Source organism: Dendropsophus ebraccatus, chromosome 1, assembly GCF_027789765.1.
Source record: "Dendropsophus ebraccatus isolate aDenEbr1 chromosome 1, aDenEbr1.pat, whole genome shotgun sequence".
In the NCBI taxonomy this organism is placed as follows: Eukaryota; Metazoa; Chordata; class Amphibia; order Anura; family Hylidae; genus Dendropsophus; species Dendropsophus ebraccatus.
Window position 1 is genome coordinate 196,339,074 of NC_091454.1, and position 72,089 is coordinate 196,411,162.

A 72,089-nucleotide genomic window follows, 5' to 3' on the forward strand; every position below is an offset into this window, starting at 1 on the left:
ATATGTTCTATTAAGGCATATAGACATTATAGAGGGGCATCTTGCTTGGGACCCTCCCCTCCATAAATCCGAATGGGAAGTCACTCTACTAGACTAGTGTGGTCCAGGGTATATTGCTGGCATGAATATACAGTAGCTAGATGATTTCCCATATGAGAACAGTGATGGCTGTAATGTTTTATTTTGCTGCCTTTTCAGACTTCCGGACGTGTTATATTGCGGTACAGACACATTTTTATCCAAAAACTACCACCGCCAAAGGCATGATCTATTCCTGTGACAACTGCTGCCTGCCTACCGCCCAGACTGCAGCTATGGCCATAGCAGGGCACTGTGTTATAGATGCTTGGGAGCTGTGCAGCCTGTAGACATAGAATGCCACCTCCCTGCGACTGTCACTTTCTATCAGGCATATGGAGACATATGTGTGATGTTTATTCACCTGCAGTGACAATGAATGAGGGGGCTGGGAACTGTCTATCAGAGGTCATGTAGGAGAATAATCATATACTCTCTATTGTATTCATCACGTGCTATAATAATAATCTAAAAACAATAATAACTGGCTAAGAATATAATGAGAACTGTCAAGTGTAGCTATGTAGGAGTAATCCATCCCCTGCTCTGCAGTAGCTGGGAGGACTTGTCTTTCAGGACAAGCTGGGTGACACCGCCTATAGAGACATATGACAGTGTCGCTTTTGATTAAGGATAATGGATATTGTTGAAGATTTCACTTTTGCCGACTGAAACACAGTATACATAATATACGGTATACACACACCTTACCAATCCCCTGCTGCTTCTGTGTCGTCACCTTCCTGTGCCTCTTGAGGACGCAGGTAGCTTTAAGAAGTACCTGCCACGAAAAATAACATTACACGTGTCAAAGGTTATTGATTCCAATAGGTCTCAGGATCCTGGGATCAAGAAATATAGCCAGAGAGAGACTGCAGCAGCCATGACATTGACACCAGCTGTATATCAGTTATGGCTGACTCCATCAATGGGAATCTATGAGACTACCTAGATGGCCAGAGCAGGCAGCTGGGGAGTGGGTTACACTGCTGCCGGGTCCTCTTCCCGGCTGTATCTACTGATCCCAGGGGTTTCTCAGTAGTGAGACCCAGTGGTATCAATAACTTGTCTGATGACATATCGCAAGATATATTTTGTGACAGACACTCTTTAAGCCTGCAGTCACACAGGAAGAGGAAGGGAGGAAGGCAGGGAGGGGACTGTGCAGGGGCCAGATGAGTATGGATATTGTTATACTACTGAAGGGGGGTGTCTAGAAGGTGGATACTACCTACAAGGGACAAAGACCTAAATGGGGAACACTACCTACTTGTGGGTGTAACGACCAGGGAGGACTACCTCCATGGGGGATACCACTGTGAGGGGGCTAAATACAGGAGGAAGGGATTACCTATAGGGGAGATGCTTACATGGGGGATACTACCTACTGGGGGGCCTAACTGCACACAGAGGCCTAACTACTACATGGGGGCATAAAGGGGCTTAATACTATATGGGGGCAAGGAGGGACCTAACTATTACTTGAAGGCACAGAGGTAGGCTAACTATTAAAAGGAGGCACGGGGGGTCTTTGTTGTTTGCTGGCCCTGTGCAGGCAGATTCTGCAGGGAAGAGTAGTTGCTCGGGTCGGATGGAAAAGAAAAAGAAAAGTGAGCGATTCCGATCAGAGAGGACGTCACTGTATATAGGTCACTGTCATCATTTGGTCTGCAGAATATGTGGAACACTGGAATATGCCAATATATGGCCACTGAATAGGGGATGTTGTCTGTATATAGTATAGAAATTCAACAAGTTTCAAATATTAGCCCACATCTCTGTGTAATATAGATAGATAGGATAAACGATGATCAGCGGCACACCAGTAACATGGAAAAACGTGTTGATTTATTGTTCAAGAAGTCAGAATATTCAACATGTGCAGCACAGCATAGCACGACGTTTCAGCGGGGTAACCGCCATTTTCAAGTGCAAGTCGTGCTATGCTGTGCTGCACATGTTGCATATTCTGACTTCTTGAGCAATAAATCAACACATTTTTCCACGTTAATGGTGTGCTGCTGATCATCGTTTATCCTATTGATCGAGGTTCGTGGTTAGAACCGAGTTGGCTGGCACCCGCCTCATTGGGACTTGTAGTGCCACTCGCATGCATATTCTAGATCATGGGTCTCAAACTCGCGGCCCTCCAGCTGTTGCCAAACTACAATTCCCATCATGCCTGGACAGCGAAGCTTTAGCTTTGGCTGTCCAGGCATGATGGGAATTGTAGTTTGGCAACAGCTGGAGGGCCGCGAGTTTGAGACCTCTGTTCTAGATAGATAGATAGAACAGAAGAAACAGCAAAGAAGAAACGGGATTATTGAGGTGAGTACACTGTCTTTCTTATGTTGTATGATTATACACACCAGAAGATGTACAACAATGTATGTTATTGTGCATTTATTGCAGATTTCTTACTTTCCCATTGAACTAGATGAGGGAAATCTACAAAGAATTGTGCTAACTGCACAACAACAATTCAATATGCCGTGATCTCAAGTCTGCACTGCAGGTCAATTTCTGCCTGAGAAATATCTGCAGCATGTGGCTAAGATATGAGCTATATACCTGTAACCTTCTGTGGGCTATACCTTTACAGAAGTGCAATGAAGGCAACCCATGCATTCATCCTCAGAATTAGAATTTTTTACAGAAGAGAAAAGCTCCATGATGTAGATCTACAGTTCGGGTGTTGCTTTAATGGAGGGAATGCTCTTTACCTTGTGCCTTTGCCATCTCATGCTTATGACTTTCCTCTACTGCTGCAATTCTCTATGATGAAAAAACAGCATGAGAGTTGGCAAATCTATTTAAATTCTAGAGCACAGTGATCAGTATGGTGAGATTATAGCGACACCTAGTGGTGAAAGCACAAAATCTAATGTAATTGTATACTATGCGAGATTAAAACATATAAGGACCGCACAACCACTAAAGAGCATTTCTCTCTAAAATATTCCTACTCACCTGGCTTCCTATTAGAAGGTAACAGCAGCCACATAGCCAATAAAGTATATCTATTCCTCTAGCTCTTCTATATGATATGCAGGTGACAGGAAGGTCTCCCTAAAACAAAGCAAAAATTACCAGTAAGTATCCTTATAGCGCATTTCCTGTATGTCTGGCCACCCTTAGTTGGGAGTCTAACAGGTTTTCCGCAACGAGGTAGAAGAAGTAGGTTACCACCTCTGCAGGTTTAGTCCCTTAGCCACATATTAGTAAAGAATAATTCCTTTGTGACACCCATTGTGTGCTATATGTAACATACATATACAGCTGAGGACATAGGGATTTCCATACAATGTATATGTGTCAGGAGATTTTCCCCATTATATGTGCCAAATAGAGATGGGCAAATTTAAATTACAAATGAAGCAAAGTTTATATGCCGGCTGCCTTTGATGGCCGTGCTGCTCCACCTCGGATGCCTGGAAAAGCTGGATCCAATCCTGGGAAAATTCTCCCCCCGGTTTCCTAGGACTAGATCCAGCTCTTCCAGGCACCTGGGGTGAAGCGGCACAGCGGCCGGCGTATAAGCTTTGTTTTGTTTGTAATAAAAATTTGCTCATTTCTAGTGCCAAACATAAAGAAGTTGTCTGGTATAAAAAAGGGTTAGCTAGTTTTCCAGAAACACTGCCGGGTCAATTCCCAAATGTGAATGTCTTTAGATTCTGACAGGAAATGATCTGAACGCAGACACCAGCTGCCTACATTTGGGCCACTAAAGTAAATGGAGGCCATGCCTGTCCATACTGGTATACAGTGCGCCCCCCCCAGGGTCCCAGGACCACCCCCCTCTGCAGTGCCCTAGGACCACCCAGTGCCCCCCCCCCCCAGTGTTCCAGGGTCTCCCATGCCCCCACAGTGTCCCAGGGCCATCCCCTCCCCCACAGTGTCCCAGGACCACCCCCCATGCCCCAGAGGGTCCCCCTACCTCAGTAGCGAAGAGCAACCAACAACAGCCCCCCCCACCCCCAACTGCAAGCCCTCTTAAATCTCAGTGCCAATGCCCACATCACCCTCATCACCATCACTTCCCACCCAGACCTGAGAGGGGAGCAAAGGAGGCCAAAGCAGCAGCCATATAGGACCAGAGGACGACAGAGCAGGAACTAGGACAGATGAGATTACCCTCAGAGAACTACAACCCCCATTATTCCTGCTAACAGTTCATGGTGGGAGTTGTAGATTTGCAGCCTGTGGACATTCAAGTTGTATAACTACAACCCCCATCAAGCCCTATTGACAGTTCATAATGGGAGTTGTAGTTCTGCAACAGATTAGAAGTTGACACAGTATAGGAGGGGGGGGAGCAGTGGCACAGAACTACATCGCACAGCATGGTGTGTGGCAATATGCAGGACTACCTCTCCCAGCATGCAGTATAGGGTAAGCTTTAGAACTACCTCTCCCAGCATGCAGTATAGGGTAAGCTTTAGAACTACATCTCCCGGCATGTTGTGTGGGTTAATATGCAAGACTACATCACATAATAGGAGGTGTAGTTCTGCAACAGATAAGACGGTAGTGGGGGAAACGGTGGCACAGTACACTAGCGGCCATTTGGGTACATGTAGGGCTCACAACACGTTGGCGGAGGCAGCTGTGCACCTCCAGCCACAAGAGCCCCCATACACCTACTTATCTTTCCCGGCGCATTGCTCCTTCGTTCTCACAGCTTCATGGCGCTTAGTTGACGTGCCGGGCCAAGTATGTTGGGGGGGGGGGGCATACAAAGTTTTTCTATAGAGCCCCATGATTCCTAGTTACACCCCTGCTGGTATACAATGGCATTCCATTTTGACATAGCTGCCTTGGCTTACCGCAATGCTCAGCTGTCGGGAATGATGAGGGACTCATTTTGCAACAGCATGGGAAACACTGTTTTACAGTTTCCCCACAATGGACAGGTATAACCTATGAATGCCCATTATCAATCACTTGGACGGGATCCTGATTGTCCGACCACAGTGAGGAGTGGTCGCGCATGCGCATTACAACTCCTTTAAATGTCTATGGGGCTGACGGAAACAGTCGTATGTTGTAATTTGCTCTCTTCCAAAGACCTGACATTATTCTCTACAACCCGCCACAACGTCACGGTCCTTACATGCATAACTGCATGAAGCGCCGCTTCCCTGCTCAAACACGAACACAACAAATCTCACCACGTGACACCCCGCCCGCTAGCGGGCAGAGCGGAGATTACTATCTCATCACGTGACACCCCGCCCGCTAGCGGGCAGAGCGGAGATTACTATCTCATCACGTGACACAACTCCCCAGTTCCCGGACGGCGCAGGCCCGGAAGTGACGCATGACATCCTGAGATTGCCCTCTGTGTGCAGCCGCCGGTAGGAGACGACTTCATCATGGCTTCAAGGTTACTGTTCCGCAGCGCGGTCCGCGCCTTCACCAGAACCAGCGCTGTGCGGGCGGCCGCCCCCGCCAGGCATATGTCTGCTGGAGGTGAGTGCTTCTATATTCTATTAGGGCTTCATTCATTCGAAGCCCAGCCAGTCTCTTATAGTTCTGCATGACGTCTTAGCTGACTACCGGGGGGGGGGGGGGGGATGACAGAATGTTACAGCAGACATTTACCCTTATAAATTTGCATACAAAATTGAAATGGTCGTGAGTAACTGTGAGGCTATAACTCCCAGTGCATGATGGGACTTGTAGTTCTGCCATAAGTTGGGGGGAAACTATAGTGATATTTACCTTTTAGGTGTTTAAAAAAAAAAAAGGTTTATGACCACTAAATGGACCTAAGTGTCTGTTCTATGGTCACATGTCCTGACTGACAGGTGTCACTGCAGATCGTCAGACGTATATAGATGCAATAAAGAGTCAGTATTACACTAGAGCAGGGATGGGGACACCTTCGTCCCTCCTTGCTCTGGCTGTCCAGGCATGATGGGAATTGTAGTTCTGCAACAGCTGGAGGGCTGAGGTTCTCCATCCCTGGTCTAGTGTGAAGCAGCCATAAGCAGGTGTGCTGTGCATGGTGTATAGAGAGTGCTGACCTCTCACTTCATTTCTCTGCAGGTATTCCCAGCGATGAGGAGCAGGCCACCGGAATAGAGAGAGAAATCCTTACTGCACTGAAGCATGGTGATGTAAGTACTGTTATACCCTTCACCTCCATCTAGTCTGATGTATTTCAGCATTAGATTACATTTACGGTCTATGGGGGAGATTTATCAAACATGGTGTAAAGTGAAACTGTCTCAGTTGCCCCTATCAACCAATCAGATTCCACCTTTCATTTTCCAAAGAGTCTCTGAGGAATGAAAGGTGGAATCTGATTGGTTGCTAGGGGCAACTGGGCCAGTTTCACTTTACACCATGTTTGATAAATCTCCCCACATTCACATGTAGGGTATCAGATGTGGATTTGATGCTGTGTTCAGCAAAGTTGATTTACAGAGCATCTAATCTGCAGCAAATATGGTTTGTGTGAATTTACCCTTAGGGTGCTTTCACACATACCAAATCCGCAGCGGATTTCACGCCGTGAGTTTGCGGCTAAATCCGCTGCGGATCCTGGTATAATGAAGGCCTATGGGGTCACATACCCGCACCAGAATTTTCATTCCGCTGCGGATATGTGACCAGGCCCTTTTATCCCCCGGCCGCCCGCAGCCCCAGCCCGAAGCATACATTACCTGCTCTGCAGCTGTGTGTGAGGCTCCCGTGCACTTATTGGCTGATGAGGAGCGACGGGAGTTGGGAGCTTCACACTGCTGCTGTGCTGAGCAGGTAATGTATGCTCTGGGCCGGGGGAAGCCCTGGAGTATACATCACCTGCTTCAGGCTCCTGCCTACTTTGGAGCCCCCCGGCGGTCGGCCAATCAGTGCGCTGCAGCGGGGCAGCACACTGATTGGCTAACTGCCAGGAAATACTGTGAGGCCCCGAAGCAAGCAGGAGCCTGGAGCAGGTCATGTATGCTCCGGGGCGGCAGGGGGTTAAAGGGGCCAGGTTACATATCCGCAGCGGAATGAAAATTCCGCTGCAGATATGTAACCCCATAGACCTTCACACTACCAGGATCCGCAGCGGATTTCGCTGCAAACTCGCAGCAAACTCCCAGCGTGAAATCCGATGTGGATCCGGTACATGTGAAGGAACCCTAAGGGTGCCTTCACACCTACCGACTCGCAGCGTTGATAACGCTAGGTCCTGGCAGATCAATTTTTTAGCAAGTGCTGGGGAGGGGGAGGATAAAAGAAATAAGGTGCTCTTACTTCTCCTGCTCAAGCACAGGTGGCTGCGTACCGCCGCTGTGGTCCCCAGCTGCTTCCTGGTCTGAGCGGGGACCCAGGTAATGATGTGGGAGGTCCGCTCAGCCAGTCAGCGGCCGTAGTGTGGACCCGCCTCATCCGCTGAATGGCTGAGCGGACATCACTCGTCATGACTTGGGTCCCGGCTCAGACCATGAAATGTCCAGGGTCCAGAGCGGCGGTATGGAGCCAGCAGTGATGGAGTGGGGGAAGTAAGAGCACCTTATTTCTTTTATCCTCCCCCTCCCCATGGGTCTGGCCAGACTTCTCCCTAATGAAAGGCATGCGGAATACTCTACCTGTTCTACAGCATCCCGTCACTGCATTAACTAAATAGGGGGAGAAAAAAAACTAGATCAGATAGATAAATATAAAATTACTTTTACTCAAAAAACATCACAATTGATTTAAAAAAATAAAATAAAATTAGAAAAGGTGTGAACACATGCGCACACACAAAAGGAAGAGAATGGCAAGAATCCAGACATAACATGCAGACATATGCACAGAACACTTGGCTCATGTGGGTATGTATACACTGGAATAAGTACACATAACTCGTGTAGCCCTGAAGAAGTAGGGCTGACTTCACACAGCAGTATTTACTCAGGATTTTGCATGAGTATTTGTAAGACAAAATCAGAAGTGAATAGAGAGAAAATAATTTTGGACCCACTTCTGGTTTACACTTTCAATCACTGAGCCATGTAAATCCAGTCTAATGATGTCATGGTTAATCTGTTTGCCTTTTAATGGGAGCGACCTGTGGTATGTTGCAGTACCAGGCACAGTCACTACCAAATGTATGGCACTGTGTCTGGTTAACAAGGGGCTGATCCTTGGAGTCTGCATCCCCGCAGATCCTACATTTAGGTGAGCCCCAGCACCTGGATTGATGTAACCATATCGTCCAGTAGAGCTAGTAGGGCTGACATGTTACCTGAGCCTGCATGGCTTGTGTACAGGTTTCCAGAGCAGGACACCAACATTCCACGGCCAATAACAGATTAGTAAGGACGCTATTTTGATTATTTATTCTGTAAATAACATTATTATACAAATCCCTTTCAAATCAAATAGTGTAAGAGCTGCTGCCAATAGGGGGCGCAAGGGTCACTTTTACTGATAGTGTGAGTGTGTTGGCCACTGTGTGCAAGACTATAAGCTACAAATACATAATAATTCTAGACTTACAAATTTTTATGAAAATAAAACTATACATTTATTAGATGTTTTTCTTAACCCCTGGAAGACTGTTAACTAAAATGATGTGTTTCTCTTTTAGGATCCCTACAACATGCTAAAGCCTAAGCATTACAAAGGGACCAAGGAAGATCCTCATCTTGTCCCCTCCATTAATGACCAGAGGATTGTCGGCTGCATCTGTAAGTCCAAACTGCACAATTGTTTTCTATATTTTCATGTCTTACAACACAACCTCCTGTACAACAGTGTCCTCCAAACTGTGGCTCCCCAGCATGCTTTAAAGGGCTGGCAAAGCATGCTGGGAGCTGTAGTTTCACACAGGGCAGAGACCTTTCAGAAAGCATTGCATATTCCCTGGAGGAGTGTTGGTTGTGGGGTGTACCCACGTTACAGGGATATATACAAAAAATGTGAAGGAAAAAAGGCTCTCTCACCAGATCGCTGGCATCAGACCTTGTAGGAGTTGTCTTTTCAAGCTGCAACATAATAGTAGGTCTCGCATTGTTGCTGCATCCATGGAGTCCTTGGTCAGGATTCGGCCATTGTTTTGTATAGTTCTGTTAACCATTGTCTTCTGTTCTCATCCTGTCACTTTCACACACAGGTGAGGAGGAGAATACCGCTGTCATCTGGTTCTGGCTGCACAAGGGAGAGGCCCAGCGCTGCCCATCTTGTGGGGCTCATTACAAGCTGGTACCAAGCGGACACCACCATTAATGGACACAGGAGCCTTATGTCTGGCTTGTTGGTCGTCTGTGTTTTAAATTCCAGTTTACATTGTATTGTATTTTATTCCTCTATGGCTCGGGACCAGTAATATAATAATACATACCCCCAGCCCTTTACACCTTGTGCCTCCTCATTATTTGGTCTCCTAAATGTAAGCGGTGAGTGTGTGAGATGTTGTGCGCTGATCCTGGTGCAACTATTGGAAGACAACCTTGGTTCATAGGTTTTAAACTTACAATGGTCTTTATATACACAAGTAACCATCTGATTTCTGTATTCTGAGTATCCCTGCCCTTTGCTCCATTCTGTGTGACTGAATCAGGAATACTATGCAGAGGTCAGCTTACAGTAGTATTGGTGCTACATGTAGTGACAGAGTTCCCCTCTCTTATACGTCACCGTATCCACAATCTTGTGTACTGTTAAGAAGAAACCAAGATACCAGTTGGTATAAATTTGTGCACTTCTACAATGCTCTAAACTCAAACAAAAAAAAATGTTATGGATCCAACTTTTACAATACCGGAGTAAACGTCTAAATTTATGATGATGAGAAACTACGTCTATAAAGTCTATACGAGCTTACACCGTATAGAATATAAGTGCACTCTTGTCACTGCAGAGGATTCCTAGATAAAGCTGGATAAGCCGGTCACCCAGACGGTATTTCTGCCAGCACACATAAAGTAGATTGTGCCCCAATGCAGTGCTATATTCATCCCTAGAAACAGGTCTGTGTGTTCAGTATGTGTTTGACATCCATATACTTGACACCCTTTATGCTGCAAGTTCTGCAGCGAGATCCGTTTGAATAGGTTTATATACTCACAGTGGCATTTTCATTCCGCTGCGAGTATGTAAGGCGCCATCCCCCTTAACCTGCCACAGCCCAGTGTATACTTACCTGTCCGCGCTCTGGCCTGCTTCTGTGGCTCCCTGATGTCCCACTTACTGTCCTGCCGAAGTCAGATTGGCTGAGCGAAACGTCAGAAGCCCCAGAAGCAGGCTGGAGCGCGGACGGGCAAAGTATTCAGTGTGCTGTGGCAGGTTAAGGGTGATAGTGCTTTACATACTTGCAGCGGAATTAAAATTCTACTGCAATTATGTAAGCCTATTCAAACTGACAGTGTCCGGAAGCACAACGGATGTCGCCATGAAATCCACAGCAATTTTGGTACATGTGAACCCAACCTCTTAAAGAGGATCTGTTAGCTTGAGTACCAAAATTGCTGTTCTGCACAGAACACGGACGTGGAATGCATATAACGGACTTCTCCCCCCGCCCCGGCAGCATCTGTGATAAGATGCTGGGGGACTATACAGATATGTGCCGTGCTGTAATGTATCAGCCGCTTGGCTCTGTCATTACAGCGTGGCACATATGCATAGAGTTCTCCCGCTCCCAGCATCTTATCACAGATGCTACCCGGTCGAGGGAGAAGTCTGTTACATGCATTCCACGTCTGTGTTCTGTATTGAAGGTGTAAATGTGGCCTTAAGCTGCAGCATGCATGCCTCCTTCCTCCCCCACCCTTCCCTGATTTTACAGATTGATATACAGGGCTTAGTTCTGGAAGACAAGCCCTGTATGACAATTGAGGAAAGGGGGGGGGCGCATGTGGTGGCAGCTTCTTTGGTACTTTAGTGCTAAAAATGTTATAGAGCTGAATAAAAACACAACTCTCCTGCATCACGTTAAAGGTAATCTGTGTGCTTGTAAAGCAAGGGCAAGTCTGCCCAGTTATAGATGTAAAGCACCACTTGCAGGGGAAATTGGCAATAAAAGATATTGCCCCCCCCCCCCCAAAAAAAAAAAGTCTTTTATGACTTTGAGGGGATTACAATGTTAAAATTATATATAATATATATATATATATATATATATAACCATAAACTGACAGCTCTTCTGTTCCCCACCCCATAGTGTAAACCGCCCACAGCAACCAATCCCAGCTCAGCTTTCATTTGACCAGAGTTGAAAGCTGAGTTGTGATTGGTTGCTATGGGCAGTTTACTCCAGTATATATTTTACACCCTTTCCTGCTATTGGTTGCATATAAATGTACAATTGGGCCAATGTGTCTGATCAGGAAGGTGGGTAATAAAGCCTGATCTGGAAGCAGTGAGGTATGCACATTGCTGTATACTTTTGGCAACATTACGTGGCTGTTGGTGAATGCTTTGGCCCATGGTGACAGACAGTTCTGGCTGCAGCTTATCTCTCGGAGAACAAAGGGATTTGTCTCCCCATCTCCACAACAACATCTGTCGGAGCATTGGAAGAGCCCCACACACTTTATAATGACCGCCAATGTTGTACAGCTGACAAAAGTATAAAGTGTACTGAAGCCTTAAAGGGGTGCCATCTCCCCTAATTCAGATTGGCACCGCTGTGTCCCTACTTCCTGGTTTAGTGCAGGCCGCAATGATGGTATGCTGAGCTGAATTGGCTCTGCATTTCTGTCACCTACTGAGCTTACACCCCTCTCCAGGAGATGTGTAACCACAGTAAGAGATAGTTAGGGCCCTTGCACACTATGAAAATCACATGGACAACTTGCTGCGAATTCTGTCTCTCTGACCCCTCCCTCTGCGCCAGTCCCATAGGCTCCATTCCTCCATGGTCAGGCGGATTCCGTTGTCTGCCCAAACAAGTGACATGTCGATTCTTTGGGCGGACGGTGGAATCCACCTTAGCCTAGAATGTAGCCTGTGGGAGGACCAGATGTTCAAGCGGACGCGTCCACGGAATCCGCGGCAAGTTATCTGCATAACTTCCATAGTGTGCAAGGGCCCAAAGGGAGTAAAAACATACCAGCTGCCGAGGATCCCAGCCATCATGTTCAGAACAGAGAGGTGGTCGGAAACATAAGCAATGAGCCTTTAAAGTGTCACTGTCTTATTATCATTTTTTTTTTTTTTTTGTAGAAATCAATTGTCCAGGCAATTTTAAGAAACTTTGTAATTGGGTTTATTAGGCAAATATGTCATTATGCATTGGAAAAACCTTTCCCCAGCCCCGCCCCCCTCCCCATCTCTCTCATTCACTGCTCATTATCAGGAAATCTCGACTCTTTTACATCGAGCCCTGTGTATGGAGGGGGGAGGGGAAGTAGGGAGATTAGTGCCCAGCAGAGAACAAAGGATTACACAGTGGGAGCTGTGTGAAAGCCGGTATTAAGAGGTCAGTGCTGACTGCAGAGGAGATAGCCCAGTGATGTACCTGTAAATTAACTCTTTGTTGTCCTGTTTTGGTGCCTCGTCTCCCTCCGCCTCGCCGCTCTCCATAGGAGAATCATGAAGACGGGGGAGAGCTTCAAACTTTTTTCGGCTAATACACCCAATTGCAAAGTCTCTTAAAATCGCCTGTACTATTGATTTCTGCAAAAAAAAAATAAAACAACAGTGACACTTAACTGTACAGGGACGCAAAGGGCCAAACTACAAAAGAAATACATTTTGCTTTCTTTTGCATTTCCTATCACCTACTAAAAGTTTAGGTGATAGGAATACCCCTTTAAAGGGAATGTTTAGTCAGAAAATGACTTATTGTTTATTAAATGTTTTTATGTTAAACATTTTTAAAGAATTTTTTGTGATATTTTTTCTATCTACATTATAAAGTAACTTGAAAATCTTGCAGTTTTCATTCTCACCACTGGGACTAAAACTAAGCTGAGACTTCCTGTTCTGTCTGTGATGATAAGAAGAGGCTGCTGTAAAGTGATCTGTACAGAATTGCAGCAACATTTGACATAAGTAGACACAATTGCAGCTCCGTGTGGAATGACCTCTTCAAAGGGGACAGTCTGTTGTTTTCTACGTCCATGAGTCTAAATGTAAAGCATGTCACTAAATGCTGTTAAGAACAGTCAAGGCAATATGGCCGCCCCCATAACAATGTACAAAAAGGGAATTAAAAAAAATTAGTCAGAAAATAGAAACAGGTTGGAATAAAAGAACAAGTATCTGACTAATCAGTTAAAGAAAATTTAGGGTACACAGGAGGCTTCTGTAAAGTGATCCGTACAGAATTGCAGCAACAGGTGACACCAGTAGATAGATAGCATCAATATAAGACAATAGCAGTATGAGTATGCACAGTAATGCTTCACATTCATCCCAAGGGGACAGATCCTGTCTGTTGTTGTCTATGTCCATGTGGCTTGCCGTAAAGCATGTCACTAAATGCTGGTAACCCCTTCTCGCATTAGGATATGCCAGCACGTCGATTTTAAACCCCCATTCCCAATTAAACCAGCACAGAAACTGTTCAGCTCGGATCTTGGCAGTTAAACCTATAGTTTATAGCACATATCTAGAAAGGATATTATATACTCCTTAGCATGTATGGAGGTATATTCCCCTAGGATCATGGCTTTTAGCGTAGACTAGCTCCATGTATATGTCAGCCTGAGCCCTTTTTACACATGCGAATTTCTCTGGATTTTGAGGCACGTTCCACTTCTGCTGTGCTGGGCGTCAAATAGATGACCCTAATGTGACCGCACCTTGGTGTGAAGTTTATTACATCTCTATGTGCCAAGGGGTTAATATTGAATATGGTCTGAATTGTGCATGTCGTGGGTAACCTTCATTCCAGAGGAGAGTAGTAATCCCTGTGCTGTGTGGGAAGAGGGGATGAAGTCACAAGCTGCGGCTCCTTCAGTGGGAGTGATATTACCGAGAGACTCAATGAGTTATTGATATACTGTAGAGATGAGAGGAGGATGGCGTTCAGTACATGAGAAGAAAGTGTGCTACCAGACATAGGACTGAAAGCTGGTCTGGGCCTCCGGTCTATTATATAGGTCTCCATAACCTCACAGGTATCTCTGAAACATTACTGCCATGGAGGCCTAGCAATATACATTGTTATTTCTATATAGAAAGAAGATGGTTACATCCCTTGACACATACACAACTCACTGCCAGGTACCATAACAGATACAGGTGAGCAATACAACCTTTTCTAGGATTCAGTAGCCCAGACCAGGCAACTTTTCATATATACAGATTATTAAAGGGGTTGGCAACTTTATAGTAAAATAGGTCAGTGTACAGTATTAGTAAGTGTACTCACTGTATATACTGACTGCAGCTTCCTGTATACCTCATAGAGCTAAAATCAGACTCCTCCAGGCTGTGCTGTCCTGCTCTGTGGTGAGTCTGTCCATAAGATGGATATGGAGGAGCATGTGACCATGCCCCCCCCAGTGTCCACTACTGAGCCTGTATATTCCTATGGAGGACACTGGGGGCGGGGCATGGTCATATGCTCCTACATGTAGGCCATCTTATGGACAGACTCACCACAGAGCAGGACAGCACAGCCTAGAGGAGGGGAGTCTGATTTTAGCTTTATGAGGTACACAGAGAGCTGCTGTCACTATATACAGTGAGTACACTTACTAATACTGTACACTGAACCATTTTACTATAAAGTGGCCAACCCCTTTGAAGTTATAACCCCAGGGACCCACACCATTGCCAAGATAGATACTCCGATACTCTCCATTCCAAGCTAAGGGGCAGGACTGAATGGGTAATAGCAGAATACGCTAGTCTGACCACTTCCTCCAACCCCATTCAGTGTTACGTTCAGCATACATATTATGGCCATAAAATGCTATCTGAAGAAGCCATAAAAAGTGTGACACCCCACACACGGCTATATTACTACTGCTGTAAAACCTCACCCGTCCTGAGCTTCAGTATGAAAAGAACAATGCTATTCCGCCATAAATGACTGCCATGTGCAAGATCTCTTGGACTGCTCTACTGGCAATGCCTGCTTCGGCTGCACATGGCATACACTGGCACGTTGGCAGGCCAATAGCAGTCATCTCTCACGTATTTATAAACATGACAGTAACATATTGCCAGATTGATAGCATTGATGAATTCTATGGCCCAACTACGGAACAGAATTCCAACAAACAGAAGTGACCCTGTTTTACGAGCCATAGACATATGGCTATAAATATACACGTGCAGTATTAACAATATATATCTATGTCATGTAATATATTAAAGATGAATGTACGCTCCAGATGAAGTACCTCTCCAGGCCAGAAAGTGATGGCAGTGTAACACTACACGTATGGACCCGCTCTTCTACTCAACCTGTTTGGCTTTGGGCCACACCAGGGGGTAAGTGCCCTCTAGGTCTTCACCCCCATCCCACTCCAGGATGCGTACGCTGGACTTCTGCGGCTTTAGGACACCAGGTCACTCCACAAGTGTGGTCCTGGTGTGAGCAACAGCTTTTTCCCAAAAGTCAGTGCTAGGCATATGGGATCAGGCCGAGTATTCGTGGTAAACAGGAGAGTCAGAGCGGTATCTGGTAGTCAGACAGGCCAAGGATTAGGGCAGGTGTCTTCAGAGGCAGGTCAGGCAATCCAAGTCAGCAACGGAAAAGGCAGGCAGTACAGGCAAGGGTTAGGCAGAAAGCATAATCGGAAGAACAGGCAGGATACAACTTGGCTTGGGATGATATAATCCAACAACACTCAGGCAGGGAGGAGCAGGAAGAGCTAGTTTAAATAGATACAGATGGCTCTGGACTGGCAGACGGCAGTAGCAGGTGGAGACAAGCTGCCTCTATAAATTCAGAGCAGTTTGCCGCCTGTGCACCCTAGTGGCCAGTGTTGTCATTAAGGCAGAAGGAGGATGAAGATACCAGAACACACAAGCAACCCCTTAGGACTAGCATGAAGTACACCAGAGAAGTGGACAGGACGGCGCTGCCACCAGTGAGTCTTGTCTAGCAGCATTACAGGCAGGTCCTGTAGCTATAGATTGAATTGAACTCTACAAATATATATGAGAACCTAACGGCTCTCCAGGCTTATTTAGCATTCCCCATGAAATAATATGTCTGGTGACATACTTAACCTCTTGTGTGCCAGACTGTAAGCAGGGTGTTCTTCTCCTGGCCTTCCTTTTGGTGTTTTTCCCCTTTTGTTTTTCAGATATCAGTATCCTGTGGATTACGTCGGGTTCGATGGACTACGTTGATGACCAGCTTTTTTCAATTTTTTTTTTTTTTGTAAAATGGTCAACAAGGGGTGTGGGGGGTGTTCTTTTTTAAATAAAATACTTTTCTCTATTGTGTTGTGTTTTATTTATCTTTACTTTCAGACTTACTAATATTACCACAGTACCCAATGCCACCAGGGGTACTGTGAAGAGCCGGGTACCAGTAGTCCCGGTGCATCAAATTTGACGCTCCTGGACTGGGCGGTAGCAGGCTAGTATTATTAGGCTGGGGAGGGCCTAAAAAATAGCCCTTCCCACCCTGGTACTACTAGGCTGCTGCTGTTTGGTTTTTTAACACAGCTGGTTATGGAAATAGGGGGAGCCCTATGTGTTGTTGTTTTTTTTTTATTAACAATTTATGAAATAAACGCTCAGGATTCCCCCTAAAAAACACCATATGCATAAGCTATGGCATATTTTTGTGAAGCTGGTGATTTCCATTGAAGTCTATGGGAGAAAAGCGCTGCAGTTTGCCGAAAAAATGCCCAACCCTCAGCATGCTGCGTTTTTGTTAAACTGCCACAGAGCCTCAAAAACGGTAGAAAGGAGGAAAAAAAACACAAAGAAAAATGCCATGTGTGCAAGGCAGATCATAAAAAGCCATTGACTCCCAGCTAACATCTGGCCATGGCGTTTTAATTTGCATTTCTGACAAAAAAAAAGAGGCAGTGTAAAGGCAGCCTAAAGCTCTGTGTTGTGCTGTTTCTCTGTTATTACAACTAGACATTTATGAATAAATTAGCAACAAGATCTTTTCTGTTGGGCATGTGTCCCTGCACACTATGGCACTATCCAGTCAGAGCTTACAGTTTAAGACACACCCCTTTGACAAGGAGGAATGGTAACACCCAGTTGTCAATTTCTTAATAAAATTCTGGGAAAAGGCACAATGCAGAACAGTAAGATGCTCTAAAATTGTTATACAGACAGGAGAGCAGAAGGATTCTCTTTAATATTCCTTTAAGGGACAATATGAAGGCTAATTGTTCTAACAAAGGTCACAATTGACTGTTTCCAGTGTGCATTACCCTATACATACACATTACCTCACTGGCTACCTAAATCTGCTGCTTAGCTTTTCACATACTTTATCCATGAAATCATCAGCTTCCATCTAAAGTTTCTAAATCGTATGGCCAATACTAATGTATTGTTTACACGACACTTAGTTTATTCCGTCCATCATGTGTTCAAGTGTATGTCGTATACAGTACACTATGCATGTATAGTTCGAATGCACAAAATGTTAAGAGTATAGACTTTATTTTAGCATACATTTGCATGGTCTGTGCTTTACTTCAGCACTAGAAAAAAATATATATCTGGCATACGGTTACATTCCTCTTCTGCAGTATCCCCCCTTCCCATAAAGCAATATATCATAACCTAGCCTTACCTTGAAACAGTTACCCTCCCCTTATTTAGATCAGGTTCAGCAGAAAAGTTACAATTACATTACAATAAACCATTTGTAAGGATTTTATTTTTAATCACATTGCATTTTGCTTTGTACAATGCAGTGTATAGGTATAAAGTGGCATCCAACAGCCATAGGCTCCCAATGTAAATATATATACACATATATATGTATATACATGTATACATATATATATATAGAGAGAGAGAGAGAGAGAGAGAGTTTTAAAGGGGACACTCTTTTTTTTTTTTTTTACCTCTGTTGGGTGAACAGGGCCTATGGAAATGTTAGATGTATATGTCCGGAGCTTTCCTAGCACATACAGAAGTGTAAAATAGCCTAAGGCGGATGATAACAGGTACATCATGGGGCAAATGCAATAAGACCCCAGAGGTTTTTGAACAAGTTAAACATAAAAATATTTGACAGTACTCCAGTAGTCCAGCGACATCACGGGTACAGGATATAATATTACTGTAGTAACATAATGCAGGCATAGACTGCAGTAGTCCAGTGACATCATGGCAAAGGTACAAGATTACTATAGTAACATAGTAAAAAAAACAACGGCCAATGCGTCTCTTTCCATGCATTCAAATTTTTTCTTGTGTTTTTGACTTTTTGTGTGAATGTTCTTTTTTTATGATTGAGGCGTTTTTGTGAGCTGAACTTTTTCTTTCCTCTGCCATCACATAACCTAGTTGCTGGACCACAGGTCAACGATTGCTTGCTTCTCGATCCCCACTCACTGCCAGTGCTTACACACGTAAGTGCGGTGTTTCTATTGCACGGAGAAACGGCAGCGCGTCAGCTGATCGTTGCCTGATCTATTGCACAAATCGATTATCAGCCATATTGGCCGATAATTGGCCAAATATGGACGATAACCATTTAGTGTAATAGGGTCTTTAGGCAGATCATAAACGTACATTGACTTTCAGCTAACATCTGGCATTTTTGCAAAAAAAAAACAAAAAAACCCACTATGACATTTTTATTGGCTTTTTTCCAAGATTTTAAGGCGGCAGTTTGAAGCAAGAATAAGATTACTATAGAAACACATTGCAGGAATAAGGTAGCACAGTGCAGGAATCATACACAAGAGGGCCATATAGACGCTGCTGGATACATTGGTGAGCATAGTGCGCTCATACAAGAAGGTCGGCAATGGCTTGCTTATAGGATTCAGGGGCCTTCAGTGATGGCAGCGTATATCTGTATAATAACAGCTAATAATAGTACAGAGTCTTATAAGAAATACAGCTATGATTTTTTTTATGATCACGAAACAAAGAAACTGAGTACAATTGTGCCTTGGATTACGAGCATATATAAAATTTGTTCCTGGACCGTGCTTGTAATCCAAATCACTCTTATATCAAAGCATATTTTCCCATAAGAAATCATTGAAATGCTGACAATTGGTTCCACACCCCATCCTGAAAAACATGTAAATCAAATGAAACAAACATTTAAAAACAGCAAATATGTTATATTACTGTAAGTTACTGTACAGTATAGCAATCAGCATGTGGTGTATAATATATACTATGTGCACAAAGCAGAAAAAACAGCAGCAGTTTGTAGATACAGGATGGAGCTGCAGATCCCCATAATGCAGTAGCGTAATACAACAGGCTAGAATAGAGAAGCAGGAATGCTGTAAGAGGTCTGTGTGGTCACATGACAGCAATGGGGAACAAGAGTGTTCAGTATGGACCAATCAGGAAGTGAGAATCACAGAGCTGTGCAGGAGGATAGTGACAGAAACTTTTCTATACAGCAGTGTGAATGGCGGAGTGTGAGTGCAGGCACATTGTAGCAGCACTGTGTATAGCTGAGTGTAAGAGCAGGCACATTATAGCAGTGTGTATAGATGAGTGTAAGTGCAGGGCTGATGTGGGCACATAAATGAAGCACTCTCTGCCCAGGATAAAGAGGGGTTACAGCTATGGAGAGATTACCTGCACAGTCGCGCACAGACCAAACTATGCAGGCCATGCCCCTCCCCCACTCCCCCTCCCACTCAGTACAGGGAGCTCTTAAACTGAAACAATGCTCTTAAACCAAGTTACAATTTTGAAAAACTGTGAGCTCTTTTTGCAAAGCGCTCTCAATCCAAGTTACTCTTAAACCACTGTACAACAAAGAGCTCCAAAGACAGCGCATGGTATATGTGACACCGCACAATACAAGACTGAACGGCATCAGGTTCTGGCCATGCTAGGGTTATACTCAGTAGTGCATTTGATACTGCAGCATCTAATTACCAGTGGCTAAAGAAGTTGGATGCAGCCCTAAGGCTGCCTGGAAAACATGGATACCTCCATAAACCATAGGCTGTATCCATGTTTCCAGGACTCCCTAGGGCTGCATCCAACTTCTTCAGCCATCGCTAGTCAAATGTTGCACGCTCGAAGTTGGCTCATCTCTAGTCATCAATATGGACAATACCCGTAAACTATTATTTAAACTGATAAATATTACAGTCTGCAGGTCTGAACCCTCCCACATGCGCTCTACTTTTGCTAGACAAAATGCTGTTTTCTAGGAGAGGGATAAGCTGTCTTGTTGTCCGGGGTAGGGGGTTTCAGAATGTGCCCCACCACCCTGGGTCCTTGATATTCAGCTTTTCAGACAGACAACAATTCAGTATATTGCCCCCTGACCTTTCCCAACAATCCCGAGTAAATCCCTTTAACAATGCATAGTATCTATGTCTCTACACCTCACCCCTTCACACATGTAATGAATGCACGGTCAGATAGCTATCCATTTCTCTTCTAGTTCCATGCCCCACAAGACTACATTAATTTTTTTTTTTTTTTTTTTTTTAGAAAATCATAATTCATTCCTTTATTCATATAGCAGCAACATAGTCCATGGTGCTGTACAGAGCTTGTCATCACTCACACACAATCTATATGCAGATGTTATCCTAGGTTAGAATTGAACCATGAAAAGTCGCCATGTTGCTTGTTCAGCACTTAGAAGCTTTAGGTGGCCCCACAGAGAATGTATGGATCCCAGGTGCAGTAGGGGTTCCATTCATTGCAGGGACAATTGAGTCCCTGTTCTCAGAACTAGCGGGGGTACTAGCTAAGTAAAGGAAAATTTGGTTCAAAAAGTCGCCAGTAGGTGGCACAATAGTAGTAATGTCATAAACTATTGGCATAAACTCATGATATCACAGATGCATGGATCATCAGCCATCAGCTTGGCCTCTTCACTGACCAGATCTCACCCTGTATGACTTCTGGTTATGGGGTATGTTGAAGAACCATGTCTGACGTGGCAGAGCTGAATCAGTGTCAGATCGGAAGGACACAGCTTATTGGCATGCTGTAGCGATTAAAGTGACATGGTTTGAGAATGGAAAGCATTGTTGAAAAATAAATAGGACATGCATCTCTTTCTTCTAGACCCAATGCTGGGTTTGGCTCATAAAAGTGCAAATTTGTGAAACCCCTTAAAGTGAAAGTCAACAGAAAAAAAAAAACCACTACAAACCCTTCAACAATGTCACAGAACTCTAAAAAAAAAAAAAAAAAAAAAAAAAAAACACACCAAGTGCCTTTACTGTGACTAAGGGGAAGATTTATCAAACATGGTGTAAAGTGAAACTGGCTCAGTTGCCCCTAGCAACCAATAAGCTTCCGCCTTTCATTTACCAAAGAGTCTGTGAGGAATGAAAGGTGGAATCTGATTGGTTGCTAGGGGCAACTGAGCCAGTTTAACTTTACACCATGTTTGATAAATCTCCCCCTATTTCTTAAAAAACAACAACTCTGTTTTACATGGCATTTATGTGTCAAAGAGGCGTGGCCAAGGGTCTGCACTGTCCTTGGGCCTTTCTGCTGTGCTTCCCTGCCCTCTGCCTGATCAGGGCCTGGGATCAGTGATGGTAAACATGCATGCCGAGACCCATATAACTACAGAGTGGCCACATAATATCCCACTCACCAAGATGTCCGTCCCAAATGTATAACTGTTTGTGGTACCTTTCTCCACTTTCTATGGCACTGTTCATACATACAGGGCTAGACGGTCCCCCTGATCCCAGCAGTCTGTTTGCTTGGACTTTGTTACTCTTATGACCATTCATCCCTGCATCAAATTATACTGTAGAGGAGTTCTGCAAGAAACTCAAGTCTTCCAGTACTTATTGTATTGTATTGGACAGCGCAGTATGAGCTACAGGAAGTTGTGTATTCTTTCCAGTCTGACACAGTGCTCTCTGCTGCCACCTCTGTCCATGTCAGGAAGTGTCTGGAGCAGGAGAGGTTTTCTATGGGGATTTGCTCCTGCTCTGGACAGTTCCTGTCATGGACAGAGGTGGCAGCAGAGAGCACTGTGTCAGATTGGAAAGAATACACGACTTCCTGCAGGACATCCAGCAGCTGATAAGTACTGGAAGACTGGAGATTTTTTTTAAATAGAAGTAAATTACAAATCTATATAACTTTCTGAAACCAAAACAAATGTCATTCTCTGGAGAACCCCTTCAAGTGCTTTTATTTTTATTTTTTTTAGAACTGGTGTCTCGTAATTGGATACATTATATCATCAGTGTCAGGCGGATGTAAAAGAGTCTGAAGATATTTAGATTTCACATGTGAAGCCTGCAGAATTGTGAGTGCAGCTCTGACTATAACTTAGCACAGGTTAGAGTTTATGCACATGTCTAGTACTCTCCCGAGCTTCGTTCATTGGGCAACCTCCAGGTACCTGACCAGGTGCAGGCTGGGAATGGATGGGACATATGATAAACTACTACCAGGAGACTGATAGATGAAGAAGTAGCCAGGTTTTCTGCACGGGACTCATCTGGCAAGGTGTTATATAAAGCTGGGAGCTGAATAGTGCCGCTACCCGGCCAGCTTGGCCTTTATCTGCAGTCAGTACTCCGTGTGTATTTAATGCATGAAGAATTCCGCTCCGGTGAGTGCACAGGAATACCATGGATTTCATTAATATCCAAGTGAGTGACCAGAAATAGCTGAGATGCTAGAGACCTGGTAATGTGGGAGCAGGAATAGCAGATGTGACAGGGTAATGTATGCATCAGGGGAGCAGAGGGTGGAAGAGCAGCTCGGTGGGTGCATGCCCAGGATCGGCAGAAGGTGCTGGGCTGCGGGGTGGGAGAAGGATTCGGAATAATTTGTTTTCTGTTGCTGGCAGATTCCAGATAAAAAAGAATTTGGTTTCCTAGCAACAGCAGCTGATTTCCCATAATGAGTCTGTCCGTCTGCTGAGATCTCTTCATTTCTCCCGCAGAAGCTGTGAGATTTCCTCTAGTAAACCAAATCTCCTGGGGGGCGGGAGTGGGCCGATGGGGTCTGCACCCCTTCCAATCCTAGCACCCATCTCAGCCTGACCACCCCTAGATACCGCAATGCAATTGCACGAAAGGGAGCGACGGGGCTAAAGAAGAGAAGAGGTGAAAGGGAAAAGTGCCAAGACTAGGAGGAGAGAGATTCTATAGGTAGAGGAGCCGAGCAAGAGACCCATGGAGATGTGGACGAAAGCATGAGGGAACTATACCGGCACCATAGGCGAATAAAGGGCCAGTGGAGGGGTAAAGAGTGAGAGCAAAGATAAAGGGGTGGGGGAGAAGAGCGAGAGAGTGAAGTCATACAGCAAGTGTGCAGACATCTCACAGGTCTCTCCTCCTTCTTTCTCTGCTGCTTCTCACCATCCTCTCAGGACACCTCGTACCTACATGCTGATACTCTCCTGTAAGTGACACGTAAGTGACTCTCTGTGTCTGACACTTTGTTACGTCCTTCTCTACATGATATACAATGTGGACCGGCACTTGTATTCTGTATATATATATGGGGTTGGGTGCCAACAAGCCAAGGTAATGGGATATTGCAGTGAACGGAATCCTCTAACATCTACGTCCATCCCGTCTCCCGTCCTCTTTCACTAATGCCTTCTCTGTCATAGGGGTCCGGCATTGGTTTATGTTGCCTTTGACTGCTAGGGGGTCTTATGTCATATTTTATCTCTGGACGACTAAACTTTTTATTACTTGGGACAGTGTGATAGTCATTCATTGTTTTAGGTGCTTAGTGGAAATTATATACAATGGACGGTGCAGCTATTGTGTTGATGTTAGTATTGGTATAGTATACGCAAGGAGCATTCACTACAGTCATATACTGTGGATCGGCCATTAGACACAATGTTAAAAAAATTATTTTGCAGTGGCCCGCTGTATCGGTAAGCACATCCTGCTGCAATTTACTATAAAGTAAAAAAATATATACTAAAGTATACCCACCTGATATGCTCGGGTATACCGACCTGATATGCTAACTTATACCAACCCGATATGCTCAGGTATACCGACCCGATATGCTAAGGTATACCGACCCGATATGCTAAGGTATACCAACTCTATATGCTAAGGTATACCAACCCGATATGCTAAGGTATACCAACCCGATATGCTAGGGTATACCAAACTGATATGCTAGGGTATACCGACCCGATATGCTAAAGTATACCGACCCGATATGCTCAGGTATACCGACCCGATATGCTCAGGTATACCGACCCGATATGCTAACTTATACCGACCTGATATGCTAACTTATACCGACCCCATATGCTCAGGTATACCGAGCCGATATGCTAACTTATACCGACCCAATATGCTCAGGTATACCTACCTGATATCTTAACTTATACCGACCCGATATGCTCAGGTATACCGACCCGATATGCTAACTTATACCGACCCGATATGCTAACTTATACCGACCCGATATGCTCAGGTATACCAACCCGATATGCTACCTTATACCGAGCCGATATGCTAACTTATACCGACCCCATATGCTCAGGTATACCGAGCCGATATGCTAACTTATACCGAACCGATATGCTCAGGTATACCTACCTGATATCTTAACTTATACCGACCCGATATGCTCAGGTATACCGACCCGATATGCTAACTTATACCGACCCGATATGCTAACTTATACCGACCCGATATGCTCAGGTATACCGACCTGATATGCTAAGGTATACTGACCCGACACTTAGCCTCTATTGGGGAATAGTGGCCTATCGTTACATAGGACTTTTATGCTGAATGTAGAATAAAAAGCCAACGGCATTGTTCAGTTTTAACATGATACTTCCAAAAATATATTTAAGAAGAACTCTGAGAACAAAGTATAATATCAATGGATGCCCATGGTCCATATAACTCATGAGGTTATAAACAGAGCAAATAATAAGTTACAATGTCTTAAAGAGCTATTCTGGTTTCTGTCGATAAATGTTATTTGTTATAGAAAGTCATAAAATTTCATATACTTTCCATGTCAATCACCTTCCTTACTTACCTCCAGTGTTGTAGATCTGTCCTGGACTTGTGATGGACATACAACTCTGTATTGCACAGTGCACACGCGTGTCCATCACATGGCCGGGACAGAATCCCATTACATGACAGCAGCAATGTGTAAAGAATGGTAACAAAAAGTATGATGGAATTCTGGATAATTTCATTAATAATAATTTATAACATTGACAATTCTAAAGTCAAGTTGAACCCTTTAATTTTTTCTTTTAAAAGAATGATAGATAAAGGATTAAAAGTGATCTGTAGCTTGCAGTCAGGACCCTGTGTGTGCATTGCTTATTGTATTGTGCCTCCTATAACTATATAGGTAAACATAGAAGTCCTGGGTATAAGAGATCTCCTGGGTATAAATCACTTTGTGGTCCTTTTAAATGGGCCGTAAATCATCTAGGGTATAGCTTGGAAGCCTATATATCATTGTATGTCCATACTGCACTGGAGCCTTCCTTTGGAGGAGGAAGACGGAGGGCTAAGCTGGCTAAGAAATATGGCTCCAGATAAAGGAACATTTGTGAGAAGTTAATGTTCTTAAAGATGAAGATTAATCATACAGAGAACTCTGGTGGGACATGTCACCTCCTGTTCCCATCTAGAATCATACTGATTAAATATATGGCTTGAGTTGCAATCGGCGTCTTCCTTTCTTTAGAAAGCTAGACTCTAATAGCTCACAATTGTCCCCATTGTTTGGAGGGACAGTCCCCACTTTTGACCCAAGTTTTCGAATGATTTGTGTGATGAGATTCAACTATAAAAGTATTCAGGCATATACAAATGCATTTTAAAATTCAATGAACCATAAGTGTCCCTTGTTTGTTGTCCAAAAAGGTGGGAGCTATGGAATTACTTGTTTCAATCTATGGCCCTTATAGCAGACATAGGAGTTTCAAAACCATCTCTGGCAAGGGCTATTCCCATTTTTTGCATTATGACATAACACAAGGATATGCCTTAATATTGTGATTGTAAACATCTGCCCTCCAGGGGGTGAACAGGTGGGGTCCCGTTTTACCCTACACACCAGTGCTCATGTTCAACCAATGTGCTAGGAACTGCAGGGCAGCCTCTCCTCCGGCGTTTTTTTTTTCTTTCAAATCAACTGGTGACAGAAAGTTATATAGATTTGTAATTTACTTCTATTTAAAAATTTACAGTCTTCCAGTATTTACCAGCTGCTGTATGTCCTGCAGAAAGTTGTGTATTCTTTCCTGTATGACAGTGTTCTCTGCTGCCTCCTCTGTCAATGCCAGGAACTGTCCAGAGAAGTAGAGGTTTACTATGGGGATTTGCTATCGCTCTGGGCAGTTCCTGCCATGGACAGAGGTGGCAGCAGAGAGCACCGTGTCAGACTGGAAAGAATACACCACTTCCTGCAGGATATTCAGCAGCTGATCACTGGAAGACTAGAGATTTTTAAATTAAAATAAATTACGAATCTATATAACTTTCTGCCACCAGTTGATTTGAAAGAAATAAAAATGTCACTGGAGTTCTCGCATTGTCTTAATGCATCTTGTAATAATAAAAATCCTGCTTTTGTTTCTACACATGTTATGCAGATCTATGTATCTTCATGGTAATAGGCTATATAGGGCCTATTCCACGGGAGCGATAATCGGCCGAATCAGCCCAATTCGGACGATTATCGCTCGGTGGAATAGAGAAAACGATTAGCCAATGATCGTGTCTTCGGCTGATCGTTTATTTAGTGCCAGACCTAAAATCATCGGTCCCCCACTGCGCATCATTATGGTGGAATAATGGTGCGCGGCGGGCGACCGACGATTTGAGAAGCATCATACATTACCTGTCTGGGCTTCTCCTGCACTCCATCTTCCTCCCTGGGTCCCGCTCGCAGCAGCAGCTCCGGAGCGGCCTAACTGAGCTGTCAGACCGCTCAGCCAATCACTGGCCAGGGCCGCCGCAGCCAGTGATTGGTTGAGCTGTCTGGCCGCACCGAAGCTGATGCTACGCCGCAGGACCCGGAAAGGAAGACAGATCGGATGAGAAGCCCGGACAGGTAATGTACGGTGCAAGGGCTGCAAGGACATCGGTAACGATGTCCCTGCAGCCCTCGGTTAACGATTGTCGGGGCAGATCGGCGCTCGTTTACATCGTTGCTCGGACCGTGGAATAGGGCCCTAATTCTGCACCCAATCTTATCTGCCCCTACTTCACCTGAATGTTTGTTAGCACATCACTGAGGTATGTTAAACCTGGAAACTAATGGAAGCAAGTACAACTAATAAATAAGACTACACAGGGTTTGTTTGTTGTCTGTTACCATGAAGATGTATGGGTCTTATGGGATGTATAAGCAATGTAACCTAGTTATATTATCAATGTTATCCCTAGTGAAACTTAAAGCGGTGATTTTTTTTTTCTTTCAATTCAACTGGTTTCAGAAAGTTATATAGATTTGTAATTTACTTCTATTTAAAAATCTTAAGCCTTCCCATACTTATCAGCTGCTTTATGTCCTACAGGAAGTTGTGTATTCTTTGCAGTCTGACACAGTGCTCTCTGCTGCCACCTCCATTGGAGACAGAAACTGTCCAGACAAGAAAATGTTTTCTATGAGTATTTGCTAATGGGACAGAGGTGGCAGCAGAGAGCACTGTGTCAGACCAGAGAGAATACACCACTTCCCACTTCCTGCAGGACATACAGCAGCTGAAGTACTGGAAGACTGGAGATTTTTAGATAGAAGTAATTTACACATCTATATACCGTTCTGAAACCAATTGATTTGAAATATTCTAATTTTTTTTTTTTTTTTTGCTGGAGCACCCCGTTAAAGGGGTTTTCCATTCTGTAGCCTCGTTTTTCAAATGATGTTCAAGTAGCTGAAGAAGGGTGGGAAAGGCATGCCTTCCTTATTCCCCCACTGGGCATCTGTACTGAAATCCTGCCCTGACCTCCTTACAGTGCCCTGCATTACACTTTCTGCTTGTGGTCAGCATGAGGCATACCTGACAGCGGGAGAAAGTTTATACCAAGCCGGTCAACTTATTTTGGAAGGAAGCTTAAGTACCCGGACGAAAAACACATTGCAAGAAAATACAAACTAGCTTGGAAAATATATAGAAAAATATATAAAAAATCTTATCCAAAAATGTTTATCACTGGGGTTACCACCCAGCTTTCCCAGACCCCTGAAATGTACCCAAATGTATGTATAAATGCTGCAGATGTATCAGTGCAATTACAAATGTCCCATTCACAACACTGAGAACATTATTCGCCAACCCCTAGTGATTGTATACCCCTACAATTCTGTCAGATAATACTCAATTTCTTCCAGAAAATCATTGCAATCACAAATTCTTTGGTATTTATATCTTCATTTAATTTGTCTTCAATGGAAAACCACAAAAAGAATTGTCAAAAAGCCAAATTGGATATAATTCCACACCAAACATAAGAAAGGGGGTGGAAAAAAGTATTGGCACCCTTAGAGAAATCATGTGATGCTTCTCTAATTACCTAATTACCTGTGGCACATAACAGGTGGTGGCAGTAACTAAATCACACTTGCAGCCAGTTGAAATGGATTAACGTTAACTCAGCCTCTGTCCTGTGTCCTTGTGTGACCACATTGAGCGTGGAGAAAAGAAAGAAGACCAAAGAACTGGCTGAGGACTTGAGAAGCCAAATTGTGAGGAAGCATGAGCAATCTCAAGGCTACAAGTCCATCTCCAAAGACCTGAATGTTCATGTGTCTACCGTGCGCAGTGTCATCAAGAGGTTTAAAGCCCATGGCACTGGCTACCCTTTCTAGATGTGGACGGAAAAGAAAAATTGACGAGAGATTTTAACGACAGATTGTGCGGATGGTGGCTAAAGAACCTCGACCAACATCCAAACAAGTTCTAGCTGCCCTGCAATCCGAGGGTACAACAGTGTCACCCCGTACTATCCGTCACCGTCTGAATAAAAAGGGACTGTATGTTAGGATACCCAGGAAGACCCCACTTCTGACCCAGAGACATAAAAAAGCCAGACTGGAGTTTGCCAAAACTTACCTGAGAAAGCCAAAAACTTTTTGGAAGAATGTTCTCTGGTCAGATGAGACAAAAGTAGAGCTTTTTGGGAAAAGGCATTAATATAGAGTTTACAAGGGGAAAAAAAAGAGGCCTTCAAAGAAAAGAACACAGTACCTACAGTCAAACATGGTGGAGGTTCCTTGATGTTTTGGGGTTGCTTTGCTGCCTCTGGCACTGGACTCCTTGACCGTGTGCATGGCATTATAAAGTCTGAAGACTACCAACAAATTTTGCAGCATAATGTAGGGCCCAGTGTGAGAAAGCTGGGTCACCCTCCGAGGTCATGGGTCTTCCAGCAGGACAATGACCCAAAACACACTTCAAAAAGCACTAGAAAATGGTTTGAGAGAAAGCACTGGAGACTTCTAAAGAGTCCAGACCTGAATCCCATAGAACACCTGTGGAGAGATCTCACAATGGCCGTTTGGAGAAGGCACGCTTCAAATCTCAGGGACCTGGAGCAATTTGCCAAAGAAGAATGGTCTAAAATTCCAGCAGAGCATTGTAAGAAACTCATTGATGGTTACCAGAAGTGGTTGTTCGCAGTTATTTTGTCTAAAGGTTGTGCTACCAAGTATTAGGCTGAGGGTTCCATTTTTGGAGTTTTGTGTAAAATGACAATGATTTTACTTTTTTTTTCATTCTCTTTTGTGTTTTTTTTCATGGCAAGCAAAATAAATGAAGAGATTATTACCAAGGCATTTGTGATTGCAATCATTTTGTGGAAGAAAATGAGTATTATTGAGTATTATCTGACAGAATTGCAAGGGTGCCAATACTTTTGGCCAGCACTGTGTGTATATATATATATATATATATATATACAGTGAGTCCAAGAAGTATTTGATCCCTTGCTGATTTTCTTTGTTTGCCCACTAATAAAGACATGATCATTCTATACTTTTAATGGTAGATGTATTCTTACATGGAGAGACAGAATATTAAAAAGAAAATCCAGAAAATAAATCTAAGGAATATATATTAATTGATTTGTATTTCATGGAGTGAAATAAATATTTGATCCCTTAGTATTCATTAGCAGTTCTGGCTTTTACAGACCAGTTAGACACTCCCAATCAACTTGTTACCTGACCTGAAGCCACCTGTTCTCACTAATCACTTGTGTGAAAAACAACTGTCCACAGAATCAGACAGATCACACAGATTTCAAGTCTCCAACATGGGTAAAACCAAAGAGCTGTAACAGGACCTCAGAGTCAGAATTGTTGACCTTCACAAAGCTGGAATGGGCTACAAAAAGATTAGTAAGGTGTTGGATGTGAAAGTAACAACTATTGGTGCAATTATCAGAAAGTTTAAAGAGTATAACATGACAATCAACAGACCTCGGCCCGGTGCTCCAAAGAAGATTTCGCCTCGTGGGGTGGCAATGATGCTGAGAACAGTCAGAAATCGTCCTGCAACCACTCGGCAGGAGTTAGCAAATGACCTGAAGGCAGCTGGGACCACAGTTTGCAAGGAAACTTTATTAGGTACACCATGCTAGTAACGGGTGGTCTTCTGCTGCTGTAGCCCATCTGCCTCAAAGTTGGACGTACTGTGTGTTCAGAGATGCTCTTCTGCCTACCTTGGTTGTAACGGTTGGCTATTTGAGTCACTGTTGCCTTTCTATCAGCTCGAACCAGTCTGCCCATTCTCCTGTGACCTCTGGCATCAACAAGGCATTTCCGCCCACAGAACTGCCGCTCACTGGATGTTTTTTCTTTTTCGGACCATTCTCTGTAAACCCTAGAGATGGTTGTGCGTGAAAATCCCAGTAGATCAGCAGTTTCTGAAATACTCAGACCAGCCCTTCTGGCACCAACAACCATGCCACGTTCAAAGGCACCAAATCACCTTTCTTCCCCATACTGATGCTCGGTTTGAACTGCAGGAGATTGTCTTGACCATGTCTACATGCCTAAATGCACTGAGTTGCCGCCATGTGATTGGCTGATTAGAAATTAAGTGGTAACGTGCAGTTGGACAGGTGTACCTAATAAAGTGGCCGGTGAGTGTGTGTATATATATATATATATATATGTAGTGACTTATAAGTTGTGACTCAGCCTTTCCAGAAATAGATATAACTTGCCTAAAATAAGGAAGATTACAGGGGATTTCTTAAATTTCGGGTGAAATGCCGTTTCATAACATGTCTCCTCCTCACCATACTTTCTTCCTGATTGCATTCATTGTGTACTTTTTTCTTGTTTGGAGAGAGCAGATTACAGCTTAGCGCAGGCACATTTACAGCACAGTTTGTGGCAGTGAACAGATACATTGGCCATCTGGAACATAGTAATTCACAATGTTAGGAAAATTACAAACAAGTCACTGTAAAGGGAGCCTATGCCTTTATTATTTCATTACTGTAACTGGAGCACGACCGACCAGGGGTGCAAGAGCAAGATCAGGACGCTTCGCGCTGCACATTGCGCTTCTTCTCAGCCCTATGTCAATTCTTCGTAACGCCTTCTTATATATACATCACATTACTAGAGATGAACAAACATCAAGCACGTTTGGGCTTGTCCGAACCCAAGCTTGTGGCATTTGATTACCAGTAGCTGAAAAAGTTGGATGCAGCCCTAAGGAGTCGTGGAAAACATGGATGCCCCCACCTCTACTTTTACACTGACTTGTCTCAGTGATGACAGCCTGCTCAGCCAATCACTGGCTGTGGCACTGTCCCATCTCAGTCAATGATTGGTTGAGCAGGCTGTCATCACTGAGAGAATCGATTCCGTCTTGGAAGTAGTGGTGGGAGCATTTAACGGGGGACCCGGAAACCTGTAGGAGGACACCGGGGAAGCACAGATAGGTAAGTATTGGTGGTTTATTATTTTCTACAGTATGTTCTTGCAACAACATTTATATAAGAGCATTAAAGTGTGTTTGTTTGTTGAGGCCAAAGGTCATAGTGCCTCCAGCTATGCCTCAGATACATTTGTCTCGGCAATAGTTCCTTATGGCGATCACCACCTGTGGTCAAATGAGGGACATGTAAAAAACACATATGGTCGGTGTTACCATTATGTACAGTTCACAAGTGTTTTATCAATTTAGAACAACTTTTTCTACTTGTTACTTACATGTTCTTTAAATCCTTTATACATAGGTTCTATTATTCTACTAATATAATCCACAACTCTGTATTACTGCATATACTACATGTAATAAAATGATTATCTATCTGTTTATAGCCTCCTGTACTTACTGAATATTCTCAAGGCCACAGTAATTACTAGAACCACATCTGAAATTACCTTTTGGCACGCTTCTCTCTAACCAATTACGTTCCTTATTGTCCGATCTCATACATCCTCTTATAATCTAATCACAAAGATTTTTACATCTCCTTAACTAGACTAATGGTCTCCTCCTAGCTACCGGACTGAGAACTTCATCCTCTTTAATCATGTGCCAGTTTTTTTTTATTTATGACTGTACGTATGAAATTCCCCTTTGGGCTATGTTGGAATATGAGCAAAATTCTCTGTATTTTTGAACTTCACATGTCTCCTGTTTCTGACCAAACTCTCCTCCTATCTTAGGAATCATGCACATGCCCCGTAAAATTTTCTGTGGTTGCGGGTCAGCAATTTTAGCTACCATTCAAGTGAATGCAGCCATTCACACGATCTGTGCTGCAACCTCCACTGCGATCTGTTCCACAAAGAAATAGGACATGTCCTAGTGTGGATTGTGTCATGGGTGCACCCCTACCCAGCAGCAGAGATGACAGGAGCGCAGAAGACAACTACTTGCCTACTCTTCTTAGTGCAGATCGTGGTGGGGGTCGCAGCACAGATCGCGTGAATGGCTGCATTCACTTGAATGGTTCCTAAAATTGCCCGTGGTTGCAGACGTATAAATGAGGCCTAAGGTAGTAGGAGGGTTTGGTCAAAAACACGGAGAAGTGTGGGGCTGTGGGGTGTCTTTGGGTTGTGTGATGTGATATCCTGGGCTGATCGTTAAAAGAGTTTGTTGAGGGAGTCCCAATCCAATGTAGCAAGGTACTCTGCCGGTACTTTAACCCCTTAAGGTCAAAGCCAATTTTCGTTTTTGCACTTTTGCTTTTTCTTTTTATGTTTAAAAGTCCATAGCACTTGCATTTTTTCACCTAGAGACCCACATGTGCCCTTTATTTTTTGCGACACCAATTTTACTTTGCAATAACAGGCATTATTTGCCTGTTATTATGCTGCGAAAACTGGAAAACATATGCTGTGAAACTGGAAAAAAATCATTTGCGCTGTCAAATTGAAAAAAAAAAGCAATTTGTTTTGATTTCGGGGAGTTTTGCATTTACGCCGTTCGCCCAATGGTAAAACTGACTTGTTATGCATGTTCCTCAAGTCGTTACGATTACAACGATATGTAACATGTATAACTTTTCTTGTATCTGATGGCTTGTAAAAAATTCAAACCATTGTTAACAAATGTATGTTTCTTAAAATCGCTCTATTCCCACACTTATAACGCTTTTGGTCTATGGGGCTGTGTGAGGTGTCATTTTTTGCGCCATGATGTGTTCTTTCTATCGGTACCTTGATTGCGCATATGCGACTTTTTGATCACTTTTTATTACATTTTTTTCTGGATTTGATGCGACCAAAAATGCGCAATTTTGCACTTTGGAATTTTTTTGCGCTTACGCCATTTACCGTGCGAGATCAGGAATGGGATTAATTATTATTTTGGGCGATTACGCGCGCGGCCATACTAAATATGTTTATTTATTTGTTTATTTATTTATATTTATAAAATGGGAAAGGGGGTGTGATTTGGACTTTTAATGGGGGAGGGGATTTTTTATTAATAAAAAAACATTTTTACTTTTATTTTTACTTTAACTAGAAGTCCTCCTGGGGGACTTGTATATAAACAGCACTGATCTCTCATAGAGATCAATGCTGTGTATATACACAGCAAAGATCGATCAGATCGGTCATAGATTGCTATGGCCTGCTGCAGGCCATAGCAATCTATTGCCGAGCCGGGATCAGCGTCATTCCGACGCTGAGGCCCGGCATGGGCAGAAGAACGGATCTCCCCCCCGCGATCGCATCTTGGGGGGGAGATCAGTCCCACTAGACACCAGGGACAGCACAGCATTTAAGTGCAGCTGTCAGGTTTGACAGCTGCACTTAGAGGCTTAATTAGCCGGCGCGGCAACGGGACCCGCGCCGGCTAATAGAGGCACTGCACGTCTGCACATGTCAGCCGGGATCAGCGCCATTCAGAGCGGGGTTCCGGAGGGACCCCGCTCTGAACACCCCCCGCGGCGCCATGATGTATCAGATACGTCATGGGTCGCTAAGGGGTTAAAGTACTCGTAGAGTGAGAAGTTTACTTGTACCTGTGTTTAGACTATGTCTGACCACCTTTTGCCCTACAGTGTCGAGTGATCCATCCTAATTGGTTGATACAAGCCCCAGCCGTGATTATCTGGGCAAAGCTAAGTTTTCGGGGGTGTCCCAGTTACCTTCACTGCGGGATAGGATACGTAGACCTTCCTTGGTAGCTTTGTCCTATCCAGGCTAGTTCCTCTTGTAATTAGTATACTGCCCTGCACCTTTTCGACGTGTTCTCGGAGTGGGTTAGGATGTTCTTCTTCTCCCTTCAAGTGCTTAGCACTGCATAATAGATATAGTAGAAATAATAGTAGAAAACAGGCTGGTCTTTAACTGCATCTGAACACTTTGGTGTCTTAGACTAGACTGTTCTTTGGGGGGCAAGGGTCCTGGTATTAGCCAGGCCCTGGCTTGGCTACAGCAGGGACACTTGCTCTGTCTTTCTCCCAAAAGAATCTGGATAACACTGAGACTGTACTTCCTTCACCAAGTAACTCCTCCTACACGGGCCTAAAGAGAACTAACCTGTGGTGGGGATGAGTGTGTGCATAAGAGAGAAGAAAAGAGATTGGTCAGTGCATGTTATATAGAAAATTAGGACCTTCAGCTGTGCATACATAGAAATACATATAAAAGATACTGATCTAGTGGCAAAACTGTAAGGTACCATTTGTCACCACTTAACCTGGAGATAGAAGCTTTTGTGACAGATGCATTAGAGAAAAGAACACCAGTGGTGGGACACCACAAATATTTGGTTAGTACATCTAGGAGGCTATAAACAGATGGTTAACCGTTTTAATACAGGACGGTGTATGTAGTATATGTCGTTGTGGATTGGATTTTATTGGTAGGACCATTTGACCTATGCATAAAGGATTTGCAGAGCATGTAAGGTCTGTAACAAGTGGAAAAGATTGTTCTAAATTGATAAAACACATCCAAATGGTAGGACCATATGCCATTTTTCGGTCTTTTACATGTCCCTCATTTGACTACAGGTGCTTTTTTCCTGCACTTACTACTACTTACTGGATAAAATGGTGATGTCACTTCCTGGATAACATGGTGATGTCACAACCCGACTCCCAGAGCTGTGCGGGCTGTGGCTGCTGGAGAGGATGATGGCAGAGGGACGCTCAGTGTCCCTCCAGTGCCCTGTGTCCCTCTCCCCTGAATTTCTATTAGAATATTGTGTTAATAGAGGAGATTCACTGCAAGGGCCCTCTGTTACTAGCCATAGTGGAGAGTACTCTAGTACAGTGGCACCTTAGTTTAACTTGGATTGAGAGCGTTTTGCAAGAAGAGCAAATCATAGCAGATTCACTTCAGGCTGGGGCTTACATCAGGGGACAGGACTGTGGAGGTAAAGTTTTCATAGCTGTAACCCCTCTCTCCCCGGACAGAGAGCGCTGCTATACTGTGCCCACATATGTCCTGCTTATTCCTTCATGCTTCCTGCAGTCTCTGTCAGCCCTTGTGTTTTCCTTCCTCTCCATTCCTGCTATAATGTGCCTGCACTCGCACCCAGCTATACACACTGCTGCTATAATGTGCCTGCACTCACACTCAGCCATTCAAACTGCTGTATATAAAGTTTCTGTCTCTGTCCTCCTGCAGAGCTTTGTGATTCTCACTTCCTGATTGGTCCGTGCTGAACACCCCCCCACCTTCCCCACTGCTGTCATGTGACCACACAGACCTCTGACAGCAGCCCTGCTTCTCTATTCTAGCCTGTTGTACTACGCTACTGCATTATGGGGATCTGCAGCTCCATCCTGTATTTACAAACTGCTGCTGTTTTTCAGGTTCATGCTCTATACATTATTACTATTATTACTCCACATGCTGATTGCTATACTGTACAGTAACTTATAATATCACATATTCTGCTGTTTCTCGTTGTTTATTTCATCTTTTCTACCTGTTATTCAGAATACAAAATCATTATTTTTGGGGTGTGGAACCAATTGTCTGCATATCGATGATTTCTTATGGAAAAACTTGCTTTGGTTTCAGAGTGGATTTGGATTACAAGCACGATCGCGGCACGAATTATGCTCGTAATCCAAGGCACCACTGTACTTCAGAACACGACACATCCATGCATGTTGCCATTGGCTTTATGTAATCCTTTATCTTTCCTGCGGGGGAGCTGCAGGAGTTATGCATGTACATAATGTAGTACATAACTTCTACTACTTTGGGGTTGTGGAAAGGGCATAGTAAACCCCCCGCTTTAGCAAACTATAACAATTCTTTTAAAATCCATAGTTATATATTTATTAAAAAATTAATAAATAAAATAAAAGAACAGTCCACAGTCTGCCGATCAGTGCACATCATGGGCTCCAATGTAAGTAAGGGAGCCCATCCCTTTTGGACTTTTTGACGTTTTTTTTACATGACAATAATGCTTTAATGGGGTATTTCCATGTGGAGTAAAGATGTCCTATCCACAGTATGCATGGGATAGGGTATGTGTGACCCTCCTTAGTGGATGCCCAATGGTGGGTCGTAACCAAGGGCAAGAGGCTATCAAAACAAAGGCACATTAGAAATTAGTAAATCTATACGTCTCAAACAGTACATGTATAGAAATGTTTGAAATATGTTCCATTTCACATAATGTATCGCTTTAGACCTTATCTTCATTTAAGTGGAGAATAACATGGACATATATATGTATCCAATGTGAAGATATGATAGAATGAGAATTCTGCAGGAGCTTCACAAGACAAACTAAAAGTTACATGTACAGGTTCTCTTATGGCCATTGATGATATTAGTAAAATTTCTGCTGTCATAGTAGAGAAACAAGATGATGCCTATAGTCATAATAATAAGGAGTGAGTACACGGGTATTCCCAGGGATGTGTCACTATGAGAACTGAGCAAATCCCATGGAGGAGTCTGTAGGAAGCAACAGATTGATTCAAAGCTTATAGAGGAGCAGGCAGGAACTGGCAGGGTCAATAACCACCCACGGCTGCCTCCATCTCTGTAACCAGCTGGGATCTGGATGTGGCCTTTGTAACTATAAATGCACAGAGCAGGAGCTCCATATTGGATTTGCTGGATATAACATATATGATCGATCCTTAGGATAGGTTATCTATATTTGATAGCATCCTCACTGTTGTTCATTGTGCCCCTGTCAATCAGCATAATGAAGAGCAACAGTTTCTTTATTGTTCATCCACATAGACCAGAGATGGGGAACCTATGACCCTCCAGTTGTTGCAAAACTACAATTCCTATCATGCCTGCACATGATGGGAATTGTAGTTTTGCAACAGCAGGAGGGCCACAGGTTCCCCATCCCTGGTCTATATGGACGGCTGTATCTGCTCAGTTTCATTTATTGTGCTGATCAGCAGTCATCCCAGGCAACCTGGATAAACACTGATTGCCTATTCTAATGCTGCGTTTACACGGAACGATTATCGTTCGAATTTTCACAAAAACAATCGCATTTGAGCGATAATCGGCCTGTGTGAACACAGCGAAAGATCAAGCAGTGGACAAGAAATCGCTCATTGTGATCTTTCAACGTGTTCTTAAACCGCCGTTGGTCCTTTGGTAAAAACAGTCTTTCAAAGCTTCACCCTATGTGTGAGATGGGCTTAAGTGATCTTAAAAACAATTTTTCTAAAGATTTATTCGTCTAAACACTGATCGTTTTAAAAAACAAATAGTTGCTTCAAAATCGTTAAACAATCGATTGGGCGAATCATTGCGCCGTGTAAACGGACCATAATGATCGATCCAAAAACTCTATTAAATCTATTCAGGGGTTTCTTTTTCTCAAGTGGAGCTTCACCAGTCTTTAACCATCCATGGGATGAGAAGCAATGTGAAAGAGTAGTAGGGGCTCCGAACAAACTTCCAGCAGATGTAGTTAAGGCCCTATTCCACGGAACGATTATCGTTCATAAACTCGCTCCAACAACCGCTCGTTAACGATAATCGCTTTGTGGAATTGATGTAAACGAGCGAACAACAAAGGTGAAATCGTTATACTGTCGTTCAAAATTGTTTTTCAGCATGCCAAAAAAAAAGTTGTTGGTCTTTGAAAGATAATTCGCTAATTGGTTCGTAAAATTAGAAATCTTTCAGTCGTTCTTAAAAAGGTTTAAAAAAAGTGGTCATGATCACCCCGGCGAAGGTTTTAAATGACCATGTAACGACCGCAAAATAATCGTTACACTACATATATCGTTCACGTTATGTGTTATCGTTTGCTAAAAAAAAAATTGTTTACTGATCGTTAACGAGCAGTCGTTGGAGCGAGTTTATGAACGATAATTGTTCTGTGGAATAGGGCCTTTAGTAATTCCACACAGCAGGATAACAAGGTGGAAACGAGCATCGACCTTTCAGGTCAGTGATCGCTTCCCCCTTGTTCCCTGCTCGCTATTTGTGCTATTACATGCACAGACAATGAGTGTGGAGGAGCTGGAGGGGCCGTCTGGACGTTCCTTAGATCACTCCTGCTACACGGAGTGACAAGCAGCAGACCGTCCTTGATCTGATCGTTGCGTTTCAACATGTTGAAAGACCACGATCAGCTGACATTGTGCATGTCGGCTGATCGCAGTATTTTAAAGTGACTCGATACCCACAATCTGCCCCCCAAAACCGCATGAACCATCAGATAGCTCCTTTTAAATCAGGATCTGTCCTGGCAGCCCTGTGTCAAATTGGCATGGCCTAGAGTAGCCGTGCCCTAGGCCTGCGACGCCCCTCCGTCCCTTCTCTCCGTCCTCTTCATCATTAGGAATGCCCCAGGCAGGATTTCTCCTATTCATCACTTGTCTGAACACTGCACATTTGTTGGATCGTTAAGGAACCTGTGCAGTGCCTAGACAGGTGGTGATTAGGAAAATTCTATAAGTGTAACTCTCTCTCTGTGTTTCTCTATGATTCTACGAGACATAAACTTACAGAGCCCAAGGTAGCCATCAAGCATCTGCTCCACCAGTTTCTTTTATACACGAATTCCTGTATGTTCTATAAACCCCTACAATCCAATCTTGCATACATAACTCATGAACATGCCTGAATGTTATTAAATATATATGAACATCTGTAAGAGCTTGGTGTCTTTTGCAAGATTTATTAAAAATAAAAAATGAATAAGTTTGTTCAAAATCCCTATGGAGTCTTATAGCATCAAAGAGGGTTTTTTTTTCGCATTTTACTGAGAGTTGACTAGTGCAGACTAAACAGCCATGGTAATATGGTCTATTGTGGGTGGACTTGTAGACCAGAGAGCGTAGTCTAGTGGATTGAGATCAGCAAATTACATTATGCCCGCCTCGCAGAAAGATCAGGTGACACAATAGCCCCACGTAAGAGGAGAATGGGACAAGTGAGTGAGTATCTGATGTACTGGTAATCTGTAGCTGGTTACAGTATGGTATGATGACCAGGGCCAGCTCCAGGTTTTGTCAGGCCCTCGGGTGTTAGATCCTCCGTGAGCCCCACATCCATCCACTATGCACCCATCATCCTTACACTATGCACTTGAGACACCAATAACATGCACAAACACACATTATTGACACAGACACTGACTGAAACTGACTTTCACTGACTGACTGACTGACTGACAGACACTGATACACTCAGACACTGAGAGCTCAGTCTTCTCCCTCTTCCTCTCTGTCGGGCTGCTCTCCACACTGTAAAGTTGAGGACCCTCAGGTCATGTGACCAGGACCTTCTCTCTCTGGGAAGATCCTGCCCCATCTCATGTGTCTATTGATGTTCAGCACTCACCCTGCGCTACAGTGAGCGGGCTGAAAATTAGAGCACTTGGCCCCTCTCCCTCTCTAGGCCCCCAGAGGTGCTGTAGGCCCTGGCACTTGCCCGGGTAAGCCCGGTGCTGACGCTGGCCCTGCCAACACCACTGAGGCCGGTTTTGTAATGTATTTGGTGTATCAATTATTTACCAGTAAGGCATCAGGAACACTTTATCTAGACTACTACGCTATTCCATACTACTTTTTTTTTAGTTGTTTTACTTTTTTCCCTGCGGCAGACTGACGTATAGTGATGTACACAGGCTAATGGACCTGTTTACCCCTCAGTGAACCAAAACGGTCTGCTCATCTTACTACACCCCTCATAAATACTGAGGACATCCCTTTGCAGCAACAACACTGCAGCATCAATATTCATTAAAGGCATGGTAGCCATTTGTGTGCACTCAGGGGTAAAGCACCTAATTAACATAAGAAAAAAATATATAAACATGCTGCACTGCAGCACTAAATTAAAGGGGTTATCTAGGCTTACAAAAACTTGGCTGCTTTCTTCCAGAATCAGGTCCCCTCTTATCGTCAGTTTGGGTGTGGGGTTTTGCAGGTCAGTTCCATTGAAGTGAATGGAACTGAATTATAATACCTCACACAACCTGACAGGGGTGTTTTTTTTATAATCCTGAAAAATCCCATCACACATGCCTCTCCATAAGGTCCCCTATAAGGATAACTTGCTGATAGATGCCCCTTAATAAGAGCAGTAAGAGCACTAAATTCATCTTGTCACCACTGTGAAGGGTTAATCTAATAACATTTTGGAGAATTTTCCAAATCTTTTAAAACGAGTGTGCTTTAATTTTTAAGATTGCAACTTTCTCTTTTTAAAGGCTTGTCTCCTCTCCTTGTAGGGATCTTCTGTAAAGCAGCATCAGGTCATGATTCAGTACAGATGTCCATCTTAACTCTTTGGTAAGTTTGTCTATCAAACCACGAATTTAAAGAAGTCTGGTGGATTATAAATGGCGGCAGAAGGCAGGGGGGAAACTGATTACAAGTACAGTAATACCTCGGTTTTCGAACGCTTTGGAACTCGAACTGCTTGGTATTCGAACGAAAATTTACCCAGAAGTACTGTTTGGAATTCGAACTTTGCTCGGTTTTCGAACGTTTTTGCGAGTGTGGATGGTGGGTTGTACCTGGCGAGTTAAGCAGTGGTGAGGCTTCACATACAGTACAGTACTGTATAAGACTGCTGGAGTGCATATACAGTGCAGTAGTAGTACAGGCAGTGCACCACCATCTCCCATACATTACAGTGCTTGGATGGGGGGGACACTATACAGTAAAGGATGGGTGAGGAGTTGGTGACTACTGTACTATAATTGCTGGTTCTGATGAACATTTCTTATGTTTAATGTCCTGTCCTGCTCTGTAATGTCCTGTACAGTATATAGTGCTGTTCTGTACTGTACTGTAGTGATTATACTGAACACTTATCAGTGTAATAAATGAGTATTGTAGGTAATTATTGGTGGCTGCTGGAACCAATTAATCACATTTACATTATTTCCTATGGGAAGACACTGCTCGGTTTTCAAACTGCTTGGTTCTCAAACTGCCTTCCGGAACCAATTAAGTTTGAGAACCGAGGTACCACTGTACTACCTCTCCTCACACCTGTGGTAAAAGGCAGAACCGGCCTCAGAACCCCCACCGGGCTCGGAGATCTCTGGCGCTGACTCTTCACGACCCAGCTGATGGACTGGCCACTCAGCCAGTCAGTGACTGGGGTGGAACGCCGCTCCAGTCACTGATTGGCTGAGCAGGCTGTCTATCAGCTGGGACAAGCCTTTTCCCCCCAAGTCATGACGTCATCACAACTCGGGGGGGAAATGCCTTCTGGCAAGGGTCCTGCAGCTGGTGCCACCGCTCACCGCAGGCATGGGGAGAGGTAAGTTAGTACTTGTAATCAATTCCCCCCCTGCCTGCTGCAGGATTTTATAATCCACCAGACTTCTTCGTTAAGATGAACGTTGAATAATAAGGTGTACATTAGAGGCCCCATAGTCTCTATACATAAGTTGGCTGAACCCTCTGACTTCAACAGGACTGATGGCCAGCTGTCTTAGAGATATAGGGGACAAATTAATCTGCTAATCAGAAGCTGTTTTACATGGGTCAATAATCCTAGGAGGCCAATAGAGGAGGTGTTGGCAATCTATAGTGTCAAATGCTGCAGAGAGATCCAGAAGAATCAACAGAAAGTAGTCGAGGAGAGTTATCAGAGAGGTAGGTGAGTCGACCAAATATTTCAAGAGTTTGATGATGAAGGGCTAGTAATTGTTTTTCCAGTGCTTAATGGAGACAGAATGCTTAAAGGAGAAGGGAAAGACATCCAAGAAGGAGAGGCTACACAGAGATGAGTGAACTTTGAGTGCACTTGGGTTCTTCCGAACTCAAACATGTGGCATTTGATTAGCGGTTGCTGAAGAGGTTGAATAGCGCCCTAGGGAGTCCTGGAAAACATGAACACAGCCTATGGCCTATGGCTGTATCCATCTTTTTCAGACAACAATATTCAAATGCAGAGAGTTCAGGTTCGGACGAACCCAAGCGTGCTCGAGGTTCACTTATCTCTAGTTACATGTTTTAGTTAGGTAACTACTGACAGCTGTCTGAACAAAATGTGATGGAATAGAGTCAGTAATACAGGTAGTACGGTGAAAAGAGGAACCTGGGTTAAAATCTGACCTCGAAGAAGAGGAAGCATGGAACGGAAGGAGATCCATCATAACAGAGGTTAATGGGATAATTTGTGGCAAATTGGGAATGTAATGTCACTCAGCATCCTCGATGATCAGCTGTTTGCCATAGCCATTACTCCAGCCTAAACGGACCTGGAAGCAGATGGTTCTTCCTCTCTCGAAAGGCCATGCGGGGATACTACAGGGTATTGTTTTTTTTTTGTGTACTGTAGTCATCCATGTTTCTTTCTTTACTTAGTTTTGGTGTAAGCCTAATAGACTATATAAATACTCATCAATGGGTTTGTTTGTGTTTCACAGGTGCCTCCTTAGGAACACCACAGAATAAGAAAATGGAGGATTACCTACATCTTTTTACCATAAACTTGACTGGATACCTGGGCCCAAACTGGGAAGGGGAAGCCTCTTGTGTAGACTCTGTTGGCAATGTAACTTTCTTGGTTATAGCCTACAGCGCCCTCATAGCGGTGGGACTCATCGGAAACTCTTGCTTGGTCTTTGTTATCGCTCGCCAACGGGAGATGCGGAATGTCACCAACATTTTTATTGCCAATCTATCCTGCTCTGATATCCTTATGGCTTTGGTGTGCGTGCCCGTTACTGTAATCTATACTCTGATGAACCGGTGGATCCTGGGCGAGGCACTCTGCAAAGTGACTCCATTTGTGCAGTGTATATCTGTCACTGTCTCTGTACTATCACTGGTCCTCATTGCTTTGGAACGGCATCAACTCATAATACATCCAACAGGCTGGAAACCTTTGCCATGGCACGCTTACCTTGCTGTGGCAGTAACCTGGGCCGTGTCATGCTTCATCTCCTTACCATTCCTTTCCTTCAGTATCCTTACCAATCGACCTTTCCAGAACCTCTCATTACCATTTGACCCTTATGTTGACCACTTTGTATGTATAGATAACTGGCCATCTGAACAACACCGTCTGGCTTATACCACCTGCCTCCTGCTCTTCCAGTACTGCTTACCCTTGCTCCTTATTCTTCTGTGTTACCTCCGTATATTTCTACGCTTACGTAGAAGAAGGGATGTAGTAGAGAGAGCAGGAGGGGGAGACTCAGGACGCAAAGGTGGTCATCGCAGGGTTAACATCATGTTACTTTCCATTGTGGTAGCCTTTGGTCTTTGTTGGCTGCCTCTCACTGTTTTCAACGCCCTCTTTGATTGGGACCATAAGCGTATTTCTGCCTGTTATCACGATCTCATATTCTCTCTCTGCCACCTGTCAGCCATGGCGTCTACGTGTGTCAACCCTGTCATGTATGGTTTCTTGAACAGCAACTTCCAAAAAGAAGTCAAGAACTTGTTACTCCGTTGCCGATGTGCAGGGAGTCAGGACAAATACGAGAGTTTCCCGCTCTCCACGGTCAGCACTGAAGTGTCCAAAGCTTCCCTGCAAAGCGTCACCAATGGGAACAATGTATAAAGTTAGCTGTCCGTATTCAGGTCTATAAAACTGGGTGGATTTTTATCCAAAATGGTAAAATTGGTACCCAAGTTATTCAAGCGGGCTGCAAGCCAAAATGCTGCTTCTACAGAGTTATATCTCACTCCATGCCAATGTCACCAGCCATTAGGGTCTGCTACTTGCTGTAAGTTTGCAGGACTGTGTGCTGCTTAAGTGGCCTCAAAGACTTTAGAAGAATCTATATATTTTATTTCACTCCTTATCTTTCGGCTCAGCAATGAAAAGCATGCACATTCATAGTTGTGTTATATTCTTCTTACTGTCTTTTTTGGGGACAATGCTGTAAAATTATAGAGGTGGGAATTAATTTATGTGATAATGTGTTTTGATTATTTTTGTTACGACTCAGTTTCTCGACATTAACCCATCAAAGGTCGAAGTATAGGTTTGCTCCTATATTGCTAAGTGACAACTTATTGCAGGTCTGGAGACATCGCCAACTCAACACTTGCAGAGTTGCCTCTATAGTTCTGCTAATAAATCAGGGAGACCCAAAGTATAGCTGATGCCAATTGATGTGCTGCCTCCATATCTTTTACCTAAAGACTTGATGTTCAATAGAATTATCTGAGCTATATTGATGGGTTTTAATAGAGTGGTCTGGATTAAAGGGGAACAAGTTTTTGAATACTTATCAGCTGCTGTATGTCCTGCAGGAAGTGGGGTATTCTTTCCAGTCTGTGTGCTCTCTGCTGCCATCTCTGTCCATGACAGGAACTGTCCAGAGCAGGAGAGGTTTTCTATGGGGATCTGCTAAAACTCTAGACAGTTCCCGTCACGGACAGAGGTGGCAGCAGAGAGCACTGTGTCAGACTGGAAAGAATACACCACTTCCTGCAAGACATACAGCAGCTGATATGTACTGGAAGACTTGAGGTTTTTTTTTAAGTTGAAGTAAACTACAAATCTGTATAACCTGCTGACACCAGTTGATTTATAAACATTTTTTTCTCTGGAGTATCCCTTTAAATAGTCAATTTTCAGTTCTGATGTCTCCAGACTTCCATCGATATTCTGTAAAAGAAAGTGGTTAAATGAAAAGGTAGGTATTAGGGATGGTCCGAACCCTCCGAGGTTCGGGTTCGTATGAACCCGAACGCTCGGCATCAGATTCCCGCTGTCTGACCGCTCCGTGGAGTGGGCGGATACAGCGGGAGGACCGCCTGGAAAACTGTGATACAGCCTATGGCTATGGCTGTATCCCAGTTTTCCAGGCGGTCCTCCCGCTGGATCCGCCCGCTGCACGGAGCGGGCAGACAGCGGGAATCATTACCGAGAGTTCGGGTTCGTACAAACCCGAACCGAACTCGGTTCAGACCATCCCTAGTAGGTATTTATGTACAAAATGTCTATGATTTTTATTTGAGACCTACTACAGATTGACATGTATGGACAATTCCATCGCAATTTGCACTAAGACTGGTCTACATGCTAGATTGTAGAACCCCAACACTTAGAACAGGGGCAGGCAATTAATTTTCCCAAGAAATTAGAATGGGGCCAGACTAACATACCTTGCTGGTAACACTCACCAGGTCCTGTGAGTACTTTGAGCCATCTCACGTCTATCTGTGTGCCGCCATTCTTGTTTTTGAACTTGTTTCTAAACACTTGCATGCAGCTAAGATGGCGCCAGCCAGGAAACTACATTTCCCATCATGCAGCACAGTACCTTCATTGGTCTGTATGGTCACAGACAGCAGATTGCCAGCAGTGTGATCTAGAGACAACCTCCCTACCAGGCACAGAGAGCCGATCGCCAGCAGTGTGACCCAGAGTTGATATTGTGACTGAATAGTAATCAACTAAATGAAAGTTCACTTACACTATAGAGAAAAAACAAAACATTAGAAAACAAGATTATAGGGGGACAAAGAGAAGCCATTATGAAGTGTGGGGGACAGGTGAAAAGTAATATTTCCTAATCAATCACCTATTAAAGGGAACCAATCAGCCCAGTTGGTCTGATTTGGGTCCCTGCAGCACTGTATAAAGCTCCTGTGCAGCTCAGGGCATGTACCAGACGCGGCTGCAGCAGCTTTATACCCTAGAAAATGAAGTTTAATCCCTCTGCGTGCAGCAGGGAGCGGGGCGGCAGGTAGTCATCTGGGCGGCTCCCCGCCCTTGTCTAGTCACCCTTCTCTCCCTCTCCCTGCATTCAGTAGGGATGACTGACGGAGAGGCGCCAGTAACAGGCCTCTCTGCCTGTTACTCATCTCCGCTGAGCGCTGACAGGGAGAGAGCGGTGACTAGATACGGGTGGGGAGCCGCTCAGATGACTACCTGCCGCCCCACTCGCTGCTGCACGCAGAGGGATTAAACTTTATTTTTTAGGGTATAAAGCTGCTGATGCAGCCACAGCCGATGCAGGCCGCGGGCTGTGCAGGAGCTTTATACAGTGCTGCAGGGAACCAAATCAGCACAATTAGGTTGATTGGTTCCCTTTAAGATGACGCCAGAACTGTTGCTGGGGCCATTCTGGTGAAAGATGTAAAGAAATCACATTTCACATTTATCATATGGGTCAGGTAAAGGATCAGGGGAAATAGCAGTCATTATCTTAACAGTCAATACACACAGGGACATTGAAATGTTAGACTTTTTTCTTATCCTTCAATACAAAAAAGGGTCGAAGATGATGAAGTCATTGTCAGGGTGATCTTGTCACATAGATTTAACTTTTTTTTTCAGGAAAGCCATATCAAGTCAATAACATGGCCATAAATCAATCCGGATCTCAATCCAATTCTAGTTATATGGTTGAAATGTAAAAATTGGTTCATGATAAGCCCAAGGAGGAGCGCAGAGTAACACTTGGGATTTTTTATTGATGATCCCATAATTATTTTAGTCTGCTTGATCTGGAAAAACATCATTAATAAAATAATGTTTTCATTTGTTTTAGAATAGTTCAGCATTGAATATTGTTTTATGTTAGATCTGTAAATTATGTATTTGCTATGAATTAAAAAACCTGGGTGACCAGTATGGTCAATTCATAAACTATGGTTGTGTCGGATACTGCAGGGCAGCAAAAGCCCTGGTCCCAGTACAGATTCATATAACTAGCCCTGCTGCATGCATGAGGCGATACTGAGCCTCCCTTGATGTCTATTCTCATGCACATTGACATTAGAACAGACATTTTGGAAGCAGCCTGTGTCAGTAGCAGAGCAAAGAGCGTTGAGATACCAGTCAATCACCACTTGCTCTGCTACACTGTGCTGCGGCTGCAACGCTAGTGACATAGACAGCTGTCCCAAGTATAGTGTCTATTCTAAAGCTAAAGGCCCTATTACACGGAGAAACTACCTGCCAAATCAGGCAGATATCTCCCTGTGTAGTAGTGATCAGCCAATGAACAAGCAAACGCTCGCTTGTTGGCTGATCACTCACTTTAAAGGAGAAGTCCGGCGAAATCTTTTATTAAAGTATTGTATTCCCCAAAAGTTATCCGAATCCCCAATATACACTTATTACAGGAGATGCTTATAAAGAGCTTTTTTCCCTGCACTTCCTACTGCATCAAGGCTTCACTTCCTGGATAACATGGTGATGTCACTTCCTGGATAACATGGTGATGTCACTTCCTGGATAAACATGGTGATGTCACTTCCTGGATAATATGGTGATGTCACTTCCTGGATAAAAAGGTGTTGTCACGACCCGACTCCCAGAGCTGTGCGGGCTGTGGCTGCTGGAGAGGATGATGGCAGGGGGATGCTCAGTGTCCCTCCAGTGCCCTGTGTCCCTCAGTGTCCCCCTGCCATCATCCTCTCCAGCAGCCACAGCCGCACAGCTCTGGGAGTCGGGTCATGACATCGACATGTTATCCAGGAAGTGAAGCCTTGATGCAGTAGTAAGTGCAGGGAAAAGAAGCACTTTATAAGCATTTCCCGTAATAAGTGTATATTGTATATTGTTGATTTGTATAACTTTTAGGGGGCAATACAATACTTCAATAAAAATTTTCACCGGACTTCTCCTATAAATGTTTAAAAAAATTAATCCAATGTATTATCAGATCTGCACGTGCCTACACCGCAGGTCGGACTGTGTAATATTGCCTTTATATGCATTATAATAGACAACAGGGGGTGATCATTATCGCTAATGCTATATGTAGCAGCACTAGCAATATGTAACTGTTAAGGGACCAGGGCTTGGGCAACCCTGCAGTTCCTGACACATTCAATAGTGGCAGCATAGCGACCATTTTGCCCCTTACTGCCACCAGTCTATGTATACATGTAAAAAAAAAATGATATTGATAAACTAATATTATAAAGTTATATATCTTTATGAAATAACTTTTTTTTTGCTGGAATACCTCTTTAATAGCGGCATTGGTATTAGATAATAACCTGTTAGGAAAAGGATGTTACAACAAGGCAATGAGTTTTCTATTCAGACATTTCTCTATGTATACCTTTTTGCGACAAACAAAGATCTAACCTAGCCGCTGTCACACTACAATTCCCCGCCACTGTGCATGTTCTGAACAATAATACAGATACTATTCAGGTATACAGGGAACTGAAGGAATATTAGTGGAGATGAAAAGACAATAATTACATTGTGAAATGAAGCATAGGCTAGGCACGAGTTCTCATAGACCGCCCATCTGATATAGAAAGTATAAGCATTCAGTCCTCTCTCTTCTCGGTGGATATGACTCATGATGGGACCGGCTTACAGATACTTTCCTGTAAGATTACCATTTTAACCGTAAGATTAGATCCGCGAATAGAGGGGGGAAAAGAAACAACACTATGAGGAGAATTTATCACTTGTGGCGTTTCTGAGGCCATGCATGGTCTGTTTTTGGGTTGCTTACCTGCAACAAATTTATCAAAGTGTTGTGTGTTGTTCAACATAATTATTACACATTAAAAAATTGTAATCTTATACAACCCTTGTGGATGGAGACGGCAGAGTTTAGCCACAGTTAGGCTCCTATAAGCGCAAAGCGTTTTACCGTTTTCACCAATAAACCATCGCAAACGAGTGTTTTTTGGAATGACCTGAAGTCGTTCACCATAACACACAGAAAGATAGTCACTAGTTAAAAAGGTTACTATGAACGTCTACTCCTTCTGATTCCAGCAAATAATGGAACAATGTGTACATGCACTGAAAGATTAGCGAACGATTAAAGGACAATTCTGGTGAAAAGTAGAAAAAAAACAAAAAAACGGCAAACACTGTTACTATACTCACCTTCACTTCTGGGTCCGTCTCTGTTCGAATTTCCCACCGATCGCAGGTTCCCAGAGCTCCCACCTGCGTCATCTTCTCTACAGCAATTCCTTCTTCTTTACCTGGCAGCGTTAGATGACTGACAGCTTGCTCAGCCAATCGGAGCTGAGCAAGCTGTGAGTCATCTCCTGGTATCTCACAGTGGGGCCAGCCCGCTGTAAAGACATCATTGACACAAGATGGCACCAGCCATGGTCAACAGGGATCAGGTAAGTATGTGTTTTGATACTTCCTGGGGGGAATGTGGGGTGATAGGGAAGGGGGGGGCAGAATGGTAATTAAATGACATTACAAAGTTATATTACTTTGTAATGTGTTTTAGGGTAGCTTCACACGTACCGACTCGCAGCGTTAATAACGCTGCGAGTCGGCTAGGTCCTGGCAGATCACTTTCACTACATACACGCAGCGGTCTGAACGACCCCTGCGTGTATGTAATTCTGCCGGCCGCTTAACCCCTTCAGCTGCCGCCCGGCTCCCGCTCTGTATACATTACCTGTCCTCGCTACACGGGGTCCCGGTGTATTGCTCTCCCACCCGGCCAGTCAGTGGCTGCGGCAGGGCACAACACTGATTGGCCGGGCAGGAGAGCAGTACGCCGGGACCCCGTGCAGCGAGGACAGGTAATGTATACAGAGCGGGAGCCGGGCGGCAGCTGAAGGGGTTAAGCGGCCGGCAGAATTACATACACGCAGCGGTCGTTCAGACCGCTGTATGTAGTCGGGCGGGCTCGGATCATGGCGGCCACTACATCTGTATCTCATTCTAGCCAAACCTCTCCTAAAAGATGAGATACAAATCCGTCATGTAGTTCTTGCCTCATGTCATTGCAGAGCAGGTTGCTGGCTGCCTACAGATGGGTCTCATCCCTTTCAAGGAGACTCTGGTTTGGCTAATAGGTTTCCCTCCTTCTGACTGAAAATCCTTCTGGTCTTTTTTTTCATGGAACATCTACTAAATATAAGTCCCCATACACCACTGGGTCTCTTGAATTAGAAGCAGTACCTATCCTGTTCCCCGGACATCAACCCTACAGTGTGCTCTCTATCCATGTTATTTAGGGGACAGCGACACCTCTAGATGAAGTGCCCTCGTTGTTAGAAAAAAAACAACTTTTGACATGTTGCAGAAACGCGTCAAAAGTTTCGACTGATCAAAGTGTTCAGATCCCCACCAGTTCCCTGACCACAATCTCTAAAATGATCTAGGACACAGGTGTCAAGCTCAGGCCCTCCAGCTGTTATAAAACTACAATTCCCATTATGCCTGGACAGCCAAAGCTTTAGCTTGTAGTTTTGCAACAGCTGGAGGACCTGAGTTTGACATCCCTGATTTCTAGAAGAGTGAGGTTAAGTGCTTCACTCCCTGGCTTTTTGCATTTCCTCTTGCAGCAAGAGATGAGCTTATTTAAAGGCCTATGGAGCTCATTTTGTGCAGTGAGACAGAAAAGGCAGCAATGTATTATTGAAAAGATTGGCAGGGTCGGAATACTTAGAACCTTTTAAACCCACGAGTCGGGAGAAGCACACAGTTGTCCACCCCTGACACGCTAACTGTTCGCTGCACAAAATGAGCTCCATAGACTTATAATGGAGTTTGTTTCATGCAGTAAGATCGCAGACAGCCAAGGAGTGAAGAGCATAATAATGTGCTTCTCCCTGCCCGTTTTAGACATCAGTGGGGGTCTGAACACTGTGACCTTTGAAATGTTTTTTTTTCAATTACTTGGATGCTTTAATACTACATTGTACAAACCAGAGCAAAAGATCATGGTATCATTCGAGGAATGGGTATAGAGGTGAATATGTCAAGTACCTATTTCAAGGTGTTGGCCGGTTCATTGGTACACCTGAGCTAAGGGTGATGCAGAAGCCTACCCAGACTGTGATATGTGCATACACACCGATCTTGGTTCTTTCATTCATTACGAAGGGATGACATCTGGGGGAGGCTGGATGTGGTTTGGTTGCGGACGTGAGATTACAACATCCAAAATTCTTCAGAATTTCTTAAAACTCTCTCAAACCTACAGTTTAGCACCTGCAAGATGGCCAAGCGGGAGTGTTTGCTGTAGTAGACTGATGTATAAAATGCTAGCACAATCTCTCTTACTGCCCCCTCACGCCCCCGTACTTCATCCCACACACCTCCACAGCCCCCCCCCCCTCGGGTTTTATACCCCCCACCGCGCTCAGGCAGCAGTCGCCACGGTAACTGTGTGATAATACACACCAGCAAGTTTGCAGCCTTGTAACTCGGCGGCCTTTGCAGTTTATATAATCTCCTTGTACAGTGTTAACAAAACTGAAAGCGTCCTTGCAGCATCCAGCTTTGTTTATATGCAGATTCCACGCACATCGCTGTGCCCACACACATCCGTATAGATGCAATGCCCGGCATCCTGCTGCAATGATCTGCAATGCTCAATGTACAGGAATGCAATGCAAAATATATGGCTGTGAGCTGCTGGAGAGTGGGGGGAGGGGGTTATATACACTACTGGAAGCCATGGAATACATAATCATATATTGTTGGATATCACAAAGTATATTATATAGATGAAACCTCGTAATCTAGAACAGGGAAAAAGCAGATTTAGCCACATAATGATATAGGGGCAGTATACAGAAACATCTTATATCATTGCCCTTGGTCTGTCCGTGATCATGTCGTATGTCACCCCCAGGCAGCAGCGCAAGAGAATAATTTATTAACTATAGAAGGGTGAAGAGGGAAGAAGTGTATCTATGTAATGTATAATGAACCTAACAAAGCCTATTTGCGGCCCCGTTTGGTCTATTATGTGAATGTATATCCTGACTTTACGGGACTCCGATGAACTAAATGGAGTGGTAAATTATTTATTTTTTCTTTCTCAATTTTATTCGTTTTTCAATTTTATAACAAGACAAACAGTAACCCGCCGCACCCGCAGGGTGCAATGACATGTCATTGTGTCCACAAAACATAGGTGTATGACAAAGGCAGACTATAACAGATTCCATTGCAATCCGCAGCTCCCGGTGAGGCGGCTAGATATGCAAAGAATAAAATCAACTAGGGAGTGAGCTCACGCTCAAACAGCAACCAAAGAAAGAAAGGAATAAAGTAGAAAACGAAGAAAGGAGGGAAAAGCGAAGAGAGTATAAGGAGGAAGTATGGGGAAAAAGGGGCGGGGTAGGGGAGGCCAGGCCTCACTGAACCAGAAGGGACCGAAATTCAGTCAATTCAGTAAACTGATCCCAGTGGTACCAGGTGCGGAAGAAATGGGAGTTGCGACCATGCAATTGCGCCGTCAGATCCTCCAAATGTTTAAGATCCTCCACTTTGCGGAGCCACAGGGAGATGCCCGGAGGGTCGGGCTGGCGCCACAGGGCAGGAATACAAGCACGAGCAGCGTTGATCAGATGTCGGAGCACAGAGCGACGGTAAGTCTTCAGAGGGATCTCCGACAGGTGCTGGAGGAAGAATGATGGAGAGAAAGGGAGCTGGTGATCGGTAAAAGTGGAAGAAATGCGCCATACTCCTCTCCAAAAAGGCTCCAACTTAGGACAGCTCCAGAAGGTGTGGAGGAGGGAACCCTCTCCGCCATAGTTCCTCCAGCAAAGCGGAGAGACCTCGGGAAAAATCCGGTGAAGTCGGGTAGGCACTCGATACCACCGAGAGAGGAGTTTGTAACCTGCCTCCTGAAGACTGGAGCAATAGATGAGGAGTGCGTACATTTGAGGACACGTTCCACCTGCGCTGCAGAGAGAGTAACATTAAGGTCCTCTTCCCACGTGGTAAGAAAAGGTGGCGGAGGCTGCTACGGAGGCGAACCCAACATGGTATAGAGGAGGGAAAGGGTATGGAGAAGGGGGCCTGAGCCCAGGCAAAGGGACTCGAATTGAGTTGGTGACCGTGCAAAGCAGGAAGGATTTGGCAGGAAAAGAAGGAAATGATGGAGTTGTAACGTCCACCAAAACCCCAGGGGTGAGGGGTCTGTGAGGTCATTGAGCGAGGACAGAGGTAGCCAAGCTGAACCCGTGAGGAAAGAGGAAGCATGAAAATTGCCCGCGCGGAGCCATGTACGGAACACTTGATGTTCCATGCCGGGCGGAAAGGAGGGATTACCCAGGACCGGAAATAAAGGGGAGGGGTGCGGGGCTAGGAAGCCAGAGGAGAGATACTTTTGGCATATCTTCAGGGTCGGGGCAATGGTAGGGTGTCGGGCAAGTCGACGGCAGGCGTCTGGCAGCCACGGTGCCGCCAGCAGCGAGATAGGGGAAAGTGCCATTTCTAGGCCTACCCATATTTTTGTGGGAGCATGACGGTGCCAATCTATCACTCGCGAAAGATGGGCAGCAGCATAGTAGTGATAAAGGTTAGGAAGCCCGAGTCACCCTCTCGATTTTGGACGGTACAGGACTGCCTTCGCCAAGCGAGGTTGCTTGTGAGCCCAGATAAACCTAGTGAGAATCGTTGAACGTTGGCTAAAGTAGGACAAGGGCACCGCCACTGGGAGGGCCTGGAAAAGGTACAAAAGGCGAGGCAAGACATTCATTTTAAAGATAGCACAGCGCCCAAACCAGGTGAAGGTGCCCTTGTGCCGCCTCAGCAAATCTAGTTCGATACGTTTCAACATTGGCGGAAAGTTTGCCGTAAAGATGTCAGCGACAGAAGGTGTCAGCTGAACCCCCAGATACGTTAAGGAGGAGCGTGTCCAACGAAAGGGAAAAGAGGCTTCTAGCGAGGCTAGAAGGAGAGGGGAGAGAGAGATTGAGCGCCTCGGATTTTTGCAGGTTTATCTTAGAGAGGGTTTGGTACCTGAAGAGTTCAGAAAGAAGATAAGGAAGGGACACAGAGGGTTGAGTAAGAAAGAAAAGCAGATTGTCTGCATACGCCGCTACTTTATGCTCCACTCGCCCCACACTCACCCCAGAGATATTTACATTGTTCTTGATATGTCTAAGAAAAGGTTCTAGTGTCAGAACAAAGATAAGAGGGGACAGGGGACAGCCCTGACATGTACCGTTAGATATGGAGAACGGAGTGGAGAGAAGGCCGTTGACTGAGACCTGGGCAGAAGGGCAGGAATACAGAGAACCGACCCACGCCAACATATGCGGGCCGAGGCCGATATGTCGGAGTGTGGCAAAGAGAAAGGGCCAGCCGACTCGGTCAAAGGCCTTCTCTGCGTCGGTGGATAGGAGCATTGACGGCAGAGCTGAAGACCGGGCATGGTGAATGATGTTGATGGCCCGGGTGGTATTGTCCCGGGCTTCCCTCGTGGGCAAGAAACCCACTTGGTCCAGATGTATAATGGACTGTAGGAATGGCGTCAAACGGGCCGCTAGTATTTTGGAAAAGAACTTTAGATCTAAATTTAGAAGGAAAATTGGGACAATAGTTTTGACAGTGAGAGGGATCCTTACCCTCCTTGGGGATTACCGAAATGTGGGCCCGTAGAGAATCTGGGGGGAGTGATGAGCCAGTGGAGACCACGTTGTAACCACGTTGTATGCAGACAGGAAATGTTCCTTCAGGAGGGGACCGAAGGCTTTGTAGTAGGGTAGGGTGAACCCGTCGGGGCCGGGGGCTTTACCCGAGGGGGTGGATTTAATCGCCCACTCCCATTCTGAGTCAGTGATGGGGGATTCCATGGAGGAATTGCTCTCCTCTGGCAAAGAGGGAAGGCCCGAGTCCCGCAGATAAGCCAAGATGGTAGAAAAGGAATCAGAACTGGAGGGACTGCCTGGTGGGGCAAGACCATACAAATTTACATAGTAAGAGCGGAAGGCGTCAGCAATTTGGGAGGTTAGGGAAAGCTTAGAACCGGAGGATGAGGAGATATGAGGAATAAAGGAGCGAGCTCTTTGTGATCGCAGAGCCCGTGCTAGAGTCTTGCCTGGCTTATTACCATATTCAAAATAATGACGGCGGCAGCGTGCTAGGGTGGCTTTGGCATTTGCAAAGGTAAGATCTTGCAATGCACCCCTGAGGGCTGCCAACTCCGCCTGTCCTCTTATGCTGTTTATCCAGAGTCGCAATTTTGGAGACAAGAGCGAGTATCTTGGCAGAGCGCTCCTTCTTAAGGCGTGTGGCTAGTTTAATGAATGTTCCACGAATAAAACATTTATGGGCTTCCCAGATTACCAGAGGAGAGGAGTCCGCAGTGACATTAGTTGCAAAGTAGTTGGTTAAGTCTGAGCGTACTTCGGCCAGGACCCCAGGGTCCCTAAGCAGGGTGTCATTGAGACGCCAACGCCATGTCCGTGGCTGAGGGGGGCGAACGATAAGGATAGGGAGATCATCGCATGATCAGAGAAGGAAATGGGATCGATAGAGGCGGAAGTTACAAGGTCCAGGTGAGAGTGTGTAAGAAAGATGTAGTCAAGGCGAGAGTAGAGATTATGCGGATTGGAGAAAAAGTTGTAATCCCTGTCCTGTGGGTGAAGGAGCGTCCATACATCCATCAGCTGGTAGGAATGTAAGGTTTGTTTGGTGCGACAAAGAGAAGAAAAAAAAAAAGAAAGAGGAGCGAACCGAAGAGGAGTCTAGAAGAGGGTCAAGAGCCATGTTGACGTCGCCTCGAGAACCACCACTCCCTCCAGGAAGTCGTCAACTTCAGTGAAACAGCGCTCGAGGAAGTCCACCTGTCTAGAATGGGGGGGAAGGGGTATACCGTGCCAAAGGTACAAAGAGTACCGGCCATTTTGCCTTTAACAAAGAGAAACCGGCCCTCCGAGTCTGACATCTGAGCAACAAATTCCCACGGCGCATAGCGGGCAATCAAGATGGACACCCCTTTCGTTTTAGAATCGGGCGAACAACTATGGAATACATCAGGGAAATTACGGTCTGAAAGGGTCTGGACCTGATCTCCCGGAATGAATGCCACTGAGGCACGTTTAGCCTTTAGGAGGCGCAATAGGGAGGAGAGTTTTTTAGGGATATTCAAGCCCTGCGAGTTAATAGAGACACATAAAACCGAGGACATGTTCAGTGAGGAGCGGTCTAAGGCAGGGGAGAGAAAAGAGGGGGGAACGACTAGAAACTGGCAGGGGACTAAGGCAGAGAGAAAGAGGCTATACAAGGGGGAGGGGAAGAGGGGAAGAAGAAAAAGAGAGACAAGAAAAAACAAAGATGGCTATCAAAGCACTAGGTGTGGCAGGGACACTCTGGTCAGCAGCCAAGAACCTGTGTAAAAGTACCACTCGGGGAAACGCAGAAAAGCAGACCAGGAGGAGCAGCTCGGGCAGAGAGCTCCGGGTAAAGAAGAGAAGAATCAAATGGGGACTACACATGGAGAGTAGAATGTGGAGGGGAACTGAAAGACAAGAAAGGCGAAGGGAAAAAAGAAAAAAAAAAACTATGTCTAGAGGCCATGGAGAGGTAGGAGCGACCCGAAGAATACTGGCGCACCTATGGGCGGCCGCAGCTCAGGGCATATTCCTGGCAAAGTGCCAGCCCAACCACAGGAGCGGAGGAGTGCCACCTAAGCATGAGAGGGTGCCCAAGGAATCGATAGGAAACATATGGAGGACTGGCAGGTGGGGAGGGAGGCATGAGGGGGAAGAAGGGGGCAACATGACGGGGAGGGGGGGCAGGAGGGCGGAGGAAAGGCAATGGGAGGAAGGGAGGGTGGAGGAACGGAGAGGGGTAGGCAGAGGGGGGGAGGGAGAGAGCAGGGGAGGGGAGGAGGAGGAAGGGGAAGGGGGAGCGGGAAGGGACCGGGGTCAGAGGGGCCACGGTAATAACTAGCACATTGAGTCTCTGGGGGGTGGTGATAAACTGTGCATACACCTACAACAGTCCTCGCAATGTATGTCTCCCTTGAGTATTGTGCGAGCAATGCCGGTAGACGAATGGTCAGGTCCACGACAGAGATCAAGATGGCCGTGGATCCGTGGCAGTGGAGGACATGGGGAAGGGGCCAGGCAGGCGGGGGTGGTTCGGACAGGGTCAGGGGAGGGAGATGTCGAAGGGGAAGAGTGGGGGGGGCTGGTGCAAGGAGAGGGCAGATGCATGGCCACCTAGAGCAGCTCTGTCGGTCCTGTGAAAACATAGTAACTACAGCTCCAGGAAAAGATACCCACAGGGTATCAACCATGTCTGGTAACTGAACCGGTTAACAAACATAACAAACCTCACAACCCAGAACTATCTGTTCCCTAGAAAAAACAATACACACAGACCCCTCCCCCCCCTAACCCAAACACAAACAAGAGCCCCCCCCCCCCAGCAATACAAACAGTTCCAGTCCCTGAAGCACTGAAGGAGGTCTAATGTAGTCAATCACACTCCCGGCGGGTGCAGGCACACGGTATTTCTTTGCTGTATCGGGGGAAAGGGAGAGGGAGGAGAGGAGGGGGGAGGGAAAAGGGGGGGAAGAAGGGGGTCCACGGGGAGGCAGTGAGGCGGTGAAAGGCGACACCCAGGTGGCAGAGTAGCCCAGGGGAAAGGCACAATGTGGCAGCTCCACATCAGCGACAGGTCAGGCTAGCTTATACGGCAGAGGAGTCAAGGCAGTCCCACACAAGTCGTGACGGGGTCTCAAGGTCCAACGGAGGCAGTAGGCAGGTATGGCTGTACAATCCTGCTTTCAGGGGGCGTCCGTCGGCTGCCTGGATGGAAAGTGCGGGTCCCAGGAACGGGGGCCTCTGTGCAGCGGCGATCGGGATCTTCGTGCCTCCGCACGAGGGGAGCGACCTCCTGATGGCGAACTCGAGACAGGAAGCGGGAGGACCGGGAGGGTCCAATCGGGCAGATGCAGATGGCCATGATCCAGCAGTTGTAGCTCCCCAGTTAAATCTGCAGGAGTACGCAGGATGTAGGAGGTGTTTCCCTTCCGGATGATAAGGTGGAAGGGGTAGCCCCACCTATAGGAGGACCCTGAGTCCCGGATGATGTCCAACAATGGCTTTAACAGCCAACGCATGGCCAGAGGGCACCTGGATAGATCGGGCAGGAGAGTGATCTCGGCACCTTCAAAGTCCAGTGGACCCAGTTCCCAGGCGCGCTGGAGCAACGCCTCCTTCTGTTGAAAATAATAAACGCGACAGAGGACATCCTGATTCCTGTCCTGTGGGCGCGGGCCCGTCACTCTGTGTGTTCGGTCCAGTTCAATATAGGTGTCCTCAGGGTCCCCCAGATATTTATTAAAGATATTTCTCACCGTCCCCACCAAGCGATCCGGACCAATCTCCTCCGGGAGGCCACGTATCTTTAGTCAGTTCTCGTAGGACAGCTTCCTGAGCTTCCATGCGGGGGGTCAGGTTAGATACCGCCTGGTCCAGCGCGACATGGCGGCTCTCCAGTCCCGTTACAGCGGCTGCAACCGCTATCATAGAAGATTTAAGTTCCGCCATGTCCCCCGCGTGTCTCTCCTCCATGCGGGCCAGCTGCGCCGTGAAGTCATCTCGGGTCAGAGGAGCATGCAACAGGGACCGGACCTCTGTCAGGAGCATGGCCGGGGTAAGAGAGGAGTGGGAGTCCCGATCAGAGGCGGTCAGTGAAGCCGGGTCTAGTTCACCGGGAGTCCGCAGGATCTCCGGTAAGGATTGGCTCAGCTCAAGGAAGGCAGGGGCCATCTTCAGAGCAGTGCTCCTGGTCACAGGCGCGGCGGCCATCTTGCTGCGCTGCTGGGCCGTGGGAGGGTTTCGCCGATCTGAGTGGGCAAAACGGGCCAAAAATGCTTGGGGTGATGCCTCAGATGTAGAGGGGGTCCTACGAGACCCGGTTGGCATAACGGGGCAAAAATGGTGCAGATTAAAGTCCCGATAATGAGGAGCCATGCCCGGAGCTCAGAGCCAAAACGTCCTCACACAGCCATGCTCAAACCACGCCCCCTGGTAAATTATTTCTATTTAGCACTTTAAAGACAAAGGGTACTTTGGGCTCTAAGCTTTAGGCTGGTTGGCGACGTAAATTCGATGGAGGGGCATAAACAGGATGTCACTAAACGATTATCGGCCTTACTTGGCCGATTACAGTCTGTTAAGGTCGATGCACAATGTCGGCTGATCGTGGTCTTTCAACATGCTGAAAAGTCCCAATTATGTCTGTGATGGTCAGGTTGTGTAACAGGAGTGGTGGCAGAAGACCGCCGCTGACTTCAATTGGCAACCTAAACGATCTAAGGATCATTCAGTCAGGTGCTCCTGCTGCCCAGGGGGCAACGAGTCCTGGGCTGACAGGTCCACGCTCGCTTCTCAAGGAAAATCGTGCAGTGTATGGCCTTTAGTGAGGCAGAGCCTACAGATCACTTTAAAGGGGTGCCAGTGGCAGCAGGCAGCCAGCGAGGTAAGTGGATGGGAATTTTCACCCACCTCCTCCCTGGGCATTCCTAAAAAAGGAGCGGTCCTGGCCAGAATACCCCTTTAATGGGAAGTTGTAATATTTAAAAAGCCATCCAGTCTGCAAGCATCATATTATGAAGCAGATTAATATATTGTTTACTTAGTAAAGTTGTAGGATAATTTATAATCTGTAATTCATAGATATAATTTACTGCTCATTCTAAGCTAAGGAGTCATGTGGGCGGCCCTACTCAGTGACTGACAGCTACAGCATCTTTGGTTCCCAATGAGGAAGAAACTTTACAATTGACTTTGTGCATTTACACTGGGTGATTATCAATAAAATAGTTTGCAAACTAACATATGGTTATCGTCTACAAATAAAGGGACAACATGGATCCTATTATATAGAACTACAAATAAAGCGACAACATGGATCCTATCATATAGATCTACAAATACAGGGACAACATGGATCCTGTCATATAGAACTACAAATAAAGGGACAACATGGATCCTATCATATAGAACTACAAATAAAGAGACAACATGGATCCTATGATATAAATCTACAAATACAGGGACAACATGGATCCTGTCATATAGAACTACAAATACAGGGACAACATGCATACCTCCCAACTGTCCCGGATTTCGCGGGACAGTCACGTTTTCGGGGTTCTGTCCCGCGGTCCCGGAACGGCCCCCCGTGTCCTGCATTATATGTGGCCCCAGCGAAAAAAACAATAAACCAGTAACTCACCTGTCCGCCGGTCCCAGCAGCTCCTCTCCCGGCAGAGCGCGCACTCCCGTCATCCTCCGGGGCGGGCAGCGGGGTATACAGACACTGACTCAGGGGTGATTCTAGCCTCTCTGCTGCCCGAGGCGAACTATAGGATGACGCCCCCCCCCCCCCCCCCCCCCCCCCCGGTCAATCCGCCCACATTATAATCCACTACTGCCCCCCCCCCCCCAACTGCTGTCCCCAATAAACATAATGTTTGGTCCCTTGCTGCACAGAGGATGTCAGGAGTGGAGGGGGCTGATCTTATAGGGGAGGTCACAGCAGCACAGAGGAGGTCAGGAGAGGAGGGTGCTAATCCTATAGGAGAGGTCCCAGCAGCACAGAGGATGTCAGGAGAGGAGGGTGCTAATCCTATAGGAGAGGTCCCAGCAGCACAGAGGATGTCAGGAGAGGAGGGTGCTAATCCTATAGGAGAAGTCCCAGCAGCACAGAGGATGTCAGGAGAGGAGGGTGCTGATCTTTTAGGAGATGGTCCCCCTCTTCCCCCCTTATAGATGGACCCCCTCTTCCCCCCCTTATAGATGGTCCCCTCTCCCTTATAGATGGTCCCCCTCTCCCCCCCTTATAGATGGTCCCCCTCTCCCCCTCCCTTATAGATGGTCCCCCTCTCCCCCTCCCTTATAGATGGTCCCCCTCTTTCCCCTCCCTTATAGATGGTCCCCCTCTTCCCCCCCTCCCTTATAGATGGTCCCCCTCTCCCCCCCCCCTTATAGATGGTCCCCCTCTTTCCCCTCCCTTATAGATGGTCCCCCTCTTCCCTCTCCCTTATATATGGTCCCCCTCTTCCCCCCCCCCCCTTATAGATGGTCCCCCTCTTCCCTCTCCCTTATATATGGTCCCCCCCCTGCACAGCAGATAAAACAAAAACAAAAAACAGCACACAACTCACCTGCCATCCGTTCCCCCGTCGAGCCTCTCTGGTCTGGTCCCGGCTGATGTGCGGATGCCCGGGGTGTCCCGTCCTGTCCCCATCAGAGAGCTCCCCGTGCGCCTGTGGCTGTGACTTCCAGTGCACAGGGAGCTCTCTGATGCACGCGCTGCCAGAGACAGGATGGGACACCCCCGGCAGCCACACATCAGCCGGGGGACTAAAGGCTGCATTCCCACGTTCCGTGGAATGCCGGTACCGGAGACCCCCGAGCCCGGACAGCATCTGTAATTAGATGCTGGGAGCGGGGGAGACTGTATTCATAAGCGCCGCGCTGTAGTAACAGCACCGCGTGGCTGATTCATTACACCGCGGCGCTTATGAATACAGTCTCCCCCGCTCCCAGCATCTAATTACAGATGCTGTCCGGGCGCGGGGGTCTCTGGTACATGGTACAATCAGTGGCGGATTATAATGTGGGCGGCCGCCCGAACCGCCCATATTATAGTCTGCCACTGAATGCCGCCCCCAGGGGCGTAGCTAATGTCTCTTGGGCCCTGGTGCAAGAGGTCAACTTGGCCCCCCCCTTTCTCGATGCTATTGGTATATATATATATATATCTCAAGACTGATATTACCAATAATACCAGTATACAGGAAATATTATCACCGCCATACTGTTACTAAACAAATCCTGTTTACTGAGACCAATATTGCCAATATTACCAGTGCACAAGGGGAAATATTACCGCCACTCCACAACCATCACCACCATATTGTTACTGACCAAATCCAGTATACTAAATCCAATAAAACACAGTACCAGATAACAAGTAACAAATAATACCACCTCATAGTGACTAACACCACCGCTGCTACTGAATATAATCCTCTGTACATAGACCAATATCACTTCATACAGTCATATAGAGGTGGACGCACTGTACACAGGATCTATACACCATATACATTACAGTGCAGTTATATCAAGTGACTCACAGGAGACGTCTTCTCTGATCGGAGTTCTTCCCTTTTCATCTTCTCCATCTGTTGTGGGCGATTTTGAGAACTTCTCTGGGCCACGAATCCACAGAATCTGCCAGACAGACATATTAGACTCCTCACACTGACACCATCATCTCTCTAAAAACTGCACATCTGTACTGTCCCCTTTACACCCTCATCACTATGTGACCCCCCTTAAAGTACATTCCCCCCTCTGTGCATGCCCTATTGTATACACCCCCCATGTAGTTCACCTTATAGATGGCCCCCAATGTTTCCCCCTTATAGATGGCCCCCTGTGTTGTCCCTCTTATAGATGCCCCCCATGTTGTCCCCCCTTCCTGCCCCTTTATCACCATACTACTACCCCTTTCATCCTCCTGCCCCTCCATCATCATACTACTACCCCTTTCATCCTCCTGCCCTTTCATAATCATACTACAAACACCTCCATCATAATACTACCACCCCCTTCATCCTCCTGCCCTTTCATCATCATACCACTACACCCTTCATCATCCTCTTGTTCCTTAATCATCATACCACTACATCCTCATCATCATACCACTACACCCCCCATCATCCTCTTCTTCCATCATCATACCACTACACCCTCATCATCATACCACTACACCCCCCATCATCCTCTTGTTCCATCATCATACCACTACACCCTCATCATCATACCACTACACCCCCATCATCCTCTTGTTCCATCATCATACCACTACACCCTCATCATCATACCACAACACCCCCATCATCCTCTTGTTCCATCATCATACCACTACACCCTCATCATCATACCACTACACCCCCCATCATCCTCTTGTTCCATCATCATACCACTACACCCTCATCATCATACCACTACACCCCCCATCATCCTCTTGTTCCATCATCATACCACTACACCCTCATCATCATACCACTACACCCCCATCATCATCTTGTTCCATCATCATACCACTACACCCTCATCATCATACCACAACACCCCCATCATCCTCTTGTTCCACCACCATACCACTACACCCCCCATCATCCTCTTGTTCCATCATCATCATACCACTACACCCCCATCATCCTCTTGTTCATCATCATACCACTACACCCCCCATCATCCTCTTGTTCCATCATCATACCACTACACCCCCATCATCATACCATTACACCCCCCATCATCCTCTTGTTCCACCACCATACCACTACACCCCCCATCATCCTCTTGTTCCATCATACCACTACACCCCCATCATCCTCTTGTTCCATCATCATCATACCACTACATCCCCATCATCCTCGTTCCATCATCATCATACCACTACACCCCTCATCATCCTCTTGTTCCATCATCATACCACTACACCCCCATCATCCTCTTGTTCCACCACCATACCACTACACCCCCATCATCCTCTTGTTCCATCATCATCATCATACCACTACACCCCCATCCTCCTCTTGTTCCACCATCATACCACTACACCCCCATCATCCTCTTGTTCCACCACCATACCACTACACCCCCATCATCCTCTTGTTCCACCACCATACCACTACACCCCCATCATCCTCTTGTTCCATCCTCATCATCATACCACTACACCCCCATCATCCTCTTGTTCCTTCATCATACCACTACACCCCCATCATCCTCTTGTTCCATCCTCATACCACTACACCCCCATCATGCCCTTTAAAAAAAAAAAATCTTTACTCACCTGAATGGTTCCTCTAGTCTTCTTGTCACGCGCGCTGGCGGGCTTACCGCGGTTGGGGGCGGGGCTTCCAGCGGAGGGGGCGGAGCTTCGCGAGACCTGTTTTTTTGCCCTCAAGATGCTCCCAGCCCCGCAAGTCAGCCGGGGGCCGTCCCAGCCTCCTCTTGTGATCGCAGGCAAAACATTGCTTGCGGTCACAAGAGGGAGTGGGAGGTGAGCAGTACAGTGGCAGTACAGTAGCAGCCCGGTCGCGGCGGCGACCGCTGCGACCGTGGTAGCTACGCCACTGAATGCCGCCCCCATGATAACAGCTGGTGGCGCCTCCTGAGGCAGACGACTCAGGTCGCCTCATCATTGCGGCGCCACTGCACTGACTGTACCGGAAGTGATTCATGATGGAGGCTGCAGGTCATTCCCGGTACAGTCAGTGACTCTGTACCCCGCTGCCCGCCCCGGAGGATGACGGGAGTGCGCGCTCTGCCGGGAGAGGAGCTGCTGGGACCGGAGGACAGGTTAGTTACTGGTTTATTGTTTTTTCCACTGGGGCCACACAAATGTGGGGTATTGGCTACTCTGTGGGGCGCTATATGGGGGATTGGCTACTATGTGGGGCATATATGGGGGATTGGCTACTATGTGGGGCATAGGCTACTATGTGGGGCATATATGGGGGATTGGCTACTATGTGGGGCATATATGGGGGATTGGCTACTATGTGGGGCACTATATGGGGATTGGCTACTATGTGGGGCACTATATGGGGATTGGCTACTATGTGGGGCACTATATGGGGATTGGCTACTATGTGGGGCACTATATGGGGGCATTGGCTACTATGTGGGGCTCTATATGGGGGCATTGGATACTATGTGGGGCACTATGTGGGGATTGGATACTATGTGGGGCACTATGTGGGGATTGGCTACTATGTGGGGCACTATGTGGGGATTGGATACTATGTTGGTCACTATATGGGGGCATTGGATACTATGTGGGGCACTATATGGGGGATTGGCTACTATGTGGGACATATATGGGGGATTGGCTACTATGTGGGGCATATATGGGGGCATTGGCTACTATGTGGGCACTCTGTGGGGGTTTGGCTACTATGTGGGGCACTATATGGAGGGATTGGCTACTATGTGGGGCACTATATGGGGATTGACTACTATGTGGGGCACTATATGGGGATTGGCTACTATGTGGGGCACTATATGGGGGATTGGCTACTATGTGGGACACTATATGGGGATTGGCTACTATGTGGGGCACTATATGGGGGCATTGGCTACTATGTGGGGCTCTATATTGGGGCATTGGCTACTATGTGGGGCACTATATGGGGGGATTGGATACTATGTGGGGCACTATGTGGGGATTGGATTCTATGTGGGGCACTATGTGGGGATTGGATACTATGTGGGGCACTATAATGGGGGATTGGATACTATATAGGGCATTTTTGGCAGGATTGGATACTATATAGGGCACTATTCAGTCAGCAGCATGTGGTGACTGTAGGGGAGTGGCTATGGAGGGTCGCTATGGGGGCGTGGCTATGGAGGTCACTATGGGGGCGTGGCTATTGGGACCGCGGCGCACATGTCCCTCTTTGCTCTTTGCAAAAGTTGGGAGGTATGAACATGCATCCTGTCATATAGAACTACAAATAAAGGGACAACATGGATCCTATCATATAGAACTACAAATACAGGGACAACATGGATCCTATCATATAGAACTACAAATACATGGACAACATAGATCCTGTCATATAGAACTACAAATACAGGGACAACATGGATCCTATCATATAGAACTACAAATAAAGCGACAACATGGATCCTATCATATAGAACTACAAATACAGGGAAAACATGGATCCTATCATATAGAACTACAAATACATGGACAACATAGATCCTGTCATATAGAACTACAAATACAGGGACAACATGGATCCTATTATATAGAACTACAACTACATATAGCACTGATGTTTAATGGTAGAAGACAATGTATTGTACATATGCTGCCATATTCTCTCCCGTATGACTGAAAAGAAAAATCCACCAAAATATCAGATTATCCATGACTTCTTAAAATTAAAGGGGAACTCCACTTTGCATGAAACTCTAATGAACATTCTTAGATGCTCTTCTAAGATTGGGCTGAAGCACTTCATTTACACATTAAGGCACTTCATATACACATTGAGGCTAGGTTCACACTATGTAACTGTGCGGCTGTATTTTTTATGCGGCTGTAAATGTGCAAATGAAACTACGGCCGTGGGAAAAAATAGACATGCGGCTCAAAACATACGGTCATTTACTTGGAAATCTGGTTCAACTAAAAATAACAAATAAAATCTTAAGAAAGTGATGCAAACACCTCTGGATGCATCTGGGAAAGCAGGGAACACAGTTTACATGAATCGCTATTACCATGGTTTGCGATCCTCTGCACTAATGCCGATGTCTCTCATGGTTAATATATTAAAATAATAAAACACATTTTCGTTGTAATAAAGTCCCTTTCGTTGTTCAATAATTAAATTTAAACGAATCCATCATTTTGCAATTAAATATACTGTTAAAATAAATAAATATATAAATAAATGTATATTTATATATATACATTTATTTTTTGACAGTATATTTAATTGCACAATGATGGATTCGTTAGAATTAAATTATTGAACAACGAAACTGAATTTATTTAATCGAAAATGTGTTTTATTAATTAAATATTAATTAGTACAGGAAGCTCCATTAAGCCGTTAATTCATATGCCGGCAATAGATCTTTCTGTACTAATTTCATTGTGCTGCGGACCAGCGAAGAGACAACATCGGGGTGAGTATACAGCTCTCCCCACCCCCTCCCCAGCACTGCACCCCTCCCAGCAAGGAAGGGGGGGTCAGTTAACCCCTTCCTTGCTGGGATGGGTGCAGTCTGACATCAGTCTGGCCCCCAAGGGGTTAAGGGGGATGCAATACATCCTCCCTTAACCCCTTGGGGGCCAGACTGTAAGCAGCGATCTGTAAAGATGCTGCATACTGTAAGGAGCACAACACCGCTCACAATGATGGGTGTTGTGCTCCTGTTTGTGTGTTTTTTGTGTGTTTCTCCCTTTTTGTTTTTCAGATATCGGTATCCTGGGGATTACGTCGGATTCCGTGGACTACGTCGATGACCAGCGTTTTTTTTTTTTTTAATAAAATGGTCAATGAGGGGTGTGGGGGTGTTTTTATTTGAATAAAAACATTTTTTAACTTGTGTCTTGTCTTTATTTCTTTACTTTATAGACTTAGTAGTGGAAGCCGTCTAATAGACGGAATCCATTACTAAGTTGGGGCCTAGTGTTAGCCGGTATAAAATGGCTAACACTAACCCCCTATTATTACCCCAGTACCCAATGCCACCAGGGGTACTGGGAAGAGCCGGGTGCCAGTGGTCCAGGAGCGTCAAAATTGGCGCTCCTGGACTGGGGCGGCAGCAGGCTGGTAAGATTTAGGCTGGGGAGGGCCTAAACCAATGGCTCTTCCCACCCTGGTGTTACCAGGCTGCTGTCGTTTGGTTTTTAACCCGGCTGGTTATAAAAATAGGGGGGACCCTATGCGGTTTTTTTTTAATTATTTACGACAGCAGCCTGGTAACACCAGGGTGGGAAGAGCCATTGGTTTAAGCCCTCCCCAGCCTAAATCTTACCAGCCTGCTGCCGCCCGGTCCAGGAGCGCCAATTTTGCCGCTCCGGGACCACTGGCACCCGGCTCTTCCCAGTACCCCTGGTGGCATTGGGTACTGGGGTAATAATAGGGGGTTAGTGTTAGCCATTTTATACCGGCTAACACTAGGCCCCAACTTAATAATGGATTCCGTCTATTAGACGGCTTCCACTACTAAGTCTATAAAGTAAAGAAATAAAGACAAGACACAAGTTAAAAAAAAAATTTATTCAAATAAAAACACCCCCACACCCCTCATTGACCATTTTATTGAAAAAATAAATAAAAAAACGCTGGTCATCGACGTAGTCCACGGAATCCGACGTAATCCACAGGATACCGATATCTGAAAAACAAAAAGGGAGAAACACACAAAAAACACACAAACAGGAGCACAACACCCATCATTGTGAGCGGTGTTGTGCACCTTACAGTATGCAGCATCTTTACAGATCGCTGCTTACAGTCTGGCCCCCAAGGGGTTAAGGGAGGATGTATTGCATCCCCCTTAACCCCTTGGGGGCCAGACTGATGTCAGACTGCACCCATCCCAGCAAGGAAGCGGTTAACTGACCCCCCTTCCTTGCTGGGAGGGGTGCAGTGCTGGGGAGGGGGTGGGGAGAGCTCTATACTCACCCCGATGTTGTCTCTTCGCTGGTCCGCAGCACAATGAAGTCACTGTGCTGCGGACCCGCTAATTATATGTGCGCTGAGCCGATCAGCCAATCAGCTGAGCGCACATATAATTCTAAATGTTGCTTCTAATAATGCTATTGTCATAACATAATTAGAAGAAACATTTGATGTTTTCATTAAAGTAAAGTGATGATTAGTACAGAATGCTCTATTGCCGGGAATATGAATTTCGATGAAATAAATTCAGTTTTGTTGTTCAATAATTTAATTCTAACGAATCCATCATTGTGCAATTAAATATACTGTCAAAAAATAAATATATATATAAATATACATTTATTTATATATCTATTTATTTTAACAGTATATTTAATTGCAAAATGATGGATTCGTTAGAATTAAATTATTGAACAACGAAAGGGACTTTATTACAAAGAAAATGTGTTTTATTAATTTAATATATTAACTATTAGAGGCATCGGCATTCGGCATCATTGCCGGCTATTTTTGAAGTACTCCGTACGGACCGCCTGTCAATCCACGGCCGCGTTTCCAGCCGCAAACAATGGTCTTGTTCATTTTTTACGGGTCCGTTTACGATGGGGCCGTAGATTCATACATAGTGTGCACTGTGCAGCCGTATATCCTATACTTTCCAGCGTACGCATGAACCACCAAAAATACCGCCGCACAATTACAGCCGCAAATACAGCCGCACACTTACATAGTCTGAACCTGGCCTTAGAGTAGCTTTACACATACCGGATTCACAGCAGATTTCACGCTGCGAGTTTGCAGCAAAATCCGCTGCGGATCCTGGTAGTGTGAAGGTCTATGGGGTTAGATATCCTCAGCGGAATTTCGGCAACATCTGCAAAGAGTTTGTATGTTCTCTCCGGGTTTGCGTGGGTTTCCTCTGGGTACTCCGGTTTCCTCCCACATTCAAAAACATACAGATAGGTGAAGGGCTGCAGAATCTGTATGCGCTATACAAATAAAAACATTATTGTATGTAAGCCGGCCCCTTTAACCCCCTGCAGCCCCCAGCCCGAAGCATACATTACCTGCTCGGTGCTGTGGCTGTGTGTGAGGCTCCCGGCTCCCCTCGCTCCTCATCATGCACAGCAGCACTGATTGGCTGATGGGGAGCTGGGGAGTCGGGAGCCTCACACACAGCTCCAGCGCCGAGCACGTAATGTATGCTCCGGGCTGGGGGCGGTTAAAGGGGCCAGGTCACATACTGGAAGTGGAATAAAAATTCTGCTACGGGTATATGACCCATTCAACTTCATACTACCAGGATCCGCAGTGGATTTCGCTGCAAACTCGCAGCGTGAAATCTGCTGTTGATCCAGTACGTGTGAAGCTACCCTTAAGGGTAGATACACACACACCTTATCGAAGCGGATTTGATGGTGTGGATCCGCAGCAGATTTGATCTAAATAACTGAACACAGCATCAAATCTGCACCATCAAATCTGCTGCGGATCTTGTACGTGTGAATGTACCCTTACAGTACATTATCGTCCATAAAGTCATAAATATACATAAACTATTGCATCAAAAATATCACGCACCCAGACCGGAGTATTATAAGATATGTTAATGCAGACGTAGATTAAATATATATTTTATGCATTCCATAATCAGACTTACATCTCACAGTCTATGCAATCTACCTGTCAGCAGATAATTCATAAAATGAGTAAAGATGTTCAGCATAATATACAAGAACACACAGCTATATGTCCATCATGGGAAAGAAAAGCTAAATTTATGCAAAAAATAATAAATACGCATCAATCATAGCCTAAATTATACAGTGTATGAGGACCAATTTATTGTTGCCAGGAGAGAAGTCCACCAGCAGCCATGTACAGTGTCATCTATGGGCCAGACATAAGGCCCAGACCGCACATACAGTCCATATAATGACAGGTCCTATTTGCAAATACACAGAACTGATTTTTGCCCAGCAAGGAACTGGCCCACAGACTAGAACAGGTCTGATACAGTCTGCCATTGTGGACAGTATGCAAATTGTATTTTAAGGTAGTGTGCATGGGGCCTAAGAGAGAATAATAGAAATGGGAATTTACACTTAAGTGACACTTAAGCACGCTCGGGTTTGTCTGAACCTGGGTGTTTGGCATTTGATTACCGGCGGCTGTAGAAGTTGGATGCCGCCCTAGGGAGTCCTGGAAAACATGAATACAGTCTATGGCCTATGGCTGTATCCATGTTTTCCAGGACTCCCTAGGGCGGCATCCAACTTCTACAGCCGCCGCTAATCAAATTCTGCATGTTCGGGTGGGACAGATGGCTCACCACTAGCTGCTAGATATTTGGTGACCTTGAATTGGCCTTTACACACTGCACACACACATACATATATATATATCAGGTTATGATAAATATTTATACAGTTCATATTTACTGCATGAATTTTGCATTTCTTTGCTGTAATAGATAAAAGTTCATACATTTTTGTACATTATGCTAAATAAATTTAGACAGTGTGGACTGTGTGCTGAGTTAGTGAATGCAGAATATATATATATATATATATATATATATATATATATATACACACACATATATATATCATGTTTGATGTAATGTATTTTATTATAATGGTGTTCCAGGCCGGGTGCCTGACTTTTCAGTTTTCTTTGTTTCAGTTGTGTTCTTAGAGAGCACATCTGTACCAGCAGCTCCCACGCTGACAGACTCTATATACTACATAGACATACTACATACTCAATAAAGAGGTCCAGCGAAATTTTTATTAAAGTATTGTATTGCCCCCCAAAAGTTATACAAATCACCAATATTCACTTATTACGGGAAATGCTTATAAAGTGCTTTTCCCCTGCACTTATTACTACATCACGGCTTCACTTCCTGGATAACATGGTGATGTCACTTCCTGGATAACATGGTGATGTCACTTCCTGGATAACATGGTGATGTCACTTCCTGACTCCCAGAGCTGTGCGGGCTGTGGCTGCTGGAGAGGATGATGGCAGGGGGATTCTCAGTGTCCCTCCAGTGCCCTGTGTCCCTCAGTGTCCCCCTGCCATCATCCTCTCCAGCAGCCACAGCCCACACAGCTCTGGGAGTCAGGAAGTGACATCACCATGTTATCCAGGAAGTGACATCACCATGTTATCCAGGAAGTGACATCACCATGTTTATCAAGGAAGTGACATCATC

At 45.3% G+C, this 72,089-nt stretch overlaps 2 protein-coding genes across 2 annotated transcripts; both read left to right on the forward strand.

Moving 5' to 3' along the window:
* Nucleotides 1-5,392: 5,392 nt before the first annotated feature.
* COX5B (cytochrome c oxidase subunit 5B) lies at nt 5,393-9,416 on the forward strand. The gene is made up of 4 exons (XM_069943580.1): nt 5,393-5,550; nt 6,130-6,200; nt 8,651-8,750; nt 9,176-9,416. Exons 1-4 carry the CDS (start codon nt 5,454-5,456, stop codon nt 9,286-9,288), a joined length of 381 nt encoding a protein of 126 aa, XP_069799681.1. The 5' UTR covers nt 5,393-5,453; the 3' UTR covers nt 9,289-9,416.
* Nucleotides 9,417-41,223: 31,807 nt separating this feature from the next.
* On the forward strand, nt 41,224-44,860 carry LOC138783728 (neuropeptide Y receptor type 1-like). Its single transcript, XM_069958832.1, has 2 exons — nt 41,224-41,285; nt 43,382-44,860. Exon 2 carries the CDS (start codon nt 43,414-43,416, stop codon nt 44,521-44,523), a length of 1,110 nt encoding a protein of 369 aa, XP_069814933.1. The 5' UTR covers nt 41,224-41,285; nt 43,382-43,413; the 3' UTR covers nt 44,524-44,860.
* The last annotated feature ends 27,229 nt before the right edge of the window (nt 44,861-72,089 follow it).

Bases quoted from the DNA above. Each gene is read 5' to 3' on its own strand.
- COX5B (XM_069943580.1), top strand. From the start codon at position 5,454: ATGGCTTCAAGGTTACTGTTCCGCAGCGCGGTCCGCGCCTTCACCAGA. The intron at 5,551-6,129 runs GTGAGTGCTTCT...ATTTCTCTGCAG, and splicing joins CAGGCATATGTCTGCTGGAG to GTATTCCCAGCGATGAGGAG. The intron at 8,751-9,175 runs GTAAGTCCAAAC...TTTCACACACAG, and splicing joins GAGGATTGTCGGCTGCATCT to GTGAGGAGGAGAATACCGCT.
- LOC138783728 (XM_069958832.1), top strand. From the start codon at position 43,414: ATGGAGGATTACCTACATCTTTTTACCATAAACTTGACTGGATACCTG.